General features: G+C 40.3%; 3 protein-coding genes across 6 annotated transcripts in view; all 3 read right to left on the bottom strand.

The window, feature by feature from the left end:
• Positions 1 to 10,915: 10,915 nt before the first annotated feature.
• Positions 10,916 to 44,103, bottom strand: LOC120566383 (probable E3 ubiquitin-protein ligase TRIML1). Its single transcript, XM_039812780.1, is given in 7 exon segments — positions 10,916 to 11,296; positions 11,299 to 11,963; positions 11,965 to 12,077; positions 13,424 to 13,667; positions 13,704 to 13,932; positions 41,474 to 41,791; positions 44,001 to 44,103. Coding segments are annotated over 6 exon segments (1,872 nt in total). The 5' UTR covers positions 41,745 to 41,791; positions 44,001 to 44,103; the 3' UTR covers positions 10,916 to 10,946.
• LOC120566742 (zinc finger protein RFP-like) lies at positions 31,683 to 33,175 on the bottom strand. Its single transcript, XM_039813364.1, has one exon. It carries the CDS (start codon positions 32,921 to 32,923, stop codon positions 31,730 to 31,732), a length of 1,194 nt encoding a protein of 397 aa, XP_039669298.1. The 5' UTR covers positions 32,924 to 33,175; the 3' UTR covers positions 31,683 to 31,729.
• A 12,340-nt stretch (positions 44,104 to 56,443) lies between the features above and the next one.
• Positions 56,444 to 61,854, bottom strand: part of LOC120566319 (E3 ubiquitin-protein ligase TRIM39-like) — a 503,358-nt gene continuing 497,947 nt past the window's right edge. For 2 of the 4 annotated variants that reach the window (XM_039812707.1, XM_039812733.1), the window contains exon 2: positions 56,444 to 58,655. In XM_039812707.1, coding sequence (XP_039668641.1) covers positions 57,007 to 58,655 — 1,649 coding nt within the window. In that variant the 3' untranslated portion in view covers positions 56,444 to 57,006. Of the gene's footprint in view, positions 58,656 to 59,910; positions 60,194 to 61,854 lie in introns of all 4 variants that reach the window. The other 2 variants (XM_039812687.1, XM_039812696.1) reach the window with 2 other exon arrangements.

The raw sequence follows: 61,854 nt of genomic DNA, 5'->3' as shown, positions 1-61,854 counted from the left end.
TGCAGTAGAGGCCTGGCAGAGCATCACCAGGGATAAAACCCAGCATCTGGTGATGTCTATGCGTTCGAGAATTAACTGCAAAGGATTTGCAACCAAGTATTAAAATGTGAAAGTTTGATTTATGATTGTTAATCCGTCCCATTACTTTTGGTCCCTTAAAAAGTGGGAGGCACATATACAAACTGTTGTAATTCCTACACCGTTCACCTGATTTGGATGTAAATACCCTCAAATTAAAGCTGAAAGTCTGCAGTTAAAGCACATCTTGTTTGTTTCATTTCAAATCCATTGTGGTGGTGTATAGAGCCAAAAAGATTAGAATTGTGTCAATGTCCCAATATTTATGGACCTGACTGTACACTTTTTCCATTCATTATCATATGGTTAAATGTGCAGCAATTCTTTGCAAATTAAATCAAACTTCATGTTGACATATTTGGTGTCTTTAGAAACTGATTTCTTCTGGAAGTTATAATAAATGTCTGTGGGTTTAAAAGAGGTTTAAATAGATATCATCCACATAACGTGTGTCATGATGCATCAACTTAATGTGTTGATTATGTAATCGAATACACATTTATTTGTATTTGATGTGCAGCCACAGAAAACATATTGCTGAATATTTCATTGTGTCATGAAGCTTCATTTAAGAGTAAGACCTATTACATCCCATAGTGTCTACAGAACACAGTATGTGTCGTTAATGGATGTTTCTATCTTGTGTGAAAAGTGTTTTGGATAATTACTGGTTACTTTGGCCATTTTTTATTTGTTTCATGAATTCTGTAAGATGGTTAATGAGACAAAGAAATCTGTAAATATGTGATTGTAGAATACAAACAGTTGTTGAACACAAGGCCTGAGTAAGCAGTGACTTCAGCACCAAACAATGAACAGAAATGTTGGTTTACACACACAATACAAGTTGTATTTCAGTCGAGGATGATCTTTATTTATAGTGAATTTCGAAAACATTCATGATGTCGAGAATAAAGTTGAACTTTCAGTATTAGTGCCAGGCATAAGAAAAATAATAAATATTAATTTTAAAAAATGCAATTAAGAAAAATCAATGACTAGGATGAAGTCGAAATAACCACAAAAATTTGCAATATTGAAAATAGGTCGAAATATCAGGAACAATGTTCAAAGATCTACCTCCTCTCATTTTGTTCCCTTATCGGTCTTATATGGAAAGTTTTCTTAACATGTAATAGACTAGATATTTCTTGCAGATATCTGCAATACATATCCAGTATCACAGTTGTTGTGGTCTGTGTCACCCTGACATGTAGCTCCATTTTTTTCAGACTGCAGCTATCAACACGTACATACACATGTACCCACAACATAGATCTTACGCAGGAAAATAAATTAGGCTTTAATCTTTTAAAGATGAAAATAATATTAGGTTTAGATCATACTCTTCCTAATCAACCTGAGCTGAAGATTTGCATAAATGATCTAACTGTTGAACAGGTCCAAGAGTCCAAAACCTCTGGGATGTTTTTTGAGATAGTAAGTTGTCATGGACAAAACATATAAATAAGATGGTTGATAAGATGGGAAGTGGTATTTCTGTTGTTAAAAGACCTGCACCATGTTTGTCACAAAGCTCAACTAAAGTGGGGATTCAATATTTAATATTGTCTAATAGTGTCTATTGTTCAGCACTGTGGCCTAATACAACTCAAGAAAAAATTACAAAATTGCAAATTGTACAAAACACAGCAGTGCGTATAACTCTCAGGTGTGGATATAGAACAAATGTTGCAATTCACAAATGTTTAAGTTGGTTATCTGTTAAAAAACGGATTAGTTTATTCATTATTTAAATTTTTTAGGAACATTCTTGTAACAAAGAAAGCATCTATTTTTAATCATAATTTAACATTTATTTTAAATATATATGACTATGCCACTAGACATGCCACAAGAATTGCCAAAAGTAAATGGTCATTTATAGATCAATGCAAGAATGGAATGTACTCCCTGAACAAATTACACAAGAAAGCAGAAAAATTATATTTAAAAGTTTAGTTAAGAATCATCTATTGATCAGAGATGTTGAGTAGACAAAGAAACTACTTTGGTTGAGTTTGAACAAAATGTTTAAATGTGAGAAGTGTCCTGAGAGGGTGAAACAGAGGTGATGATAAAATGTTGGTGTAACTGTCTTAAAAATGGTTAAACATGAATGTATGGAATGCCCTGTGACTGCACTGGTACACATGGTACATATGTGTGTCTTTGTCTGTGTATTTTGTCATTATTATAGAGTGTTTATGAAATTATGTTATTGTGTGTTTAGTTTTTCTCTTATGATGAACTCCAAACTGAATGTCAGAATGGGAAAGGAAGGTTGTTGGTGCCAGACGGGCTGGTCTGAGTATTTCACAATCTGCTCAGTTACTGGGATTTTCACGCACAACCATTTCTACAAAGAATGGTCTGAAAAAGGAAAAACATCCAGTATGCGGCAGTCCTGTGGGTGAAAATGCCTTGTTGATGCTAGAGGTCAGAGGAGAATGGGCTGACTGATTCAAGCTGATAGAAGATCAACTTTGACTCAAATATCCACTCGTTACAACCGAGGTCTGCAGCAAAGCATTTGTGAAGCCACAACACGCACAACATTGGGGCAGATGGGCTACACCAGCAGAACACTCCACCAGGAAATAGGAAAATGAAGCTATAATTTGTACGAGCTCACCAAAATTGGACAGTTGAAGCCTGGTCTGATGAGTCTCGATTTCTGTTGAGAAATTCAGATGGTAAAGTCAGAATTTGGCGTAAACAGAATGAGAACATGGATCCGTCACGCCTTGTTACCACTGGGCAGGCTGGTGGTGGTGGTGTAATGGTGTGGGGGATGCTATCCTCTCAATATGGGCCAACATTTCTAAAGAAAGCTTCCAGCACCTTGTTGAATCAATGCCATTAAAATTAAGGCAGTTCTGAAGGTGAAAGGGGGTCAAACACGGTCTTAGTATGGTGTTCCTAATAATCCTTTAGGCGAGTGTACAACGTCTCATAAACGTGAATAAAATTTCCTTCGGGATGAATAAAATATCTATCTATCTATCTATCTATCTATCTATCTATCTATCTATCTATCTATCTCAATATCACATAACTGAAAAGGAGTAGGAAGAAGTTTACTCTTATCTGCTCCTCCATAACTCAAACTATTGAATCATATTCATCATATATATAACAGTCACAAACAGCTTTCCCAATGCTCTAATATACAACCCAAATATCCAATCAGAAATGATTTGAACAACCTTAAATTCATCCTACCAACCGAGCCTTTTATCATCCTGTCCTGTAATCATGTCCAAGAAGCTGAACCAACTCAAATCAAGTTTATCCCACTTGTCTAACCCAGGCTAAATCAAACTGAGCCATCATCTAGAACTTGTTCCCTGTTGTATTCTAGTGTCTGCTGTTCCTGTCATGGCCTTCAAATAAATACATGCTTTCATTTTAGCTCAGACTTTGCTGTACAAAGATGTTTTCTTTTTCTGCATAAAAGTAAATAAACATATTTCCAAATACGGTAAACCTTTTTTATAAGCTATACTAAGCTGACTTTTCAATGTCATCTATTTTGTGTGTACAGCTGTTGATGTTCTTGTGTTTCTTTACCCTCGTGTTGTCTTCCCGACAGCCATGAAAAACACGTCGTTTTAGGTCAGTGTTGGAGTAATTAGACTTGGGAGTGTTGTGTGTGTGTGTGTGTGTGTGTGTGTGTGTGTGTGTGTGTTTAGTATTTTCTGTATTATTGTCTTAAAATGAGATGATTCCCTGGTTATCCCTTTTATAAATGAACTAAAAGAAGAGGTTTGGTCTCAGTCTCTCAGTCAGTCTGCATGCATTTGACAGATTTATAAAATAATATTTAAGCACAATTATAAAGTGAGAATAACTTATAATGTGGGATTAAGTTCCCAGAGCAGTTTATTCATTCATAATATCATTATGGGAGATGCACCGTTGAGTTATTTGTGTGTGTGTGTGTTTGTGTTTGTGAGTCTTTGATTTTATAGTTCTGGTTTTAGTTTGGCTACTTTGAACTGAATCTCTGTGGTTTGGGTTTAGCTTCTATTGCTAGGCAACAGCTATGTTTAGAATGTTTCTTTACAACTGTGAAAAGTACGGTGGCCCTGAGAGGCCACAGCACGCAACAATAAGACAACACATGCAACTAAACCACAGCACGCAACAATAAGACAACACATGCAACTAAACCACAGCACGCAACAATAAGACAACACATGCAAATAAACCACAGCACGCATTGCAATGCTTATTGTTGCGTGCTTTGGTTTAGTTGCATGTGTTGTCTTATTAGTGCGTGCTGTGGTTTAGTTGCATGTGTTGTCTTATTGTTGCATGCTGTGGCCTCTCAGGGCCACCGTAGAAAAGTGCTGTTGTGCTGCCATTTGGAAAATGCTTTATCTTCTACACACACTGGATACACACTTGCTTTGGACTCACAACAGGAATACAACTTTAACGTTTAAAGAGGACGTGCAGCTGTCCAGCGTCTGATTGTGTACCTGAAAACACTATATGGCTGCTGTGAGTATTCTGCCATCCGAAGATCAGTTTCTGTGCTCCATCTGTCAGGATGTGTTCACTGATCCTGTCAACACATCATGTGGTCACAACTTCTGCAAAAAATGTATCACTGAACACTGGAATACTAAGACCAGTACCTGTGTCTGATGTGTAAAACAGTTTTCAACACAAGACCTGAGCTGCACTTCATCACTTTTATCTCTTCAGTCTTCTCTTCTGGATCATCTGCTGAATTCAGCTCTGTCTGTCTGTCTGTCTGTCTGTCTGTCTGTCTGTCTGTCTTTCTGTATCAGTCCCTCTGTCTGTCCAGAGACGCGGGAAGATATTTTCGGCAGGGGGTGCTGGGGTGCTGAGGGGGGGTCCACGGTCCACGTAGAGTCTAAAGATACTATGTTACACAGGCTCTGTATTCTGCAGACCACTCTGCCTCTGTCTCCTTTTAAAAACTCACTCGCCCATCCCTTCCATGAAGTACAGCTGAGCTGACGGTGCGTACAAACTATATCCCAACATAGGGCCTACCTCACAGCCATCTCCAACAACCAGCGATTAAAAAAGTAGGCCCATCTAAATATTTGTGTGAATGCGTGCATATTAACTAAAATGTTATTTATATAGTGCAACCAATGTAAATTATATATTATTAGCAATACATGCATAATCAAAATGTTTGTTAAAACAAGGAGCTCGATGCACCACTATCTGTTTTCTAGATGACAATGTATCAGGCACACAAACGTATGGACCCACAATACACAACTCAGGTACGTATTTGCAAATGTTTATTGCAAAAAGTCAGAATAAACTCTCAGGCAAAGGTATCCAAAAGTGGCAGGCAAAAGGGAAAATCCAAACACAGGCAGAAGTTGAAATCCAAGGAATAAACAAACAGATAAGCACACTAGGAAATAACGCTCGAAGGCTGTACACAGGGGAAGCAGACAATCTCGCACTGGGGTAAGGGGAAGACCGAACTTAAATACACTAAACAGAAAGGACAATGAGACACAGGTGCAAAACATTAGGGTGGGAATAAACAATCACTGACAACAGTAAGTAAACAGACAACACAAGAAGAAACAGGGAACCTTCACAATAAAACAGGAATGTGAACATAACCCGAAACAAAAACGAATCAAAAACAAAACACAAACGTGACACAGGAGCGGAACGTGACAGTACCCCCCCCTCAAAGGCCGACACCGGACGGCCCAGGAACCTCCGGGTGCAACCGGAAAAAGTCACGAATGAGATCAGGGTCCAGTATGTTACTGGCTGACACCCAAGACCTCTCCTCAGGGCCATACCTGAGAGAGAGATAGAGAGAGACTGAAGAGAGAGAGCGTTATATGGTGGAGAGAGATGGAGAGAGACTGAAGAGAGGGAGCGCCGGCGCTAGAACAAAGCCGTGAATCAGAGAAATAAAAGTGTTTTCGCCGATTCATCTCTAGAAATGCGACTGTAGCGAGCATGTCACTATCACTAACGTTATCCACATTTATATTTACAAGAAACAAATGATATATCCAGCTTCAAAAAAGTCTAAAAGTCGGAAGTTAGAACGAATGCATTGTGCAAAGAGTGGTTGCTATGGAGACGATACACAGTGTTGAGTTCCGTTGCTCTGATTGGTTGGAGGTCTATCCAATGAATGCAGAGGCATTTTTTTTCCTGGTTCGGTTGGAACATGCCCCATAATCACAGCCCAATGGAGAGGTTTCAGACTCACATTCTGACAAGAATCTGAGTAGGACCACGTCAGGCTAATAGGCTACCATCTGGGCCTGCACGGCTGCAGGAAAAAGACGCAGATATGTAAGACTCTACCTTACGATGATTTTGGTAAACCAAACGTAGATTTGCGCTCTGGAGTTCGGCTGATAAACTCTGCCATGAGACCCTAAATATCCAGATCATCCAAAATGTTCACCAGAGACAAAGTACCGGTCTGCTGTAACACCTCAGAGGGCTCTCTCTGTCATTTTTGGACGTTTTCTGTGTTGGACACTGTGTGGAACCTGGGGGGCTCGGGGCTCGAAGCTAGGGTGTTTATTTCTCTTCGAACACACACTCGCTCAGGCAGGAAGCGCTGTCGTTAACCTGCAGCTCCTGCCTTCATTAAGACTTAATGGTTATTATTGCCATATTCACCCCGTCAGGTCTCAGTCCTGCTGATTCACATGACTCCATGAACAGAAGCATTGTGTGGAAGCGTCGCTGTACTTTCAGAAACTTAGGAAGTCGCTGTGGTCTCCGCACACGCCTCTTGATTCAATACTGTAAATACATTTTAAGCTATCATTTTGTCATCGCAGTTTTAAAGCTTCACCACCACTTCCCGCGCATATGTGTCTGTCTGTCTGTCTGTACCAGTAACTCTGTCTCTCCGTATGTCTGTCTCTCTGTCTGTATCAGTCCCTCATTATGTCCGTCTGTCTCTCTGTCTGTCTGTGTGTCTGTCTGTCTGTATGTTTCAATCTCTCTGTCTGTCTGTCTGTCTGAATGAGTCCCTCTGTCTGTCTGTCTCTCTGTCTCTCTGTCTGTCGGTATCTGTCTGTCTCTCTGTCTGTCTGTGTTTGTCTGTCTGTCTGTATCAGTCCCGTTCTCAGCTGAGACGCTGCGTGTCCTGCCAAGCAAAGAGAGGAACTCGTCTTCAGTGTTTTGATCAGCAAAATAATTTGCAGAAAATAACTGCATTGATTGCACAGACAGGGAACGTCCTCATTACACAGGCTACTTCAGAAAACACCAGAAACTACTTGATGATTGCGCAGTAAGCATTAACAAGTCCTCTGAAAATGCAGCATTTTCCATATAGGCAGTGTTGGGAAGGATACTTTCAAAACATATTTCGTTACAGAATACAGAATACATGGCCACAAATGTAATTTGTAACGTATTCCGTTACGTTACTCAATCTGAGTAACGTATTCTGAATACTTTGATTACTTCAGGATTACTTCCACATTGAATTGCGTTTTATAAGTGTAGGAATGCAGCTATCACATCCAGCTTACTAAACAGGCCTATAATGGTGTGTTCTTTTTATTCCAACTAGCTGAATGTGTACCTGAACAAGCAGATAGATTATTGTATTGGTAGTCCCGAACTGCATACTACAAAAATCTAACCGCAGTCTTGCTACCACGAGCTAATTTTAGCTAACGTTAGCTAGCGTGTCAAACGGGGCTAGTCAGTCTTTAAACGGCTCTGCAGCTAGTAAATCAGCACGTAGGAGAATGTAAAGTTGCACGTCAATGTTAAAAAAGCAAGGTTACCAGTAAAACTACAGCAGACGACTACACCTGGCTAATTAAAAAAATTGGTTTACTTTAAGATGCTTCTTCAGGTTGGAGGTGGAGTAATTTGGATGCTGAAAGGAGGTTGGTTGCTGGTTGCAGAGGCTGCAATGCACAGTTATATTTCATTCTCCCTGCTCGTTCTTTAATGTGAAATGCTGTTTGAATTTCCAAGATAGAAACTTATTCCTGTCCTGGCTCTGTCGTGCCGGTTCCGACTCCATTGTGACTGATCACGCAAATAGCTATTTTTTTCGATTTCATATCGGGGCTTCTGGAAAATGCATAGAGTTGCCTTAATTTAGTCAGAGTGAATAAACTCGTGAAACAGATAAGTATCGTCATGTAATCCATTGATTTCAACAATGTAACTGTATTCTAAATACCAACTATTTAAATTGTAACTGTAATGGAATACAGTTACTCATAATTTGTATTCTGAATACGTAACGCCGTTACATGTATTCCGTTACTCCCCAACACTGCATATAGGCTACAGTACGCCACGAAATAATAACTTGAGGCCACGCAATAATATTTGTTCTATCTGTGATGGGCTCCGTAAAGACACTCTGTAAACACACTAAAACAGGCAATGTTTCCACATGAGACCAATAAGGGAACAAAATAAGAGGAGGTAGATCCTTCAACGTTCCTGATATTTCAAACTATTTTCAGTATTACAATTTGTTTTGATCATTTATTCAAGTCATTGATTTTTCTTTATGAAAATTTTTTCAATAATATTTATTCTTTTTCTTATGCCTGGCACTAACACAGAAAGTGCAACTTTATTCTCGACATTATGAATGTTTTCGAAAATCAATATAAATAAAGTGTGTAAACCAGCTTTTCTGTTCAGTGTTTGGTGCTCAAGTCACTGCTCACTCAGGCCTTATGTTCAAAAACTGATTCATTTTAATCGCAACAAAAATCATCACACTAAACTGAAAAAGGCTGCAGCAATTTAGATTGTTTTGGTGGTCAGCGTGGCAAAAGTACAGTAACTTTGTCTCATCATTCCTTTGTGTTATGATTTATCTAGTGGTCGTTCTGTGTCACAACACCAGTTAGTGATCTACATGGAGGTCTGTTGTTGCTGCTGCAGTGTAGCAGGGAGTCATGGAGACCTACTCGGACATGAGGAAGGCTGTCAGCTTTCAAGAAATGTTCAGAGTTTAAATGAATGAATGAATGAAACCTTTATTGTCCAGAGGGAAATTTGTTTTACACTCAAGGGAGTCACATTAAACATTAAGGACATACAACAATAAAACAGTAAACAACAGTAAACAACCATAAACAGCACACCAAACATCAAACAACAATGAAGACTTAGACAATACAGATAACAAAACATAAACAACGACAACAACGCAGCAAAGGTGGTGACATGCAGTCATCAATCCAATACCTAATACCTAAAATGATTTAATAAATAATTAATAAATAATCAATACTGACCAATATCAAATTTCTATGTGCCTCTGTGTGATCTGTTCAGTAACTGAGTGCGCCTCGGCACAAATGATATAATGGCACGTATGGTTTTTGTTAGGGGCATTCGAAAACTACGTCCAGAAGGGAGGGGGGGAAACTCTGAAAAAAGTGGTTGGATGGATCATCCAAAATCCTCAGAGCCAGATTGAGGGTATACTGTTCTGTGAGGTTGGAGATGCTTTTAACATTGGATCCGGTAAATTTCCTGCACATTTTAGTTACCTTGTCCAGCATGTTCCTATTCTAGACATAAAGACCCCCCCAGCACTGGATGGCGAAAGTCACCACACTCTGAATAAAAGTTAAATAAAACAATGTCAGAGTTGTTGCGTCTGCATTAAAACTACGCAGTTTCCTTAAAAAAAAAAATCCGTTGCTGTGCTTTCGAATATCTTGCTAATGTGTTGGCCGACAAAATGTCAACTCACAACGTAGAAAACTAAAGTTATTGTTATTTTCAGACGTTACCCGCAAGAAGAAACTGCAGAACAACTATAGATGAAAACAGGAAATATGTCTAAGATACTATAGCAGGCTGGTTTAACATTTAATCGAACCACACTCCTATCTGTAATTACTTTTTAGATATTTATAATAGCATTTCTCCTAGTCAAAATTATATTCTAACTAGTCAGAATGCTAATTAAAGATATCCACAATAACATTCTTACTTGTAGCAATTGTTTTCAATATATCTACAACTTTGACTGTACTAGTCAAAACTACATTGTACAAGTGGCTGTTTTAACATTTAGTAACCAGACTAGATATTTTCTGCAATAGATTTTATTAGAATATGTCCACATCCTGTTGTGTAGACCAGTTTTTATTAAAGAACAGCACTACTAAAAAAAGCTCTGCTTACTGTATATTTCCTCCAGTGCTTAAGTCACTGCTTACTCAGGCCTTGTGTTCAACAACTACTTTATTTAACAGTTTTCATTCTACAATCATATATTTATAGATTCCTTTGACTCATACTGTACAACATCTAACATAATTCATGAAACAAATAAAAAATGGCCAAAGTGACCAGTAATTATCCAAAACACACTTCACACAAGATAGAAACATCCATTAACTTGTTATACCCGGTATAACAACGACACATACTGTGTTCTGTAGACACTATGGGATGTAATAGGCCTTACTCTTAAATGAAGCTTCATGACACAATGAAATATTCAGCAATATGTTTTCTGTGGCTGCACATCGAATACAAATAAATGTGTATCTGATTACACAATCAACACATTCATTTGATGCATCATAACATACTTTATGTGGACAATATCTATTTAAACCTCTGTTAAACCTACAGACATTTATTGTAACTTCCAGAAGAAATCAGTTTTCTAAAGACACCAAATATGTCAAGATGAAGTTTGATTCAATTTGCAAATAATTGCTGCCCATTTAACCATATGATAAATGGAATAAAGTGTAAATCAGTCACCAAAGGAAACAGATTCTGTAGAAAGTAAGATGTAAAATATATGAATATGTACTTTTTTGTTCCATTTATTGAAAATAAATCAATACCTGAAATGAGATCAGTGATTAGTTTACTCTGACAGGAGAGATGATCAGAGGGGCAGAGTTTTTACCACCATCATTAAGACCAGGACTGAAGAATGGGAAGAGTTTCTCAGTGAAGGAGCAGCCAGTAAAGGAGTAGATAAGAGCTGCAGCATCTACGTCAAAAAAGGAGACTAGACCCTCCTCATAATCCACAAACACCCCCACCTTCTGAGGAGGAGACTTCAAAGAGAGAAGGACGGGAGGAGAATCATTAGCTTTGTAGTCATTTGTATTTCTCAACCATATAGTCCAGTAACCTTTCTGAGGACTCAGTGTGATGTCTTCCTTCCTGTTGATCGACTCTCTGGCCACTCCTAAATCCCAATCTTTCCTTTAACTTGAACCTCAAAGTAAAATCTGTCTGAAGAGACACTCTGCTTTCCTAAAACATTAACACACTTAGAAAATCTCTCTGGGTTGTCTGGGAGATTCTTCTCTACATCACCAAGATTCACTTGTTTCCCATCATCAGACAGGATGAGATAAGGAGATGCTGTATCAGGATCAAGAGTCACATCCACTGCATACTGCTGGACCCTCTTCAGCTCAGACTCAGCGAGCCACTTCTTCATCTCTTTACAGAGTGTCTCCTCCAGCTGAGCCACAGCTTTCACCACAGTCCCCTCATATGATGATGGATGGACGCTGACTTCTGTCCAGTAGTTGGTGGGTGGAGGTTGTTGGATGTTTAGGGACTGGACACTCTGGAGAAGATGGAGGTGGTCTTCAGAGCGTAACACCTGCTCCACCTCAGTGCTTCTCTTCATCAGCTCAGAGATTTCCTGTTCCAGCTCTTTGATGAAAGCTTCGGCCTGTTTTTCTGTTGTTTTCTGCTTCTCTTTGATCGTGTTGATGAGTTCATTCAGGCCTCTCTCAACAGACTCCTTCAGAGAAGTGAAGACCTGAACACCTTCTGCTATCTCTCTGTCTGCATCTTCCTCACTGAGGTCAACTGAGTTTTTGATCTCCTGAATCTTTGTCATCTCTTCTGGATCATCTGGTGAATTTCACCTCTGCCTTCTTTCTTTCATATTCTTCTTTCAGAGGAACAACATCATGCTTCTTGTGATCTAAAACATTGCAGAGTATGCAGACACATGTCTGGTCGGTCTTACAATTCAATTCAATTCAATTTTATTTATAGTATCAAATCATAACAAAAGTTATCTCGAGACACTTTACAGATAGAGTAGGTCTAGACCACACTCTATAATTTCCAAAACCCCAACAATTACAGTAATTCCCTCAAGAGCAAGCATTAGCAGTGGCTATCGCGACAGTGGCAAGGAAAAACTCCCTTTTAGGAAGAAACCTCGGCAGACCCAGACTCTTGGTAGGCGGTGTCTGACGGGCCGGTTGAGGGTGTGATGAACAGTGGTGATAATAGTCACATTAGAGGTCACAGTGACTTTGAAGGTTATCGTGGAAGTTCATGTCATAGCAGGGCACATCGTGTCACACTGAGTAGTGCAGTCCCCTATACCAGATCCAGACTACTCTGTGCATAGGAACATCACAGCAGGGCGTTGCGGGATGTAGCGTGGCGCTGCAGAGCATGGGTGGATGCGGCGGATGCAGCAGGACGCAGCAGGATGCGGCCGGGAATTGCAGAGAATCGCAGAGCATAGCTCTGCGAAGAAGCATAAGGACTCGGGAGTAAACTCCCCAGAGCTAGATTAGTAACAAGCAATTCTGGGACAGGATGCATACAAAAGTAACAAGTAGAGATGAGAGAGCAGCTCAGTGTGTCATAGGAAGGAAACAGCCTCCCCTGCAGTCTAGAATTATAATAGCATAACTAAGAGAGGCAGGTTAAAGAGAGGTGCCTGGTCGGGCTAGAACTCTCCCCAACCGGATCGGGCTGTACTGGCCTGCCTCCCTCTACTCTCGCTATATTATTAATTATACAGTATATAAAACTAAAGATACAGTGGGAAAAGCAGGTGGGCGGGTTAGGTGGACGTGCAACTCCTCACTCCCTTAACTATAAACTTTGTAAAAGGATACAGTTTACTTACAAATGTGGTGGACGTGTCTACCCCGACTGAGCTGGTCAGCTGGTGACACCGATAGCTGAAGGGCCTGTTTGCCCCGTCTATCCAGAGACTCTAGGAACCACAAGTAGCCAGCATTCCGGGAGCCCGTGCTCTAGTGGGACAATAAGGAACTAAGAGCTTTTCTAGGTATGATGGTGCTTGACCATTTAGAGCTTTGTAAGTCAGGAGGAGGATTTTAAATTCGATCCTAGATAGGAAGCCAATGCAGAGAAGCTAATACAGGAGAAATATGATCTCTTCTCTTGGTTCTCGTTAGAACACGTGCTGCAGCATTCTGGATCAGCTGGAGAGTCTTAAGGGACTTATTTGGGCAACCTGATAATAAGGAATTGCAGTAATCTAGTCTAGAAGTAACGAATGCATGGACTAGTTTTTCAGCATTGTTTTGAGACAGGATACAGAAAGAGGATTACAGAAGAGCTCCAGAGGTTTATCATGCTTTGTACAAATCCTGCCTTCCAGGTTCTCCACAGGGTCGATCAGCTGATGTCTTTTAAGGCCTGACATGGTCAGATGAGGCTCCAAGTGAGTCTCACAGTAGGAGACCAGACACACCAGGCAGGACTTCAGGGCCTTCAGTTTGGTTCCAGTGCAGACGTCACAGGGAACTTCTCCTGGTTTGGACACTTGTTGCTCTGAGCTGCTGCTGCTGGCTTTCTGTTGAGCTGACTGTCTGAACTGAGCGACCATCTCAGAGATGAAAGTGTTGACCCTCAAATCAGGTATTGTGGTAAAACCCTCCTTACACAGGGGACAAAGGCACCTGTTACTAGTATTCCAGTGTTCAGTGATGCAATTCTTGCAGAAGTTGTGTCCACATGGTGTGCTGACAGGATCCGTGAACACATCCAGACAGATCGAGCACAGAAACTGATCTTCAGATTGTAGGTAGTTTGCAGCAGCCATATCTACACATGGAAGTGTGGAAGAGAACAAATCAAAACATTTTATTCAAAATACAGTTTTACTTATTTGTTGAAAAAGAAACATGTCCCTTAACTGTCCTGTTAAGCATTACTTATTGTAGCAACAGCCCACATTTCCCATCATGCCTTTTGAGTAGTTTAAGTGCTCCGTTTTCCAGAAGGCACCAACTTCTAAAATTATTTCAGTGTTCCGTTTCATGTCCCAAAACCCAGATGTTGCTTTTTGCTGTTGGTTATTGCCATTTTAGAGCTTGTTTAGTTCTAACCATCAGTGAGGTAGCTGTTACGTTTCTTAAACCCAGCTGTATTTTGTTACTGTGTTTTTGAGTTCTTGTTCGCTGTGATGACTGTTATTAAAGGCTTGACATCACTAAAGGCCCTGACACACCAAGCCAATAGCCGCCAACTTCTGCAGACGACGGTCACCCGTGGCGTTGCCTCTCGTCGGCCCTCGTTGCCTTTGTCTTGGCCAAAATTTAGCATTGGAACACACCACACAGACTACAGCCGACGGATAAGTACTACACATGTTTCGTGCATGCATGCAAGGAGTTAACTCAGGCGGCGGTAATCCATTTATCATTCAGCAAGGTATCTGGATACTTTTGCCATGATACCCACAACATACAGCATTTGCTCTAGCAGCAGCAGAACCAAACAGAGCCTACGGTCCCTCTGCTTCACTCCCCGCCGGGAGACAGCGGTACTGGGAGATGGCTAACTGGACTGTGCCCAGGGCTGGACTGGCCATCTGGCATACCGGACATTTTCCCGGTGGGCCGACGGACTTTTGGGCCGAATCGCCGATATAAATAGGCCTTTTTTTTTATTTTTTGGCCGGGCGGGCCCATAAAGAACTCACAGCGGCCCATTGGTTAATTTTCTTTATTGGCACTGGCCTGACCCAATGAAATCCAGGAACCCCCTTTCCCCACTCCGGGGCTGCAAATTTACGAATCCCACTATGGCCACGCCTACCGGCCCTGAGACGTGAGCTGTAATAGTTATGCTGGAAGTTTAGCATTCACGTTAAAATGGACAAACGACCACCAAGTGCAAGGGAGGTGCAGAGAAATTACAGGAGAAAAGATTAAGAATCTACAGGCGGATTCCTCAAAATTCCGGACATGTTTGGGGCTGTAGTAGCTGCTTCAACATCAGCATTACCTGAAGTAAGGAGGAGAGGTGGCTGGCTATAGAAGCAGAAACAATGTCAGGAAGAAGGCGGGAGAGCGAGTGAGGACAAGATGGAAGAGAGTAGATGACGATGTGGTAAGGGTAGGCAAATTAACACAACTCTCAGGAAGGTTTGTGTGTGTTTGTGTGTGTGTGTGTGTGTGTGTGTGTGTGTGTGTGTGTTGTGTGTGTGTGTGTGTGGTGTGTGTGTGTGTTCTGCGCGCTCGCGCGAGTGTGTCACGTCATAACGACAACAAGCAGTTTGGCTGTAACATTAAAGTTAGTGGCTGTCTGGTAACCTAACAGCTTAACACATTGAAAATGCTAGCGGTTAGCCTGTTGGGTAGCTGAAGAGTCTGTGGATCTATAAAATCAGTGATGATACAAGCATCAGCGTTCCTTGAATAGCTTAATTCGCTTCTCTTGTATTGGTGCTCTTTTCCAGGGCATATACTACTCTTGTAGCTTTTAGGAAGGGTTATAGTTATGGTTATTGTATTTAGCAGACACTTGTGTCCAAAGCGACAAAATATGAATCTTACAATAGTTAAAATTAACAGTAAACTGTTTTTAAAGTTGCTATGCCAATATTAAGCAAAATAGTAATAATAAAAATAATGACAATACAATATCAAATATCAAGAATAAAAAATTATAAAAATACCATAAATATACAAATCATAACTCTAAGAATGAATGAATTATTTAAGTGTAAGATCAACAGATAAGTCTTGAGTCCCCTCTTGAAGGATCCAAAATGATCACATGAACGCTGAACACTAGGCAACTCATTTAATGGAACGCACGCATATTTTAAGAGGACTGTCTGCAGGGAATCTGTCTGACCAATCACGGTGGGTGTGGGCCGCCTGGCCCAAAAGTGCCAGGGCCAATTTTTTGTCCCAGTCCAGCCCTGACTGTGCCTCTCCCGGGCTGTCATCCGTTCTCTCGGCAAAGAAGTCTCCTTACAGTTGGAGCAGAGTTGACCAAGCGAACAGCCGGCTGCTCGCTCGTTGGCTAACGTTAGCGTGCTAATTTCACCCACCCAACATTGGTTCATCATACACCTGTTACCAAAAATTTGCGAAACTAAATTCTCCCTCATCTGGCAACAAATAATTATGTATATCTCGTTGTATCTTACATCTGACAGACATATTGTGCAAAAATAGTTATTCTAATATACCGAACCTGTGTGTTTTTAGAAGGAACATTCAAACGCAATTTTTGACCAGTTTTGACACTTCTATGTGTATTTGATTAATCAGATGAGATGAAAAATGAAGGGAGCCTTGGGTGTGCGTGTCACTGTCCTTTGTTTGTTTTCCTCACTCTTGTTTCCAAGCTGAACAGCTGTTATGGCCACAACAAACAACCACTATTTAAAAGGTGACCATCAACATCTAATAACACAAAACCTGAGGGTAGTAAAAGTAGATCAAAGTTTATTCACAAATTAACTACAATTAATTAAACCAAAACTATGGGAGTCTGGAGGTCTGGCCAAAAAGAACAAAAGAAGGGAAAAAGCCTGAGCCAACCCATCAAGGGCCGTCGGATCCAGAACTTCTTCCCCTAACTTAGGAAGTGATAACTAACTAACAGAAACAAAGCAGCGAAAACTAGACTACCAGACCTCCATCCTCAAAAAAAGAAAAGCACAAAAGAAAAGATAACAAAAGTTAACAAAAAGAAACAACGCATTCCAAGCTGCTGCAGTCACTGCCCTCCTGGCATTCCAGCCTCCCAGCCTTTTATACCCAGGGGCGGAGCCACCCACAGAGACCAGAGAATCAGGAACACCTGGGTCGAAGAGAAAAGAAAAAGCAGGGCAGGGAGCACGTAACAACAGCCAATCATATGAATTGGCTGTTCAGCCGACAACGCCAATTCAACATGTTGAATCGGTGTCAGTGGAACAGCCGTCGGACACATCGCATTGACAAGACTGACGGTTGGTTGCCATAGGCTTGGTGTGTCAGGGCCTTAATTAGCTTGCCTAACATATGGGAACGTGATCAATATATTATGTTTGTATGAAAACGAAATTAGAGAGTCGCTGACAGCAATTTACTGCGCAATGGGTGGAGTGAATTAGCATTTCATGAAAGATGGCGTAAGAATGTCCTGCCCTACTCTGCCTCTAATTGGCTTGTCCTGGTTTTCTAACCCTAACCAATGACACTCCTCATGCTTTAATTAAGCAAATCTAACCAACAAGTACGCCAATCAGAAAAGAAACCGCTGATCCAAGCCTACTGTGTGAAAGATTATTCGTGTAACAACAGGCTGAACTTAATCACTGTTTTCCTAACTTTGTAAAACAAAATGTAACAAATCAATAAATGTAATATTGTCGCAGTGGCTCAAAACATTGAGTTATACTACTATTGTAGACTACTTTTGATTAAAGAACAGCACTGCTAACAAAGCTCTGCTTACTTCATTACACACACACATTTCATTTCCTTCTGCTGCTTCACATTAAAAGCCTCCCACTGGTTCTCTGGTGGAAAGCTTTTATTGTGAAACAGCCAGAGGAAGCAAGATGTTGGAAGCGATCAGTAAATAGTTCGCCCGCCCACATTTTTGTAAATGGACTCTTTTAATAAAAACAACACTGTTAATTGAACATTGAGAAGACTGTTCTCTTTGGAAAACATACATTGTTATGTAGACTAACAGCACAAATGTAGATGAAGCAACAAATGGTGCCTTGTTGTAAGATTAGTTTTCAACATCCCATGCTTAGGGAACTATCCACTAGTGAGATCTTTGATGTGATGAAGTACTGATGATGTCTTTTAGATACAATAAGGTATGGTTAGTGTCCTGCTATGGAACAGTAAAAAACCTTTTAGATACAATAAGGTAAGGTAAGTGCCCTGCTATGGAACAGTAACAGACCTTTTAGATACAATAATGTAAGGTAGGTGTCCTGCTATGGAACAGTAACAGACCTTTAGATACAATAAGGTAAGGTAAGTGTCCTGCTATGGAACAGTAACAGACCTTTTAGATACAATAAGGTAAGGTAAGTGTCCTGCTATGGAACAGTAACAGACCTTTTAGATACAATAAGGTAAGGTAAGTGTCCTGCTATGGAACAGTAACAGACCTTTTAGATACAATAATGTAAGGTAAGTGTCCTGCTATGGAACAGTAACAGACCTTTTAGATACAATAAGGTAAGGTAAGTGTCCTGCTATGGAACAGTAACAGACCTTTTAGATACAATAAGGTAAGGTAGGTGTCCTGCTATGGAACAGTAACAGACCTTTTAGATACAATAAGGTAAGGTAGATGTCCTGCTATGAACAGTAACAGATAGTGATGGTCAAATGAAGCTTCGCGAACCACTGTCTTTACTTTCTGAGCTCACTAGATGGCGCTCTCTGTTCAAAGAAAAAGGTTAAATGAATGGCATTTCAATGGGTTTTCAAACCCTTTGTTGAACAGAGAGCGCCATCTAGTGAGCTCAGAAAGTAAAGACACTGGTTCGCGAAGCTTCATTTGACCATCACTAATTTGCCTGAGTAGAGCTGAAGTTTAGTGTCCATCCTTTTGTTCAAAGTGTAAATATGATCAGCTGTAACGTTACTTACCACCGGGGTTTTGGCGGAGACTCTGAGCGGTCTGCACTGCGGTGTGTTCAGGTACACAACCAGACGTGAGTGGTCTGCACTGCGGTGTGTTCAGGTACACAACCAGACGGTGGACTGCTACACGTCCTCTTTAAACGTTACAGTTGTATTCCTATTGTGAGTCCAAAGGGAGTGTGTATCCAGTGTGTGTAGAAGATAAAGCATTTTCCAAATGGCACAACAGACCTTTTCACAGTTGTAAACAAACATTCTAAACGTGTGGCCAGGCTGTTGCCTAGCAATGGAAGCTAAACCCAAACCACAGAGATTCAGTTCAAAGTAGCCAAACTAAAACCAGAATTATAAAATCAAAGACACACAAACACACTCACACACACATACACACACACACACACACACACACGAATAACTCAACGGTGCATCTCCACTGACTGAGAGACTGAGACCAAACCTCTTCTTCTAATTAATTTATTAAAGGGATAACCACGGAATCATCTCATTTTAAGACAATAATACAGAAAATACTACACACACACACAACACTCCCAAGCCTAATTACTCCAACACCGACCGACCCCCCCCCAATAATAATAATAATAATAATATCAATAATTATTATTATTATAATAATAATAATAATAAGATATAGGCTTATACAAGTCTATTTTAACCCTCATGTTGTCTTCTGGTCAAATTTGACCCGTTTTCAAAGTTTTTTATAATCAGAAAATATGGGATCTCGAAATAGGCGCCGAAAATGTAAAAAAAGACAAAACGTTTGGAAAAGCAACAAAAATTATGAAAAGAAACATCAAAAACACCGCAAGAAAATGTCAAAAATTTCAGAAAAAGGGACAAAAACGTCGAAAGAAAGCAACAAAATATCAGAAAAAGCGATTAAAATTTTGAAAACAGTAAACAAAATGTTAAATAAAGCTCCTAAAATGAGGTGTTTTTCATGACTGTCAGGAAGACAACACGAGGGTAAAGAAACACAAGAACATCAACAGCCGTACACACTAAATAAATGACATTTTAGTTTAGTCAAAACTAAAATAAAAAATAAAACTTTTATTGTCTTTTTTATGTTATGGCTTTTGTAGGACTAATTGAAAACGTGAAACTATAATAACCTTGCTTGGATGGTGATGTACAGCTTATAAAAAAGGATAACTGTATTTGGAAATATGTTTATTTACTTTTATGCAGAAAATAAACAAATCTTTGTACATCAAATTCTGAACCAAAATGAAAGAATTTATTTATTTGAAGGCCATGTCAGGAACAGCAGACACTAGAATACAACAGGGACCAAGTTTTAGATGATGGCTCTGTTTGATTTAGCCTGGGTTAGACAAGTGGGATAAACTTGATTTGAGTTGGTTCAGCTTCTTGGACACGATGACAGGACAGGATGATGAAAGGCTCGGTTGGTAGGATGAATTTAAGGTTGTTCAAATCATTTCTGATTGGATATTTGGGTTGTATATTAGAGCATTGGGAAAGCTGTTTGTGACTATTATATATATGATGAATATGATTCAATAGTTTGAGTTATGGAGGAGCAGATAAGAGTAAACTTCTTCCTACTCCTTTTCAGTTATGTGATATTGAGATAGATAGATAGATAGATAGATAATAGATAAAAAAAAAAAATAGATATTTTATTCATCCCGAAGGAAATTTTATTCATGTTTAGGAGACGTTGTACACTCGCCTAAAGGAATTATTAGGAACACCCTACTAATACCGTGTTTGCCCCCTTTCACCTTCAGAACTGCCTTAATTTTAATGGCATTGATTCAACAAGGTGCTGGAAGCTTTCTTTAGAAATGTTGGCCCATATTGAGAGGATAGCATCCCCCACACCATTACACCACCACCAGCAGCCTGCCCAGTGGTAACAAGGCGTGACGGATCCATGTTCTCATTCTGTTTACGCCAAATTCTGACTTTACCATCTGAATGTCTCAACAGAAATCGATACCCATCAGACCAGGCTTCAACTGTACAATTTTGGTGAGATCGTACAAATTATAGCTTCATTTTCCTATTTCCCGGTGGAGTGTTCTGCTGGTGTAGCCCATCTGCCCCAACGTTGTGCGTGTTGTGTGTTGTTTGTTGTTTCACAAATGCTTTCCTGCAGACCTCGGTTGTAACGAGTGGATATTTGAGTCAAAGTTGATCTTCTATCAGCTGGAATCAGTCGGCTCTCCTCTGACCTCTAGCATCAACAAGGCATTTTCGCCCCCCCCAGGACTGCAGCATACTGGATGTTTTTCCTTTTTCAGACCATTCTTTGTAGAAATGGTTGTGCGTGAAAATCCCAGTAACTGAGCAGATTGTGAAATACTCAGACCAGCCCGTCTGGCACCAACAACCATGCCACGCTCAAAGTTGGTTAGATCACCTTCCTTTCCCATTCTGACATTCAGATTGGAGTTTATCATAAGAGAAAAACTAAACACACAATAACATCATTTCATAAACACTCTATAATAAATAAATAAATAATAAAAATACACAGACAAAGACACACAAGCTCTACCAGTGCATTCACAGGGCATTCCATACATTCATGTTTAACCATTTTTAAGACAGTTACACCAACATTTTATCATCACATCTGTTTCACCCTCTCAGGACACTTCTCACAATTAAACATTTTGTTCAACCTCAACCAATGTAGTTTCTGTGTCTACTCAACATCTCTGATCAATAGATGATTATCTATTAAACTTTGAAATCAATTTTCTTTGCTTTCTTGTGTAATTTGTTCAGGGAGTACATTCCATTCATGCATTGATCTTTAAATAACCATTTGCTTTTGGTAAAGTAATCTCTTGTGGCATGTCTAGTGGCATAGTCATATATATTTAAAATAAATGTTAAATTATTATAAAAAAAATAGATGGTTTCATTGTTACAAGAATGTTCCTAAAAAACACAAATAATGAATAAAGTAATGTTTTTCACAAATAACCAACCTAAACATTTGTGAATTGCAACATTTGTTCTATATCCACACCTGAGAGTTATACTCGCTGCTGTGTTTTGTACAATTTGCAATTTTGTAATTTTTTCTTGAGTTGTATTAGGCCATAGTGCTGAACAATGGTCAATATTAGACAATATTAAATATTGAATCATCACTTTGGTTTAGCTTTGTGACAAACATGGTGCAGATCTTTTAACAACAGAAACACCACTTCCCATCTTATCAACCATCTTATTTATATGTTTTGTCCATGACAATTTACTATCTAAAATAACTCCCAGTGGTTTTGGACTCTTGGACTTGTTCAACAGTTAGATCATTCATGCAAATCTTCAGCTCAGGTTGATTAAGAAGAGTATGATTTAAACCTAATATTATTTTCATCTAAGATTAAAGCCCAATTTATGGTCCTGCGCAAGATCTATGTTGTGGGTACATGTGTAGGTACGTGTTGATAGCTGCAGTCTAATGTGCACCTTAAAAAAATGTAACTACATGTCATGGTGACACAGACCACAACAACTGTCATACTGAATATTTATTGCAGATATCTGCAAGAAATATCTAGTATAACTATTAAATGTTAAGAAAACTTTCCATATAAGACCAATAAGGGGACAAAATGAGAGGAGGTAGATCTTTCAACATTGTTCCTGATATTTCGACCTATTTTCAATATTGCAAATTGTTGTGATTATTTCGACTTCATCCTAGTCATTGATTTTTCTTTATTGCATTTTTTTAAATTAATATTTATTCTTTTTCTTATGCCTGGCACTAATACTGAAAGTTCAACTTTATTCTCGACATCATGAATGTTTTCGAAATTCCATATAAATAAAGATCATACTCGACTGAAATACAACTTGTGTGTAAACCAGCTTTTCTGTTCAGTGTTTGGTGCTCAAGTCACTGCTTACTCAGGCCTTGTGTTCAACAACTGCTTTATTTTAGTTCTTATTCTACAATCACATATTTACAGATTTCTTTGACTCATAAAACATTCATTCATGAAACAAATAAAAAATGGCCAAAGTGACCAGTAATTATCCAAAACACTTTTCACACAAGATAGAAATATCCATTAACTTTTTATACCTGGTAAAATGACACATCCTGTGTTCTGTAGACACTATGGGATGTAATAGGCCTTACTCTTAAATGAAGCTTCATTACACAATGAAATATTCAGCAATATGTTTTCTGTGGCTGCACATCAAATACAAATAAATGTGTATCTGATTACACAATCAACACATTAATGTAATGAACACTTTCTTATAACAATTACTCATTACCAACATATAATTTGTAAAGATAATAAGATAAATGTAACAGTCACCACAGGCAACTGTAAAAAAATGTAAAAATGAATATGTATAAGACAGTGATTAGTTTACCTGATGGAGAATCAGAGGGGCAGAGTTTTACCCCATAATAATTACCAGTATGGAAGTATGGGAAGAGTTTCTCAGTGAAGGAGCAGCCGTAAAGGAGGATAAGAGCTGTATCTACGTCATAAAAGGAGACCAGACCCTCCTCATAATCGACAAACACCCCCACCTTCTGAGGAGGAGACTTCAGAGAGAGAAGGACTGGAGGGTCATCATTAGCTTTGTACTCGTTTCCATCTCTCAACGCTGTAGTCCAGAAACCTTTCTGAGGGTTCAGTGTGATGCTTCCCTTCCTGTTGATCGACTCTCTGGCCACTCCTAAAGTCCATTCAGTCTTTCCTTTAACTTGAACCTCAAAGTATAATCTGCCTGAAGAGGAACTCTGTTTCCCTAAAACACAAACACGATAAGAAAATCTCTCCGGGTTATCTGGGAGATTCTTCCTCACATCACCATGATTCACTTGTTTCCTATCATCAGACAGGATGAGATTAGGATGTGCTGTATCAGGATCAAGAGTCACATCCACTGAAAACTGCTGGACCTTCTTCAGCTCGGCTTCAAGCAGCTTCTTCATCTCTTCACTGAGTGTCTCCTCTAGCTGAGTCACAGCTTTCACCACAGTCCCCTCATATGATGATGGACGGACACTGACCTCTGTCCGGTCCTTAGTGGGGGGAGGTTGTTGGATGTTTAGGGACTGGACACTGGGTGGTGATGGCGCAGTGGATATGACACATGACTTTGGTGTGAGAGATCTGGGTTCAATTCCCACTGCGATACATCAACCAATGTGTCCCTGAGCAAGACACTTAACCCCTAGTTGCTCCAAAGGCGTGCAACCTCTGACATATACAGCAATTGTAAGTCACTTTGGATAAAAGCGTCAGCTAAATGACATGTAATGTAATAATGTAATGAGAAGATGGAGGTGGTCTTCAGAGCGTGAGAACTGCTTCACCTCAGTGCTTCTCTTCATCAGCTCAGAGATTTCCTGTTCCAGCTCTTTGATGAAAGCTTCGGCCTGTTTTTCTGTTGTTTTCTGCTTCTCTTTGATCGTGTCAATGAGCTCATTCAGGCCTCTCTCAACAGACTCCTTCAGAGAAGGGAAGACCTGAACACCTTCTGCTATCTCTCTGTCTGCATCTTCCTCACTGAGGTCGACTGAGTTTTTGATCTCCTGAATCTTTAGTCGTCTCTGCTGGATCATCTGGTGAATTTCACCTCTGCCTTCTTTCTTTCATATTCTTCTTTCAGAGGAACAACATCATGCATCTTGTGATCTAAAACAGTGCAGAGCATGCAGACACATGTCTGGTCGGTCTTACAGAACAGCTCCAGAGATTTATCGTGCTTTGTACACGTCCGGCTTTCCAGGTACTCCACAATGTCGATCAGCTGATGGCTTTTCAGGCGTGACATTGTCAGATGAGGCTCCAGCTGAGTCTCACATTAGGAGACCAGACACACCAGGCAGGACTTCAGGGCCTTCAGTTTGGTTCCAGTGCAGACGTCACAGGGAACTTCTCCTAGTTTGGACACTTGTTGCTCTGAGCTGCTGCTGCTGGCTTTCTGTTGAGCTGACTGTCTGAACTGAGCAACCATCTCAGAGAACAAAGTGTTGACCCTCAAATCAGGTCTTGTGGTAAAACCCTCCTTAAACATGGGACAAAGGCACCTGCTACTAGTATTCCAGTGTTCAGTGATGCAGTTTTTGCAGAAGTTGTGTCCACATGGTGTGCTGACAGGATCAGTAAACACATCCAGACAGATGGAGCACAGAAACTGATATTTAGATGGCAGAATGCTCAGAGCAGCCATATCTACACATGGTGTGAAAGAAAAGAAAACATTTGATTGAAATTACAGTTTTAATTAAAGCAGCAAGCAGTGGTGAATGGGTACTCGCACATTTGCGTCGGGGATACTGATGGAGGCGCTGGTCAGTGTGGCTGTGCATTTCCAGGATAATCAGACAATGTGCGCATGAGTTAGACATTATTTTGCGAGTGTGTGGCACTGAAAAAGACGTATTGTACATTTTATAATAATAATAATGATAATAATAATGCATTTTATTTATAGGCGCCTTTCTAAACACTCAAGGTCACCTTACAAAATCAGCAATAAAACATTCAATCCATTAAACAAGCAATCAGGGAAACAGGCAATAAAATAACATGATTTGTACCACTTCCTGTGGCCACAATGTGCCAATAGATACACTATATACACTAATGAAATGTAATGTTGCTGTATACCATGTGTAGACAACTTCATGTAAATTTCATGTTAATCGGATTACCTGTGTCACATACAACTAACTTCCTGTCAGTAGGTATGACTATGACTTAATATAGGCATGTAGATGTCTTCAGCAATTTAGGGCAGATTGGAAAGCTTAAAGTTAATTTACAACAGCATCCTGTGTTATGGTGAAATATGGAAATTGCCTCATCCCAACCCCTGGTGTGTGTTTAGGAGCGCTATGGATCCCGCTGGCCAAGTCCGACCTCAATCCCGACCTCAATCCCGACCTCAATCCCGACCTCAATCCCGACCTCAATCCCGACCTCAATCCCGACCTCAATCCCGACCTCAATCCCGGCAGAAATTTGCAATTTTCGCCAGTTCTGACGTGTTGCAATTTTCAAAAGTTTTTCAGCATCACGAGATCCTCAGAAATGTAAAAAAAAAAATCTCTACAAAAGCAATATCTTTTAGTGACAGGGACCGTTGAGCCCCTCATTGCTTGTATAAAAAGAAACAAGTGTTTAACATTAATATGAGTTCTCCCAGCGTGCCTATGGTCCCTGTAGAAATATATTTGGTTTAGAATAAGAATGTGCTGTAGCCTGGGATGGCCTCGCTGTCTCCTCCTGTCTGGCATGTGTAAGATAAGACGGGTTCAAATTTAGTGGAGCAAAAGTGCTCCTCATTTGTTTAATAAACAATTGGAACAGAATGCACCTAATAAAATCTCTTAAAGGAACAGACAATCTCTAGCGCGCAACTTCTCTATCTTCTCGGAGACAGAAAGTCTGAGTGATATCCAACCAATTGGCGGCCCACACGCAATGGCGGAAGGAGGAACCTGAAGATGAATAAAAGAATAGGGAAAAGGAAGGTCCGGTGTCAGACCCGGAAAGACTTTGTTGGTGGCTAGGGAGAGAAAGTCTCGAAGGAGCGGCTGATCCATATGCATATGAAAGATCTGTTTGCAATATCATTTTACTAAAGATTGTTATAGTTTAACTGAACGAATCCTTAGTATTCATTTCTTGGTCTGCCTTTCAACGAACACAATAAGTAAAGGGGAAACTTTGAGAAGTGACCGGTGGTTCTTAAAAGACTCTGGCTTTTTGAGCAAGAGTAGAATCGGTCGCTTTTTTTCCTACATCCCACAGTGGCTAGAAATGGTGATAGGTGTAAACCGAGCCCTGGGTATCCTGCTCTGCCTTTGAGAAAACGAAAGCTCAGATGGGCCGTTCTGGAAGGTTACCTCCCCTTTCTCTGCTTTGCCCGCCCAGAGAATTTGGCCAACCCATGAGAGAGAGAGAGACATCATGGCTTTCAAATGAGCAAAGTGGCAGTTGGTCAAGGCCACACCCCCACCCTCCACCGTGCCCCCCCCTCTCTCCTCCTCAATAGCTACAGACACAGAAATGGCACATCCTAAGGAAAGCTCATTGTGGGACTGGCTCTAGTGGCTGGAATTCTGCACCAAGGCTGAATTTCGGGAAAGAGACTTCAGATATAGTATAGAAAACCATCCAAAGAGCACCATGTCATGGGACATTTAAGTAAATCATATGATGGTGAACTTGTTAGGGTTGTGGGTTTCTCTTATATTTCCTGTTTTATTTTGTTAACTGTTTCTCTGTGTTTCGATTGATTCCTGTTTCCCTATTTGTTCTATTTTTCCTGAACTCATCCTTATGAATGTATGTTCGGCTTGGTTTACTTCCTGTATTATTTTGTAGTATTTGGTTTCATGTGTCTTGGTTTAGCTTTGTTTCCTGTTTGAGTCTGATTTGTCCAGAATACGTTTCACCTGTTGGCCCCCTCCCTGCTCGTTTGGCCCTGTGTTAATGTCCTCTGTTCTGTTCAGTCCTTGTGATGTAATCATTGTTGTCGAGTGTACCTGCTTGTTCCTGTTTTCTACATGTCCCTTTGGTTTGGACCTTTTGATGCCATAGTGGAGTCCAGTTACTACTTTTGGGATGTTTACCTTGTTTGGATTATTAAAAACTCACGTAAGCCTAGATTGTTTTCTGTTATAATGAATTCTGGACCCAAAGTGCACGACATGATAGGGCAAATACAGGTACTGTTCTTTAATAAAAACTGGGTTACACAATAGGGTGTGGACATATTCTGTTTTGTTTTATCAGAGTAGCGCTTCAGCTTGCCGCTCCACTTTAATGGGCTTGTTTGTGCACAGCTCGGTGCCAGTTGAAACACTTCTTTCAGGGCTGGCCGTGTGCTGAAGTACACTACTCTGATAAAACAAAACAGGATATGTCCACACCCTGTTGTGAAACAGCCAGAGGAAATAGAAAAACTAGTGTGTATGAGGCAATCAGTAACCAGTTCCTAAAGTCCTGAGAACTGACACAGAGAGACTGTTTAAAGCTGTTCAAGTGGGCTACTGTATAGTGGGCCTTATCTGCAACTTCGCATCAAATCGTACAAGAAATATAATATGTATCATCAACAAGATAATCAGCATATCAAGAAATAAAATATATACTTACACATTAACTATAGGTCTTTTCACACATGCAATATGCAACATTGGGGAGTTAAAAATATCATCAAAGATAAAGAGAGTTACTTCCTGTTTGCTCTCATGTTGTATGTAAAGTGTTTTGCTGGATTCATTCATCCACACAGTTTACATGAAGTTTAAATAATCTGCCTCTGTAGCAGCAATATAGTATTTTATATTGTAATAGAAGTGATATTATGTAATGTGTAAAATAAGAATGCTTTTGATATGTTACCATAGTTCTGATCTGTTTCTGTTATTTAGTCTACCCTCATTGATATTAGTTTGATTTACTGTAGTATGTTGTATTAGACACCATTAGTTTTAGCAGGTGTACCTAATAAACTGGCAACTGAGTTTATTTCTTAAAACAGGAAAACAACATGTGAGTTAATTCTACTTCTACCAGTTCACCAGATTTTTGTTTCAGTGATTTTTCAGAAATAAACTTCTGTGTTAAAACAAGACGAGAATCAAGAAAATAAGATTTCCAGAAAGTTCATGAAACAAGTAATAATAATAATAATAATAATAATAATAATAATAATACATTTTATTTGTATTGCACTTTACACATGAGGAACACATCTCAAAGTGCTACAGGTACACAGATAAAAACAGTATACATTAAAACAGTTAAAAACAAGACAGCAAGAAAACAAAGATTATATTAAGAAAATGCAATACAAAATAAGTGGGTTTTTAATTTATTTTTTAAAACCTCTATAGACTGTGGCGCCCTCAGGTTGTTTGGGAGGGCATTCCACAATCGAGGCACAGCCGCCTGGAAGGCCCTATTTCCTGTAGTGCGGAGTTTGGACTTGGGGACCTGGAGTTTGTGGCTGTCAGAGGAACGGAGATGTCGGGTTGGGTTATGTCTATTGATGAGTTCTTTAAGGTACAATGGTGCGCTGCCATAGACACACTGATAGGTCAGGAGACAGATCTTATACTCAATCCTGAACCTAACAGAAAGCCAGTGGAGTTTATGAAGGATGGGTGTGATGTGCTCGAATTTGCGCACCCTCATCAGGACCCTGGCTGCACAATTCTGAATGTACTGCAGTCTCTGCAGGCTCTTGCCAGGAATCCCAATGGGGAGTGCATTACAATAGTCGAGCCTGGAGGAGACAAGGGCATGAACCAGCTTCACTGCATCAGAAAGAGAGAGGAAGGGGCGGAGTTTGGAGATGGAGATGGTTTGGAGATGGTCATCGGTACTGTTGATTTGCCTCGGGGCTGGTGGACTGAGAAGATAATTTATTGTTTTAAAGAGCTGTTTCGAATTTCCTGGATTATTGTTAATGATGTTGGAATAGTATTGTGACCGTGCCTGACTGAGTGATTTGGAATATGATCTTTGGTGCTCTCTATAAGCAGATTTATGGACAATCAGCCCAGAGGCAACGTAGCGCCTCTCAAGGACCCTCCCTGCCGCCTTCTGTCTATGCAGCGCACCAGTGTACCACGGAGCAGAGCGTGTAAATGTTACAGTCCGTGTCTTGAGGGGCGCATGGGCATCGAGTATCTCTTGCAGACCAGTATTGTAATGGTCGACAAGCTCGTCAGGAGCAGAGTGATGGTCGATTATGGCCAGGTTTTGTAGGTCGTAGGACAGATGTTCAGGGTTAATTTCAGGGTTAAGTAGATTTTCTCTTTATAAACTGGTGAAGATGGAGGAGATGGCGGCTCCTCCTAAAGGAAAACATATGTGAGGTTGTTGGTTGTGTCCTCGTCCATCATGAGTGATTATCCTGTACGTGACCGACAGTGTGTCCTCCTTTTTCCATTGAAAGGCTTGACAGATACCTATGTATAGTTATCACTTAGAGTACATATCCTCCCAAAGTAATGCATAACTTAGATTATTTTAAGAATTTAATAATTGATTCTCCATGCTTGTTTACAGAACAATCCAAAATAGATAAAGATGAAAACAGGAAAAATGTCTTAGGTAGGTGTCTTATGTAGCAATTGTTTTTCAAGATATCTACAACTTTGATTGTACTAGTCAAAACTACATTTAAATCCTTAAATAGTATGAATGGCCATTTTAACATTTAGTAGCTAGACTGGATATTTATTGCAGATATCAGTATTTAATTCTTCCTTTGTCAGAAAGACATTTCTAGATGTTTGCAACAGATTTCATTAGAATATGTCCACATCCTGTTGTGTAGACCACATTTTATTAAAGAACAGCACTGCTAACAAAGCTCTGCTTATTGTACATTTCCTCCAGCTGCTTCACATTAAAAACCTCCCACTGGTTATCTGGGGGAAAGCTTTTATTGTGAGAGGAAATGCCAGAGGAATTAGAGGAAGCAGTGTGTAGGACGCAATCAGGAAACAGTACCTAAATCCAGAATAAACTTTAGATATCTGCAATAGATTTCTTACTAGGAAGAACTCCAATTTCAGATATCTATTATCCAGTTGTTACTATTCATCATTTTAATTTCAGTAATCATAAATGAAAAAAGATATCCAAAAAATATACTGAATTTGTATATTTACCAGTCATGATGCCAACTGTGGTTTTCCGTAATTACATTTGTAGTCAAGCCGTACTTTAGATATTCAAATTCACATTTATGATATCTTAAATTAAAATGATAACTCGTAAGAACTGGATTGTAGATATCTGAAACTGGAGTTCTTCCTAGGAAGAATTCTATTGCAGTATTCTAGAATGTTGATCCTGGATCGGAAGCATTTAAATACAATCTGCAGTAAATATCCAGTCTAGCTATTAAATGTTAAGACAACTTTCCACATAGTACCAGACATAAGGGAAGATCTTCAGATTGGTTTTAATATTTAGAAAATGAAGTCAACATGTTGAGAATTTTCAACATCATCGTCGATATTTAGACTTTATTCTCCATATTTCAACGTTATTTCTAAAATATTTGGACCCTATTCTCGAAATGGGATTCAGACTTTCATTCAAATTATTTTTCAACATTGACATTATTCTCAAAATGCAAAAAAAGAAGGAAAAAAATCTTTTCTCTGATTTATTCTTTTCTTATGCCTGGCACTAATACTGAAAGTTCAACTTTAATCTCGACATTATGAATGTTTTCGAAATTAAAAAAAATAAATAAAGATCATCCTCGACTGAAATACAACTTGTGTGTAACCAGCTTTTCTGTGCAGTGTTTGGTGCTTAAGTCACTGCTTACTCTGGCCTTGTGTTCAACAACTGCTTCATTTTACAATTTTTATTCCAAAATCACATATTTACAGATTTCTTTAACTCTTAAACCATCTTACAGAATTCATGAAACAAAAGAAATGGCCAAAGTGACCAGTAATTATCCAAAACACTTTTCATACAAGATAGAAACATTCATTAACTTTTTATACCCGGTATAACAATGACACAAACTGTGTTCTGTAGACACTATGGGATGTAATAGGCCTTACTCTTAAATGAAGCTTCATGACACAATGAAGTATTCAGCAATATGTTTTCTGTGGCTGCACATCAAATACAAATACATGTGTATCTGATTACATAATCATCATATTAATTTGATGCATCATGACACAAGTTATGTGGACAGTATCTATTTAACCTCTGACCACAGACATTTAATGTAAGTTCCAGAAGAAATCAGTTTTCTAAAGACACCAAATATGTAAAGATGAAGTTTAATTTTATTTGCAAAGAATTGCTGCACATTTAACCATATGATAATAAATGGAATAAAGTGTAAATCAGTCACCACAGGAAACAGATTCTGTAGAAAATAAGATCTACAATATATGAATATGTACATTTGTTCCCTTGATTAAAAATAATCAATACTTGAAATAAGATCAGTGATTAGTTTACTTTGACAGGAGAGATGATCAGAGGGGCAGAGTTTTTACCACCATCATTCTTATAGGGACTGAAGAATGGGAAGAGTTTCTCAGTGAAGGAGCAGCCAGTAAAGGAGTAGATAAGAGCTGCAGCATCTACGTCATAAAAGGAGACCAGACCCTCCTCATAATCCACAAACACCCCCACCTTCTGAGGAGGAGACTTCAGAGAGAGACGGACACCAGGGCCAGTTAGAGCTTTGTACTCATTTCTATTTCTCAACTCTATAGTCCAGTAACCATTCTGAGGGCTCAGTGTGATGCTTCCCTTCCTGTTGATCGACTCTTTGGCCACTCCTAAATCCCATTTAGTCTTTCCTTTAATTTGAACCTCAAAGTAAAATCTGCCTGAAGAGAAACTCTGTTTTCCTAAAACACTAACACACTTAGAAAATCTCTCTGGGTTGTCTGGGAGATTCTTCCGCACATCAACATAATTCACTTGTTTCCCATTATCAGACAGGATGAGTTTAGGATGTGCTGTATCAGGATCAAGAGTCACATCCACTGCATACTGCTGGACCCTCCTCAGCTCAGACTCAGCGAGCAGCTTCTTCATCTCTTCACTGAGTGTCTCCTCCAGCTGAGCCCCAGCTTTCCTCACAGTCCCCTCATATGATGATGGACAGACTTTGACCTCTGTCCAGTCCTTGGTGGGTGGAGGTTGTTGGATGTTTAGGGACTGGACACTCTGGAGGAGATGGAGGTGGTCTTCAGAGCGTAACACCTGCTCCAGCTCAGTGCTTCTCTTCATCAGCTCAGAGATTTCCTGTTCCAGCTCTTTGATGAAAGCTTCAGCCTGTTTTTCTGTTGTTTTCTGCTTCTCATTGATCGTGTTGATGAGCTCATTCAGGCCTCTCTCAACAGACTCCTTCAGAGAAGTGAAGACCTGAACACCTTCTGCTATCTCTCTGTCTACATTTTTGTCACTGAGGTCGACTGAGTGTTTGATCTCCTGAATCTTCAGTCGTCTCTTCTGGATCATCTGTTGAATTTCAGCCCCTGTCTTCCCTAGCTCTACCTTCTTTCCGTCATATTCTTCTTTCAGAAGAACAACATCATGCTTCTTGTGATCAAAAACACTGCAGAGCATGCAGACACATGTCTGGTCAGTCTTACAGAACAGCTCCAGAGGTTTATCGTGCTTCGTACACATCCTGCCTTCCAGGTAGGTTGAGAAAACGGCACTGGAGTCTTTTCTCTGAGGAAAATATGTTTTTGCTCTTCTCCCGACTGGTTTCGGCAAGAGTTTGATCTGATTGGTTGGTTTGGCCCGTCTATCACCAACATAGGTGGTGATAGACAGATGGTTTATCCAATCAACTAACCAGTATTTTTGCTCCTTCCCAAAAGTCCTCTAACGGAAAGTTCCCAGATCTGGCGGAGTCAGGTTACCATGTCATGGGACCTTTAAAGTGTGCATTCTATTATATGAGTTGCCTAGTGTTGTGTGTTCATATGATAGTTTTGGATCCTTCAAGAGTGGTCTCAAGTCTTACCTGTTGATCTTACACTTAATTAATTAATTAATTAATTAATTATTGTTATTGGTGTATTTATGGTATTTGTTTATTTTTTTAATTATTGATATTTGATATTGTATTTCCCTATTGTTATTATTACTCTTGTGCTTAATATTGGCTTAGCAACTTTTAAAACCTGTTTACTGTTAATTTTAACTATTGTAAGATTCATATTTTGTCGCTTTGGACAAAAGTGCGAAATACAATACCCATAACCCTTCCCAAAAGCTACAATAAAGCTGAGAGTAGTATATGCCCTGGAAAAGAGCACTTTGGCTTTGCAATGCTGCTGAATAACATTAGCTAATTAAGCAATTCAAGGAACACTGATGCTTGTATCAGCACTGATATTATAGATCACACAGACTTTTCAGCTACGCAACAGGCCAACCGCTAGCATTTTCAATGTAAGTACTTGTGTACTGTTGCTCCAGGGCTCCCTTGTAAAAGAGATTTGACTATCTCAATGGGACATCACCTTGTAAAATAAAGGATAAATAAAAAAAATAAAAAAAGTAAGCTTAAACAGTTAGGTTACCTGACAGCCACTAACTTTAATGTTACAGCCAAACTGCTTGTTGTCATTATAACGTGAGGCACACATAACTCTCACACACACACACACACACACACACACACACACACACACACAGCCTCCCTCCCTTCCTGATAGTCCCTGTTGATTTGCCTACTTCTTACCACGTCTTCAAATACTCTCTCGTCCATCTTTTCCTCACTCGCTCCCATGGCCCTGTCATGGTCACTCTCCTCCTCCTCGGCTTCTTCCCTGTCATGATGTTGTTTCTGCTTCTCTGTATAGCCAGCCACCTCTCCTCCTTCCTCTACTTCAGGAAATGTTGGTTTTGAAGCAGCTAATACAGCCCCAAATATGTCAGAAATTTTGGCACATTTTGAGGCCTCCGCCTGCAGATTCTTAAACTTTTTCTCCCGTAATTTCTTGGCATCTCCCTTGCGCTTTGGTGGTCATTTGTCCATTTATTTTTTATTTAAAGATTATTTTTTTGGACATTTTAGGCCTCTATTTGACAGGATAGCTGAATACATGAAAGAGGAGAGAGAGAGAGAGAGGGGGAATGACATGCAGCAAAGGGCTGCAGGTCAGAGTCGAACCCTAGGGGCACCCGCTCTACCAACTGAGCTAACTGGGTGCCCGTTTGTCCATTTTAACGTGGATGCTACACGTCCAGCATAACCATACAGCTTGTGTCTCAGGGCCGGGAGTGGGGAAGGGGGTTCCTGGATTTGATTGGGTCAGAACAGTGCCAATAAAGAAAAAAGGTTCTTTATGGGCCGGCATGACCAAAAAATAAATAAATAAAGAATTAAAAAAAGGCCTATTATATCGGCGATTCGGCCCAAAAGTGCGTCGGCCCACAGGTAAACTTCCTGGTTTGCCAGCTGGCCAGTCCAGCCCTATTTCTGACTACCTTACCAATTTAGTACAAGTGTGACCTCCACAGAGTTAAACTGCAGAAACACTGAAGCCCAAAAACAGGAAGAAACAAAAAAGGTTAATTAACTCGTGACAACATGTACAAACCTCGAGTTTGATTCAAAGGAAACTAACATTGGAATGTTGTCGTCCAGTGTTTTTTGCGCCTATTCACCGCCGCTCTGTTTTTTAGGTTTTGTTTCCTCATATTTAGATATGATTTTAGTAACAGACTCAGGTGTGGGGGGTGGGCTCTGCCACAATGTGCATGTTTCTAGTTTCAAGCACATATTTAGAATACGCACCAAGCAGAGGAACTTAGTTTCACTAAGAATTTGTTTATTTGGCAAAATGGCAATAAATCATGATCATTCTTTTGGTGCTATTGGAATAAATACCACTTCAAAAAATCTTTTACAAAAATCTCAACAAAAATCTTCCCACTAAATTGAAAAAGGCTACAATTTTGTTTGTTTTGGTGGTCAGCGTGGTAGCAGTTCAGTAACTTTGTCTCATTCCTTTGTGTTGTGATCCATCTAGTGGACGTTCTGTGTCACAACACCAGTTGGTGGTCTACATGGAGTACAATATGTGTTAGTATTGAAATGTGGCTTTAAACAATAATGTCAATGTACAATATAGAAAACTAAAGTTATTGTTATTGTCAGACCCGCAAGAAGAAGGTCTGCAGAACAACTATAGATGAAAACAGGAAATATGTCTTAGGTTCTATGGCAGGCAGTTTTAACATTTAATTGAACCACACTCCTATCTGTAATTACGTTTTAGATATTTATTAGATATTTATAATAGCATTTATCCTAGTCAAAATTATATTCTAACTAGTCAGAATGGTAATTACAGATATCCACAATAACATTCTTGCTTGTAGCAATTGTTTTTCAAGATATCTACAACTTTGATTGTACTAGTCAAAACTAAATTTAAATCCTTAAATAGTATAAATGGCCGTTTTAACATTTAGTAGCAAGACTGGATATTTGTTGCAGATATCTGTACTAAATTCTTCCTAGTCAGAAAGAACTTTATAGATATCTGCAATAGATTTTATTAGAATATGTCCACATCCTGTTGTGTAGACCAGTTTTTTATTAAAGAACAGCACTACTAACAAAGCTCTGCTTACTGTACATTTCCTCCAGTGCTCAAGTCACTGCTTAGTCAGGCCTTGTGTTCAACAACTGCTTTATTTTACAGTTTTTATTCTACAATCAAATATTTACAGATTTCTTTGACTCATAAACTACATTACAGTATTCATGATCAAATAAAAAATGGCCAAAGTGACCAGTAATTATTCGAAACACTTTTCACACAAGATAGAAACATCTCTTAACCTTTTATACCCGGTATAACAACGACACATCCTGTGTTCTGTAGACACTATGGGATGTAATAGGCCTTACTCTTAAATGAAGCTTCATGACACAATGAAATATTCAGCAATATGTTTTCTGTGGCTGTACATCAAATGCAAATAAATATATATTTGATTCCATAATCAACACATGAATTTGATGCATCATGACACCTCTGTTAAACCCACAGACATTTATTTAAACATCCAGAAGAAATCAGTTTTCTAAAGACACCAAGTATGTTGAGTTTGATTTCATTTGCAAAGAATTGCTACACATTTAACCATATGATAATAAATTGAAAAAGTGTAAATCAGTCACCACAGGAAACAGATTTTGTAGAAAATGAGATGTAAAAAATATGAATATGTACATTTGTTCCCTTGATTGAAAATAAATAAATACATGAAATAAGATCAGTGATTAGTTTAAACTGACAGGAGAAATGATAAGAGGGGCAGAGTTTTTACCACCATAACTATTACCAGTATGGAAATATGGGAAGAGTTTCTCAGCGAAGGAGCAGCCAGTAAAGGAGTAGATAAGATTTGCAGCACCTACCTCATAAAAGGAGACCAGACCCTCCTCATAATCCACAAACACCCCCACCTTCTGAAGCTGAGACTTCAGAGAGAGACGGACTGGAGGGTCAGCAGCAGCTTTGTACTCATTTCCATCTCTCAACGCTGTAGTCCAGAACCCTCTCTGAGAGTTCAGTGTGATGTCTCCCTTCCTCTTGATCGACTCTCTGGCCACTCCTAAAGTCCATTCAGTCTTTCCTTTAACTTGAACCTCAAAGTAAAATCTGCCTGAAGAGAAACTCTGTTTTCCTAAAACACAAACACGATAAGAAAATCTCTCCGGGTTGTCTGGGAGATTCTTCCTCACATCACTAAGATTCACTTGTTTCCCATCATCAGACAGGATGAGATTAGGATGTGCTGTATCAGGATCAAGAGATACATCCACTGCATACTGCTGGACCCTCTTCAGCTCGGCTTCAAGCAGCTTCTTCGTCTCTTTACTGAGTGTCTCCTCCAGCTGAACCACAGCTTTCACCACAGTCCCCTCATATGATGGACGGAGGCTGACCTCTGTCCAGTCCTTGGTGGGTGGAGGTTGTTGGATGTTTAGGGACTGGACACTCTGGAGAAGATGGAGGTGGTCTTCAGAGCGTAACACCTGCTCCACCTCAGTGCTTCTCTTCATCAGCTCAGAGATTTCCTGTTCCAGCTCTTTGATGAAAGCTTCAGCCTGTTTTTCTGTTGTTTTCTGCTTCTCTTTGATCGTGTTGATGAGCTCATTCAGGCCTCTCTCAACAGACTCCTTCAGAGAAGTGAAGACCTGAACACCTTCTGCTATCTCTCTGTCTGCATCTTCCTCACTGAGGTTGACTGAGTGTTTGTCTCCTGAAATCTTCTTCCCTCATCTCTCATCTGAATCCTGAATTATTTTTAAGTCAGCCCCTCTTTTCCCCCCTTTTTTTTTTCTCCCTTTTTTTTTTTTTTTTTAAAAAAAAAAAACATTTTTTTTTTTTTTTTAAAAAAAAAAAAAAAAAAAAAACACATCCTTTTTTTTTTTTTAAAACAACCCATCTTTTTTTTTTTTTTTTTTTTTTCTCCCTCCCTTTTCTTTTTCCCCCCCCTCAGCTGATGTCTTTTCAGACGTGAAGCTGTGAGATGAGGCTCCAGGTGAGTCTCACAGTAGGAGACCAGACACACCAGGCAGGACTTCAGGGCCTTCAGTTTGGTTCCAGTGCAGATGTCACAGGGAACTTCTCCTGGTTTGGCCACTTGTTGCTCTGAGCTGCTGCTGCTGGCTTTCTGTTGAGCTGACTGTCTGAACTGAGCAACCATCTCAGAGATGAAAGTGTTGACGTGCAGCTCAGATCTTGTGTTGAAAACCTTTTTACACATCGGACACAGGTACTGGTCATTGGTATTCCAGTGTTCAGTGATACAGTTTTTGCAGAAGTTGTGTCCACACAATGTGGTGACAGGATCAGTAAACACATCCAGACAGATGGAGCACAGAAACTGATCTTCAGATTGCAGAATGCTCACAGCAGCCATATCTACACCTAGTGTGAATGAAAAGAAAAAAGAACATTCTAAATACAGTTTATTTAATGTTGCAAGCAGTCATGAATGAGCCCTCGCCCATTCGGGTCGGGGATACTGATGGATCGCCGGTCAACATGGCTCTTGCATTTTCCAGGATCATCAGACACTGTGGTCATGAGGTAGATGTTATTTCCTGTGTTGCGCTTGTCACTAAAAATGAAGTTTTGTACATCTTGTACCACTTCCTATGTCCACTATGTGGTGCTAGAGAACACACTAATGTAATGTCACGTTGCTGTATATAAAGTATAGACTAATGATCTGTGTCACATACAACTTACTTTCTGTTGTCAGTGGTTAGCGCTATAAAGTTGACTAAATATAGGCGTGTAGATGTCTTCAGCAATTTGGGGCAGATTGGACAGTGTAAAGTCAAGTTAACAGCTTCCTGTGTTATGGTGAAATATGCAAATTGCCCGACACATCACATCATTCCACGGTAACAGAGAAGCTTCCCAATTTGGCACCGTGACGGTGTTGAGATTTTACTGACCCAATTTCAGATGGATGTGTTGAATTTCCAAAAAGGACTTTCTAACAGTTCCATACCTGTAAATGGCCTAAAATGGCATGTTGTCACATGACTTATGACATCATCTTTCAAGGTATTGCAAGTTTGTATGGGTCAAAATGTTAAACTTATTTTTCTTTGGGCTCTATTCCCAAAGTATTTGTAACTTTTTTTCTAAGATATGTGTCCCTTTTTACGATGTTTTTGTTATAGATGAAAATGTATTAAAAGCAAAACTTTTCGTCTAGCCCTCCTTCCCTTTCCCTATGTGGCTATGCCAATTGTCAGGACGCCTTTGTAAATAAGAACCTGTTCTTAATGACTTCCCTGTAAAAATAAAGGTGAAAAAATTAAAATTAAATTAAACAAAAAAAACGGTGTGGGCGTGTCACAGCCATTTGGAGTGTTTAGCGATAATCGAGAAAGTGGCTGTGACTAGAGTGTACATTGTCCATTCTGCTTGAAAATTTCCCATGATCAACAAGAGTCCAGGGGCCTCATTTATAAAACCTGTTACGCAAGAAAAAGTTGCGTGAAGCAGGGTGAAATTTGTCGTCGCAACATTCCTCGCAATAGTCGGGATTTATAAAGAATTTCCATGCGTAAAAATGTTCCCAGTTTTCCGCAAACTTTTGACCACACGTGTGATCGTGCGTAATGCTCCCAAGGTTTTATAGACTGCGTTTTAGTGAACTCCGATGGTATGCCCGTTTTCCGAACCTAACCCAATCCCGTTCTTGCTAAACCGACTCAGAGCCGGTCGCGGCGCCCGACGAGGGGCTGCCAGCAACGGGGAGAGGCAGGGGCTCCTCCGACACCGTGCAGCGGAGGGAATGCACTTTTCCTCCGCTGCTCTCCCCTGCCTCTCCCCGGGAAATGCGTTGTTTGTTTGATGTGTATCTGTGTGTGTGTATGTGTGTGTGTGTGTGTGTGTGTGTGTTGTGTGTGTCTGTGTGTCTGTCTGTCTGTGTCTGTGTCTGTGCGTCTTTATGTGGTCGTGTCTGATTGTATGTGTCTGTGTGGGAATGTTGTCTTTCTGCACCTGCTATTCCCACACAGTTACCATACAAGCTACCAAATTGTCACATTTCAAGCACTTTCACCTGTTTTGCACCAATAATGATCCAAAATCTTGTTTCTATTTTTTACCTTTTTAATAATTGAATTTCCTTTCTCACAAAAAACGAAAATGATCATATGATTATAAATGTGATCTCAGGGGTAAATGGCAAATATGAACAATAAATTATGTATATCATTGATAATTGAGCTAAATCTGTTAAGTATGTGCTGTGTAACAACAATATGAACACTACACAAGGTTTACGGCTTCCAAACAGGATTGTGTTTGGATGTTCTACCTCTGTTAGGAGCACATCCATCTCACAATCACTGAATCGTGTTTTTGCCCCATTTTTCCGTTTCGTGATTGGTCATCAAGGGCTCCTTTCAGGGCTGGAATATTCATTGATTGATTAACATGGACCTTATTAGGACAAATATGGGACGACCTTTGGGGAGGGCGTGAGGCTCGTGCACGACCGCAAAAGGTAACACGTCCATGTTATAATTTAAACGAGAAGAGTGCGTGCGATTAGTAGCGCCAAGGGTGTTATAAATCAGAATATTGTTTTTGCGTACGAAAATTCTGACTTTTTTGCGCACGAAATCTTTCGGAATAGAATCTACGCACAGTTTTATAAATGAGGCCCCAGGGGTCTGTTTCAGGAAGGAGGTTTAACAAACTCTGAGTCCAACCCTGATTTGATTTACCCTGAGATGGGAAACTCTGAGCTGATATGAGTTGGTTAAATCGACTCAGAGTAGGTTCACACACGTGCACCACCACAATAAAAAGGCAGCATGAATGGAGCCATGATACTGCGATTCACTACGGTAACAACCACAAACCAAACGGGTCAGCGGAAATACTCATGCACACATACAGCGAGTTAAAAAAAGCAACACAGCGGCTGCTGCAAAAGAGAGAATTTGCGTGGGAGAAAATTGCTGCTAGAGTAAATGCGTATATTCCAATATAGGCTAGTGTATCATATTTAATCATAAGCATAGCCTAATATTACTAGTGAAATGGTATTGAACCTATAATCTATTTCATTTAAGTGCAATACTGCGGGCGAAGAAGTACTACGACTACTAATCCCACTGAGGCTGCAGCACAATCATTAACAGAATTATAATTCATAATATTTTATTTCAAAGGGTTAATATCACTCCTTTTTAATGACTCTTACTGGTTTGTGTCCAGGGAACACTACAAAAAATGTTAAAACACGTTTCAGAGCGAGTCACATTCTTCTGACGGCGCTTTGCTATACAGTGGCTTTTACTTTAAAGAAAAAAGAAAAGAAAAAAATTATGTGACAAATAATCAGATGTAGAGCATGTCCAAAATGGGTGAAATTAGTGATATAAGGACGGATAAGGTTATGTAGCCTAGGCTGCATAACAGACTGGGAAGAAAAACGATACCGCTCAAATAGGAAGTTATCTGAATATCCTACGCACCTGCCCAACAAAAGAGGTGTGCAAAAGAGCTTTCCTACATAATACCTGTTTATGAAATGAAAATTGAATGACCAAAACATACAATGACCGCAGGTAACAAATAAAAATCTGTTCCCTTACAAGTATTGTGTTTCTCATGTCCACCCACTCTCTCTTCCTAAAAATACAAATGAAAAAGGGTGACTGACCTTCTGGTCCTGAGCTGGTGTCTGGCAGACTCTGCACCAGATCATTCCTGTTGATCTTCTCTAAAACCTTCTTGGTCACCTTCAGAGCTCCGTGAAGTTGATAGGTTTTCACCATCACGTCCACCGTGTCCTGCCTTTCTGCATTCTCCAACTTGGCCACTTTGATGCTTTGGTAGCCTTCCAGGATGTCTTGCTGCAGACACCATTTGAATTTCTTAAATTCCTCTTCTTTTAAATCCTCCAAAGTGTTGAAAAGGTTCACTGCCGTCATCGTGGCTTCCTGCTAAAATCAGAAAGTTTTGTCAAACTGAAAGAAAACTGAAACACAAATGAATCAGAGCAGAAGTTCTCATTGGCCAACACAGGAGCTGTGTTGATGTGATTTATGTGTAGTTTAGTCAGTTAGAGCTCCTGCTGCTGCTCTGTGGGCTGAACCTAAAGTCATTTTGAAGTGGCTCGTTGACGTGAGACCAGGGCTCGAGCTTAAGGACCTCCCGTCGTCCTGGGGCCAATAAAAAAAGGGTCGGGGACGATAAAAATAGATTTTGGAGACTGCAGCACTTGCAGCACCCCCTGGTGGCGAAGCTTTAAAACTGTGATGACAATAAAATTATATCTTATAAATATCTCTGGTTGTTGTTTATCTTCCACGACATTTTGTATGTCATGTTTTGGGGTGTGGGATGAAGAGACGGATAATTTTAGTAATTTTAAAATTATTTCATTTATCTTTAGTGTGTATTGGCCAATCAGATTTGTCTTGAAGCGTTTGCGATTCAGCCTACGCATAGCATGCACGCACACTCACAGCCACACGCAACAACAAGTTAGTTTCTACTATATCTATCAGCTCTTCGCCACCTGACAACCTGGCTCCGTAGCACTATCACTCAGAGTAGACTTTCACACACTGCTTCACGTCCACAAAGACATTTTGGATGATCTGGATATTCATGGTCTCATGGCAGAGTTTATCAGCCGAACTACAGAGTGCAAATAATAATAATAATAATAATAATAATAATAATACATTTTATTTAAAGGCGCCTTTCTCGGCGCTCAAGGACACCATACAGGGATACAAAAGACATTAAAAGCAGCAAAAAATAAAGAATACAACAGCAATAAAACAACAGAAAGAGACCGTCTGACGTACCGAAATCATCGTAAGGTAGAGACACGGTGTCTTACATCTCTGCGTCTTTTTCCTGCAGCTGTGCAGGCCCAGGTGGTAGCCTATATTTAGCCTAGTATGATTGTGATTCATGTATGCCTATTATAAAGAAAGAAATAGTCTGTAACGTTTTAGAATTTATCACATACTGTCCAAAAAGAAAGATTTTGCATAGTCTGTTAATTTGTGGCACTTAGGCCTTTTTTTGGCCATTATGCGGTTTATGAACACTTAATCTACTTGTGGTTGTTTTAAAATAAACATACATTGTCATCTAGAAAACTGATCATGGTGCATCGAGCTCCTTGTTTTAACAAACATTTTGATTATGCATGTATTGCTAATAACATATAATTTACATTGGTTGCACTATATAAATAACATTTTAGTTTATATGCACACATTCACACAGATATTTAGATGGGCCTACTTTTTTAATCACTGGTTGTTGGAGATGGCTGTGAGGTAGGCCCTATTTTGGGATATAGTTTGTACGCACCGTCAGCTCAGCTGTACTTCATGGAGGGGAGGGGCGAGTGAGGAGGAGACGGAGGTAGAGTGGTCTGCAGAATAAGAGCCTGTGTAACATAGCATCTTGAAATTTGATTTGAGAACTAAGCTTCTCTAATGAAAAGACATTGAAAAGACATGAGTCCTTAGCTGGAGAGGCCTGAGGGCACAATGGCAGGAGCATCTGATCTTGACTGAGACAACCCTCCATTTGCCAGCTGGCATTTTGCCAGATTCTTGACTGAAGTTATTTATGTGGCAGTCTTGTCACACCTAAACACCACAAACTGTTCCAGCCTATCACACCTCAGCTCTACCCAACCCACCTCCAGTAACTGACAGAGACAAACTGCAGGTTTCAACTTGTCCCTTCAGAAACCTGTGGATGTGTTTTTACTCAATCTGTACTTCAGCATTTTAAGACTGCTTTGCTGATAATAATAATATTAATAAATATATTTTATCTTGTTGTTGAGGACGTGTGTCCACAAATCAAAACCAAGACAGATTTACACTTTTGATGGGATGAAGTTTGTGAAACACACCTGCCAATTAAAAACAACTCTCTGCCTTCACAAACGGTTCTGAGCATTGAAGTCAGCGGAGATTAAAATCGAACGTTTCCTGGTGCTGATTAAATCTGACTCAACTGAAAATATAAAGGCTCATTTTGGCCAAAACATCACACATCATACAATAATTACTGAGTTACTTCAGATCTACAAACAGTTACCATTAGTGCTGAAAGAATGTATCACTGCTCTCATCTTAAAGTATTTTATGTAGCCCCCAAAATATCACAAATGATAGTTGAGTTTCTTCATCAAAGGTGTGTAGTGTTACCTGTCAGGCTGCTCCGCTGTTAAAGTCCCGTTCAGATGAGGTCAAAGAGACGTGGTACCTTCATCAGCAGACTCTGACAGATGCTGCTGCTGTCTGTGTTCACCTGACTCCTCCTAACACCTTTATATCTAGAAGTGTCATATGACTGGTGAGCAGCACCCAGTTACACCTGTAGGGCTGCCAGTCAGCGCTCTGATTGGACAGTTTTCAGGTTAATTATGTAATGTGGGAGGAACAATCTGAACTCATAACAACATGTACAAACCTCGATTTTCATTCCAAGGAAACTGAAGTAGGAATGTTGTCCGTCCAGCGTTGGCTCGCCTCTTACTGCAGCTCTGTTGTTAGGTTTTGTTTCCTCATACGTTTTTATTACTTTAGTAATGTACAGATTAATCCCTGGCTTAACATAAGGTGAAGTCTGTACTGCACCTAACTTCTATGTGAGGTAATTTTGAGGGGAAACACTGAGCTGTGAGGTGTGACTTTCTTGTTTTTGACTGACCCCGTTAGTACTGGTCATTAGAAAAGGACTGTTGGTAAGCTAATGTTAGCTTTGTGTTAGCAAGCTAAGGCACTTGAAAACATGATACTGTATAGCTTTTTTAATGTATCCAGATTTATTACAGAAACATAGTTAGCCTAAAATAACAACTCTCCCTTCGTCTTCATGCAGCAGGTTTCTATGCACGGTAAACCAGCAGGTTTGAAGGGTGACCTGTGAGCAGGCCACCCCGCAAATTCCCACAGACATGCGCCCCAAACACTAACATTAGCCACCATAAGCTACTGGTCATACCAGACCAAGAACGGATGCATCAGAAAACACCCTTACTGTATTGTAAATGAGAAAGGATGTGTTTTATTGGTTATCATTTGTGCTTTTCAATTGTAAAAGGAAAATAATAGTTTTTTTTTATTTTCTCTGAAGAGTTACTTCACAGTCAAAACTAAATTTAAATCCTTAAATAGTATAAGTGGCCGTTTTAACATTAGGTAGCTAGACTGGATATTTATTGCAGATATCTTTATTTAATTCTTCCTAGTCAGAAATAACTTTCTACATATCTGCAATAGATTTTATTAGAATATGTCCACATCCTGTTGTGTAGACCAGTTTTTATTAAAGAACAGCAGTGCTAACAAAGCTCTGCTTACTGTACATTTCCTCCAGTGCTCAAGTCACTGCTTACTCAGGCCTTGTGTTCAAAAACTGCTTTATTTTACAGTTTTTATTCTACAACCACATATTTACAGATTTCTTTGACTCATAAACCATCTTACAGAATTTAGGAAACAAATAAAAAATACCCAAAGTGATCAGTAATTATCCAAAACACTTCACACAAGATAGAAACATCCATTAACTTTTTATACCCGGTATAACAACGTTCCAGCTCTTTGATGAAAGCTTCGGCCTGTTTTTCTGTTGTTTTCTGCTTCTCTTTGATCGTGTTGATGAGCTCATTCAGGCCTCTCTCAACAGACTCCTTCAGAGAAGTGAAGACCTGAACACCTTCTGCTATCTCTCTCTCTGCATCTTCCTCACTGAGGTCGACTGAGTGTTTGATCTCCTGAATCTTCAGTCGTCTCTTCTGGATCATCTGCTGAATTTCAGCCCGTCTTCCACATCTCTGCCTTCTTTCCTTCATATTCTTCTTTGAGAGGAACAACATCATGCTTCTTGTGGTGAAACAGTGCAGAGCATGCAGACACATGTCTGGTCGGTCTTACAGAACAGCTCCAGAGGTTTATCGTTATATCAGTGATGCAGTTTTTGCAGAAGTTGCGACCACATGGTGTGCTGACAGGATCAGTGAACACATCCAGACAGAGCACAGAAACTAGCCGTGTTGGCTGGTGATCCAAAAAGTTAATTTAAAGTCCAGATTTTATCCCAATCCTGGCATGTGCTTGGGAGCGCTATGGAACCCGCTGGCCAAGCCCGACCTCAAGCACTGCAGAACTTTGAATTTTTCGCCAGTTCTGACATGTATTGCAAGTTTTTAAGCATCCGAAGTTCCTCAGAAATGTAAAATATTATAATCTCTACAAAAACAATATATTTTAGTGACAGGGACCATTGAGCACCTCATTGTTTGTGTGAAAAGTTATTTAAGTAAATCATGTGATGGTGAAGTTGTTAGGGTTGTGGGTTTCTGTTGTATTTTCTATTTTATTTAGTTAACTCTTGCTCTGTGTTAATACGGTTCACCTGTTGGCCCCCTCCCTGCTCGTTTGCCCCTGTGTTTAATGTACTCTGTTCTGTTCAGTCCTTGTCATGTCATCATTGTAGTGGGGTGGGTGTGGCCTATCGGAAGGTTGGTGGTTCGATCCCTGGCCCTGCAGAAACCCGAGTTGCCCCCGATGCTAAACATCAGAGTGTAAATGTGTGTGAATGTTTATCTGATGAGCAGGTGGCACCTTCTATGGCTGCCTCTGCCACAGTGTATGAATGTGTGTGTGAAGCTTTGAGTAGTAGAAAAGCACTGTATAAAAAAAAAAATAGTCCGTTGTTGTCGAGTGTAACTGCTTGTTCCTGTTTTCTACATACCCCTTTGGTTTGGACCTTTTCGTGCCATAGTAGAGTCCAGTTACTACTTTTGGAGTTTTTACCTAGAGTAAAAGTATAATGAATTCTACACCTACATCTGCCCTATCATGTTGTGTACTTTGGGTCCCGAATCCTTTTTCTGCCTCAGCACTCAGCCAGGCCCTGACAGAAGTGTTTTAACTTGCACCGAGCTGTGCACAAACAAGCCTGGACAAGCTAAAGCGCTACTCTGATAAAACAGCACAGGATATGTCCACATCCTGTTGTGTAGACCAGTTTTTATTAAAGAACAGCACTGCAAAAAAGCTCTGCTCACTGTACATTTCCTCCAGCTGCTTCACATTAAAAGCCTTCCACTGGTTCTCTGGTGGAAAGCTTTTATTGTGAAACAGCCAGAGGAAATAGAGAAGGTAGTGTGTAGGAGGCAATCATTAACCAGTTCCTAAAGTCCTAAAAACTGTCACAGAGAGACTGTTTAAAGCTGTTAAAGCGGGCTACTGTATAGTGGGCCTGCAGACAAACATACATAGTTGTATTGTTACAAATTTCATAAGTAATTAAAAGAGAGGAGCTTGTTGCCTGAGTAGAGCTGAAGTTTAGTGTTAATCCTGGTTGTAGAAAGTGTAAATCTGATCAGCTGTACTCACCAGTGTTTGGCAGAGACTCTGCTGTGTTGTTGACTTCTCGTTTGGCTCTCTGTGAAGGCGGTCGCATTTTCTCCCTCTCCTCCCGTTGCCTACCCTGCTTTGCTCTCTCGTCTAGTCTTTGTCTCTGTGTACTTCGAGAGTCTCTCTCTCGGCACTGCTCCTAAACTACGAATTATGGATTTGATCAGACGTAGCTTGACTACTCAGGCCTACTCACACACGAACTCTTACATATATACAGATATGCAATCACCCCCCACCCCCCATCCAGCGCCTTCTCCGCTTCTACCCCCAGTCAGGCGGGCGGGGCTGTGACCAGCGCCTTTGTTTGGCTGCAGGACCAGATGTCTGCTTGCCTGTGCTGGACTACCTGCACCCCAACACCCCCCTACCCCATGCACCCCAAAACTCCCCTCCCCCACTGCGTGTCTTGTGTGCCCTTGTATTGGATTTGTGCTTATATGTTGCTGAGGTGTTTTTTTCCTGTTCCCAAACTGTGCTCCTAGTGGGGGCATAGTCTGGGAGTTGCCTTTTTCTCCTCGTCTCTCCTCATGTCACGCTGTATTTTCTTTACCCCATGTATGTTTGTATGTACCTTGTAAAGCGCTTTGTTGGTGTTTTTAATCTGTGAAATGCGCTCTATAAATAAAGTTGGATTGGATTGTTGAGAAAGACCTGATGAAGTCAGTTTGACTTTTCTTTCAGAGAGAAACAGAGTCTTGTCTCTACTGCAGCGTGGCTCACACTCTGACAAACTTAACTTTCATTTCTGGAGTGACAGCTGATGCAGTGGTGCTGCACGTCATTTGTAATTGCCCTCGCTTTTAATGATTGCTCCGAGGCAGAGATGTCTCGTGTTTGTTAAATGCCAGTTGCTTCGACTCCTCGAGGATCTTCCTCGACTCTTCGACTCAAATCTCCTGTGTGTACCAAGACGTGAGGAGAGCAATCAAGAAGTGGAATTGAGGAGAGGAATCGGGGATGCACAAACTGGGAATTGGGAAAAGCCCATGGAGACGTGCTCGGACATGAGGAAGGAATAAGAGTTTTCCATTGCAGACGGACGTGCCGACGTGTAAGGTGAGCGTATTGTGTCACTTCCGGTGTTCCCGTGTTACAAACGCTAGTTTGCTGCTCCGGCAAAAACTTACTGAACTCTGCTTCACTGTTTAAATTAGCGGCTATTTGCCTGGATTGCATTTGAATTACAATTGTTTTACTCAAGCACTTATACTTAGCCTCACTTACAGTGACTGACTCGCTGAATTTACAATTGTTAAAACACTGTTAGCTACTTTAGCTTAGCCATTAGCAATGGCTAATTCCTCTCCCTTTCCTGCTCTTTCTTGCTCTGTGTGTCAAATGTTTAGCTATTCCTCTGCATCCTTTAGTGATAACGATACATGTAATAAATGTAGTATATTTGCTGTTTTGGAGGCAAGACTTAGTGAATTTGAGTCACGGCTCCGCATCATGGAATCAGAATCGTATGCTTCCGTAGCTAGCCAGCACCATGTAGTTAATGCGGGCCAACATACTGTAGCTTCTGTAGCTTCTGCTAGCTGTCCCCCGGCAGACCCCGAGCAGCCGGGCGAGTGGGTGACTGTCCGAGGGAAGCGTAGCGTTAGATCTAGACCAGGGAGTGCACACGATGACGGTCGCTCTAAACCGGAGCGTCTTCGCCTCTCTAACAGTTTCTCCCTACTCAGTGATACACCCGCTGAGAAGCCAGTTCTGGTTATTGGGAGCTCTATACTGCGATATGTGAAGCCGGCGGCCCCAGCAGCTACAGCACCTACGGTCATATGTGTCCTCGGGGCTGGAGCGGGCGATATAGAAACCCATCTAAAGCTGCTGGCAAAAAAGAACCGTAAATACAGTAAGATCATACTTCACGTAGGTGGTAATGGTCGTAAATCGGAGATCACTAAAATGAATGTTGAGTCACTTTGTGCATACGCAAAGACAATGTCGGACTCAGTAGTTTTCTCTGGACCCCTGCCAAACCTGACCAATGATGAAATGTACAGCCGTACGTCATCCTTCCACCGCTGGTTGTCGGGGTGGTGCCCAGCTAATGATGTGGGCTATGTGAATAACTGGAGGGCGTTCTGGGGAAAGCCTGGTCTGATTGAGAGAGACGGCATTCATCCCACCTGGGACGGTGCCGCTCTCATATAAAAAAATCTGAACGAGTTTATCAGACATAAACCATGACAACCCAAGTTTGATATTAGTAATCAGAGGTGCAGTGCAATGCGTCCCTCTGTGCTTCCGTTGGAGCAGTCGCCCACTCATTGTCTAATAAGCACGGTGTCTGTCCCCCGGCTCAGATCGGTTAAATCAAAGGTAATCAAAAGATGCGCTATACTTAACAACCTAATTGGAATTAAAACGACTGCAATAGAACAAAATAGGAAAATTAGATGTGGACTATTAAATATTAGATCTCTGTCTTCTAAAGCAGTACTGGTAAACGAGTTGATATCAGATAATAACATTGATTTATTTTGTCTTACTGAAACCTGGCTGGGCCATGAAGACTATGTTAGTCTAAATGAAGCCACTCCTCCCAGCCATATTAATACTCAAATTCCTAGAGGCTCCGGCCGAGGAGGGGGAGTTGCAGCCATCTTTGATGCAAGCCTGTTAATTACTCCTAAACCTAAATTACATTATAACTCATTTGAAAGTCTTGTTCTTAATCTTCAACATCCAAAATGGAAAACATTACAGCCAATTATATTCGTTGTTATTTACAGGGCTCCAGGTCCGTATTCTGAATTTTTATCTGAATTCTCAGAGTTTTTATCATGTTTAGTCCTTAAATCAGACCAAGTACTTCTTGTAGGTGATTTTAATATCCATGTGGACGTTGACAGCAATAGCCTTAGTACTGCTTTCAACTCATTACTGGATTCAATCGGTTTCAGTCAGAGTGTGCACAAGGCGACGCACTGTTTTAACCACACCCTCGACCTTGTGCTGGCATATGGTATTGAAATTGAGGATTTAATAATATTTTCGCAGAATTCGGTATTATCAGATCATTCTTTAATCACTTTCGAATTCTTACTACCTGATTATATTAAATTAGATAAAAGCTCCTACACCAGATGATTATCTGACAGTGCTATAGCTAAATTTAAAGAAGATATTCCAACAGCATTCGACTCTATGTCATGCCTTAGCATAACAGAGGACCTGTATGTTAACCTCAGTCCCTCTCAAATTGATGCATTTGTAGACGGTGCTACAACTTGCCTACGGACGACCTTAGACTCCGTCGCTCCCCTGAAAAAGAAGATGATGAAGCAAAGGAAACTAGCACCTTGGTATAACTCCCAAACTCGCAAATTAAAACAAATCTCGCGAAACCTCGAATGTAAGTGGCGTTCCACCAAAGTGGAAGAATCCCGTTTGGATTGGCAAGAAAGTCTCAAAACCTATAGGAAGGCCCTAAGAAAGGCCAGATCAGACTATTACTCATCACTAATAGAAGAAAACAAGAACAACCCAAGGTTTCTTTTCAGCACTGTCGCCAGGCTGACAGATAGCCACAGCTCTACTGAGCCATCTATTCCTCTAGCACTGAGTAGTGATGACTTCATGAGCTTCTTTAATGATAAAATTACAACAATTAGAGATAAAATTCATCACCTTTTACACTCAACTTCTAACGGTTCACCTTTAAACGCAGAGTCGTTAGAAATAAAGACTAGTCTCGACATATACTTAGACTGCTTTTATCCTATAGACCTTCAACAATTAATGTTAAAGATATCCTCAGCTAAGCCATCTACCTGTCTCTTGGACCCCATCCCAACGAGACTACTCAAAGAAGCATTACCTGTGGTTAACACCTCATTACTAGATATGATCAATATGTCTCTATTAACAGGTTATGTACCACAGTCATTTAAAGTAGCTGTGATAAAACCTCTTCTGAAAAAACCCACCCTGGATCCTGAGGTCTTAGCAAACTATAGACCTATATCTAACCTTCCCTTTCTATCCAAGATCCTTGAGAAGGTGGTTGCTAATCAGTTATGTGATTTTCTACATAGCAATAGTTTATTTGATGACTTTCAATCAGGATTTAGAAAGAATCATGGCACAGAGACGGCACTGGTGAAAATTACTAACGACCTTTTAACTGCTGCACGCAAAGGTCTTGTCTCCATTCTTGTTTTACTAGATCTTAGTGCTGCATTTGACACTATTGACCATTCAATCCTGTTACAGAGATTGGAACACTTGGTTGGCATTAAAGGAATTGCTCTGAGTTGGTTTAGGTCCTATTTCTCTGATCGATCTCAATTTGTGAATGTTAATGATAAATCCTCCAAGTACGCTAAAGTTAGCCATGGGGTTCCTCAAGGCTCAGTGCTTGGACCAATTCTATTCTCCTTATATATGCTTCCTCTAGGCAATATTATTAGAAAACACTCAATTAACTTTCACTGTTATGCGGATGACACCCAATTATACTTCTCAATCAAACCAGACGAAACCAGTCAGCTAGCTAAATTTCAAGCGTGCATTAAGGATATAAAATCCTGGATGACCTATAATTTTCTGATGTTAAACCCTAACAAAACTGAAGTTATTGTGCTGGGCCCTAAACACCTCCGAACTCATATCTAAAGATATAGCTACTTTGGCCCCCCCTCCAAAACTTTTAAAAATTAAAAAATTTTTTTTAACATTGCCAAAATTAGGAATATCCTGTCTCAAACGACGCCTGTAAAACTAGACTACGCATTTGTTACTTCCAGGCTGGACTATTGTAATTCCTTACTGTCAGGTTGCTCAAATAAGTCTCTTAAGACTCTCCAGCTGATCCAGAATGCTGCAGCGTGTTCTCACAAGAACTAAGAAAAGAGATCATATTTCTCCTGTATTAGCTTCTCTGCATTGGCTTCCTGTTGAATCCAGGATTGAGTTTAAAGTCCTTCTCTTGACCTACAAAGCTCTAAATGGTCTAGCACCATCATATCTAGAAGAGCCCCCTATTGTCCCACTAGAGCACTGCGCTCCCAGAATGCAGAGTTACTGGTGGTACCTAGAGTCTCTAAAAGTAGAATGGGAGCTAGAGCCTTCAGTTATCAGGCTCCTCTCCTATGGAACCAGCTCCCGATCTGGGTTCGGGGGGCAGAAACTGTCACCTCATTCAAGAATGAACTTAAAACTCTCCTATTTGATAAAGCTTATAGTTAGGGAGTGAGGAGTTGCAGTGTTCACCTAACTGGCCCAACTGCTTCTCTTCATAATTGTTAGATTAATAATACATAACAAAGTAGAGGGAGGCAGGCCAGCCAAGCCAGATCCGGCAGGGGGAGAGTTCTAAGCCCGAAAAAGCTACCTCTCCTTATGACCTGTCTCTCTTAGTTACCTGTTACAGTTACGCTGTTATAGTCCTAGACTGCCGGGGGACTTCCTTCCTTTGAACCAAGATCCTGGTTGCAGCTGTCGCCATGGTCCTGCTGCACTCCCTGCTGAGCTCAGCGATGCCCCGCAATGTCATGCTGCGTCCTGCTGAACCCTGCAGCTTCCCGCTACATCCAGTCACTGTTCCATTATTAATGTGACTACTATCGCCACTGTTCATCACACCCCCAACCGGCTCGTCAGACACCGCCTACCAAGAGCCTGGGTCTGTCCGAGGTTTCTTCCCAAGAGGGAGTTTTTCCTCGCCACTGTCGCACTGCTTGCTCTTGAGGGAATTACTGGAATTGTTGGAATTGTTGGGGCTTTGTAAATTATAGAGTGTGGTCTAGACCTACTCTATCTGTAAAGTGTCTCGAGATAACTTATGTTATGATTTGATACTATAAATAAAATTGAATTGAATTGTCAGCTCTCAAGAAATGTTCAGAGTTTAAATTAACACCCTGCACTTATCAGTTATTGTTGTTTGACTCTTTCAGAGATCTTAGTTTTAAATTGATTGTCTGTTGGGGAAATGATTAAAACTGTAAAATGATTGGTTTCAAGTCTTTAGACTATGGAAGATTCTTAGGGCCAGACATAAGGGAGCAACATGAAAAGAGGAAGACCATCAATTTATTTAGCATTTAGAAAAAATATTTTTAACATTATTTTCAACATTTCAAGTCAGACAGTCGATTACATGTTATGAATAACGTCAACATGTTGAGAATAAAGTTGCTTTATAAGTGGCTTGTTTCTCAAAATTTCGACTTCTGAAGATTTTATTTTTAAGTCTTGACATTTCAACTTTATTTTAAGCATTTTGACTTATCTTGGTCTTTGCAAACAGACTTTATTTCTGCAATTATGCCACAATGATTCAGACTTTTTCTTTCCTGTCTCCTTATTGAGTAAAACAAACCAAAAAAACATCAACCAACCAATTACAATAACTAAAAATGTAAGAAATACACAAGATTCAGAGCTGTTTGATTCAGAGTTTGCTCAGAATTTGCTCTTCTTAGTAATTGTAAACACATTGTATACATATAATTACATCAGATTCAATATAATTACATTAGATTGTAAATCTCCTAGACCCGGATTTGCAATTTAGCTTTAATTTTAATTAATGAAAAATGGATATCCACAAACGTTTTGCTATTGCTTTGTTAGTCATAATTTTAATTGATATCTGGATTTGCATATTTACCAGTCACAATGCCAACTGTGGTTATCCATAATTACATTTGTAGTCAAAGTGTACTTTAGATATTCAAAATTACATTTATGATATCTGAAATTAAAATGATGACTTGTAACAACTGGATTGTAGATATCTGAAACTGGAGTTCTTCCTAGGAAGAATTCTATTGCAGTATTCTAGAATGTTGATCCTGGATCGGAAGCATTTAAATACAATCTGCAATAAATATCCAGTCTAGCTATTAAATGTTAAGACGACTTTCCACATAGTACCAGACATAAGGGAACAACATCAGAGGAGAAAGATCTTCAGATTGGTTTTAGCATTTAGAAAATGAAGTTAAATTGTTGAGAATAGTTTTTTCAACATCATCCTCGACATTTGCTCTCCGGGAACCATCACCTTATCGTGGTGGAGAGGTTTGTGTGTCCCTATGAACCTGAGGGCTGTGTTGTCTGGAGCTGCGTGCTCCTGGTAGGGTCTCCCAAGGCAAATTGGTCTCAGGTGAGGGGCCAGACAAAGAATGGTTCAAAAACCCTATGAGCCAACGAGGAAGAGGTGAAGTTAACCTGCCCCGGAGGAAGCCCGGGGCCCCGTCTGGAGCCAGGCCCAGATGGCTCGTATCACACTTCTCAGCCTCCCTGGTAAAGTCTACTCCAAGGTGCTGGAAAGGAGGGTTCGGCCGATAGTCGAACCTCAGATTGAAGAGGAACAATGTGGATTCTGTCCTGGTCGTGGAACAACGGACCAGATCTTCACTCTCGCAAGGATCCTGGAGGGAGCCTGGGAGTATGTCCATCCGGTCTATGTGTGTTTCGTGGATTTGGAGAAGGCGTATGACCGGGTCCCCCGGGAGATACTGTGGGAGGTACTGCGGGAGTATGGGGTGAGGGGGTCTCTTCTCAGGGCCATCCAATCTCTGTACGACAAAAGTGAGAGCTGTGTCCGGCTTCTCGGCAGTAAGTCAAGTGAGGGTTGGCCTCTGCCAGGGCTGCGCTTTGTCACCAATCCTGTTTGTAATATTTATGGACAGGATATCAAGGCGTAGTCGGGGTGGGGAGGGGTTGCAGTTCGGTGGGCTGGGGATCTCATCGCTGCTCTTTGCAGATGATGTGGTCCTGATGGCATCATCGGCCTGTGACCTTCAGCACTCACTGGATCGGTTCACAGCCGAGTGTGAAGCGGCTGGGATGAGGATCAGCACCTCTAAATCTGAGGCCATGGTGCTCAACAGGAAACCGATGGAGTGCCTACTTCAGGTAGGGAATGAGTCCTTACCCCAAGTGAAGGAGTTCAAATACCTTGGGGTCTTGTTCGCGAGTGAGGGGACAATGGAGCGGGAGATTGGTCGGAGAATCGCGCAGCAGGTGCGGTATTACATTCAATTTATCGCACCGTTGTGACGAAAAGAGAGCTGAACCAGAAGGCAAAGCTCTCGATCTACCGGTCAGTTTTCGTTCCTACCCTCACCTATGGTCATGAAGGCTGGGTCATGACTGAAAGAACGAGATCCAGGGTACAAGCGGCCGAAATGGGTTTCCTCAGGGGGGTGGCTGGCGTCTCCCTTAGAGATAGGGTGAGAAGCTCAGTCATCTGTGAGGAGCTCGGAGTAGAGTCGCTGCTCCTTCGCGTCGAAAGGAGCCAGTTGAGGTGGTTCGGGCATCTGGTAAGGATGCCCCCTGGGCGCCTCCCTAGGGAGGTGTTCCAGGCACGTCCAGCTGGGAGGAGGCCTCGGGGAAGACCCAGGACTAGGTGGAGGGATTATATCTCCAACCTGGTCTGGGAACGCCTCGGGAAAGGGAAGTTTGGGGTCCCCTGCTGGAGCTGCTCCCCCCGCGACCTGATACCGGATAAGCGGGCAAAGATGGAAGGATGGATCCTCGACATTTAGACTTTATTCTCCATATTTCAACGTTATTCTTGATATTCAGACCCTATTCTCGAAATGGGATTTGGACTTAAATTTTTTTTTGATGGATAAAGACTAATGTAAGCCTGGATTGTTTTCTGTTATAATGAATTCTACACCTGCATCTGCTCTGTCGTGTTGTGCACATTTGGTCCAGAATCCTTTTCCTGCCTCACAAACAAGCCAGAGCCCTATCCATGTCTGCTGTGTCAGGGAGACACTGCACCACTATCGGAGGAACCCGCCAACGCTGAGCTCAGGATGAAAATGCATAAAACTCACTGTAATAAAATAACATGTAACAACAATAAAGATTTTCTTTCTGACATCACATGTCCCTAAACACACGGCCTGCCTGTGTGGAGACCTGCCGCGGAGGATGCTTTCTCCTCAGCATCACAAACACCATCAACTTTGCTCCGCTCAACAACTTCCGGCTCTTTCAAAATAAGTGGAACAGTGTGGTTTCGGAAGTCAAAACCCATCCATTTTTTGAATAAATGTTTGGATTATTAACCATTATTTCTTAACATGTTAAATTATTAATTTCATAATAAGTGCAACAGCAGGTTCTCCAAATAGGAAAGTGGCTTACATTTAAAAGTAAAATGTACAACTGTTGTGGTAGAAAGAACCAAACCAGCAGTTTAAAGTGATATCAGAAGAACTGATTTAGGAATAACACCATTAACATTCTTGGACAACAAACTTTATTTCTGCAATAATGCCACAATAATTCTGACTTTTTCTTTTCCGTCTCATTATTGAGGAATACAAAAAATTTAAAAAATCAGACAACCAATTTACACCACATAACTCTTAGATCCTAATTGTCCCATCGGATTTGGAATTTACCTTTTAATTTTATATATTTAAAATGAGAAAATGTAAATGAAAATGTTTTTTTCTCCATTTGTGGATATCTGAAATTGCTTTGTTTCTAGTCATAATTTATCAGCACATTAATTTGATGCATCATAACACAATATCTATTTAAACTTCTGTTAAACCCACGGACATTTATTATAACTTCCAGAAGAAATCAGTTTTCTAAAGACACCAAATATGTCAAGATGAAGTTTGATTCAATTTGCAAAGAATTGTTGCACATTTAACCTTATGATAATAAATGGAATAAAGCACAAATCAGTCACCACAGGAAACATATTCCGTAGAAAATAAGATGTAAAATATATGAATATTTACATTTATTCCCTTTATTGACAAAAAATCAATACATGAAATGAGATCAGTGATTAGTTTACTCTGACAGGAGAGATGATCAGAGGGGCAGAGTTTTTACCACCAACATTTCTACACGGACAGAAGAATGGGAAGAGTTTCTCAGTGAAGGAGCAGCCAGTAAAGGAGTAGATAAGAGCTGCAGCATCTATGTCATAAAAGGAGACCAGACCCTCCTCATAATCCACAAACACCCCCACCTTCTGAGGATGAGACTTCAGAGAGAGAAGGACACCAGGGCCAGCTAGAGCTTTGTACTCATTTTTATTTCTCAACCATATTATCCAGTAACCATCCTCTGGGCTCAGTACGATGTCTCCCGTCCTGTTGATCGACTCTCTGGCCACTCCTAAATTCCAATCAGTCTTTCCTTTAACTTGAACCTCAAAATAAAATCTGCCTGAAGAGAAACTCTGCTTTCCTAAAACACAAACACACTTAGAAAATCTCTCTGGGTTGTCTGGGAGATTCTTCCTCACATCACCATGATTCACTTGTTTCCCATCATCAGACAGGATGAGATTAGGATATGCTGTATCAGGATCAAGAATCACATCCACTGCATACTGCTGGACCCTTTTCAGCTCAGACTCAAGCAGCTTCTTCATCTCTTCACTGAGTGTCTCCTCCAGCTGAGCCACAGCTCTCACCACAGTCCCCTCATATGATGATGGACGGACGCCGACCTCTGTCCAGTCCTTGTTGGGTGGAGGTTGTTGGATGTTTAGGGACTGGACACTCTGGAGAAGATGGAGGTGGTCTTCAGAGTGTGAGAGCTGCTCCACTTCAGTGCTTCTCTTCATCAGCTCAGAGATTTCCTGTTCCAGCTCTTTGATGAAAGCTTCAGCCTGTTTTTCTGTTGTTTTCTGCTTCTCTTTGATCGTGTTGATGAGCTCATTCAGGCCTCTCTCAACAGACTCCTTCAGAGAAGTGAAAACCTGAACACCTTCTGCTATCTCTCTGTCTGCATCTTCCTCACCAAGGTCGACTGAGTGTTTGATTTCCTGAATCTTCAGTCGTCTCTGCTGGATCATCTGCTGAATTCCAGCCCCTGTCTTCCCCAGCTCGGCCTTCTTTCCTTCATATCCTTCTTTCAGAGGAACAACATCATGCTTCTTGTGATCTACAACAGTGCAGAGCATGCAGACACATGTCTGGTCGGTCTTACAGAACAGCTCCAGAGGTTTATCGTGCTTCGCACACATCCTGCCTTCCAGGTTCTCCACAGGGTTGATCAGCTGATGTCTTTTCAGGCCTGATGTTGTCAGATGAGGCTCCAGGTGAGTCTCACAGTAGGAGACCAGACACACCAGGCAGGACTTCAGGGCCTTCAGTTTGGTTCCAGTGCAGACGTCACAGGGAACTTCTCCTGGTTTGGACCCTTGTTGCTCTGAGCTGCTGCTGCTGGCTTTCTGTTGAGCTGACTGTCTGAACTGAACAACCATCTCAGAGATGAAAGTGTTGACTCTCAAATCAGGTCTTGTGGTAAAACCCTCGTTACACTTTGGACACAGGTACTGGTCATTAGTATTCCAGTGTTCAGTGATGCAGTTCTTGCAGAAGTTGTGACCACATGGTGTGCTGACAGGATGAGTGAACACATCCAGACAGATTGAGCACAGAAACTGATCTTCAGATTGCAGATAGTTTGCAGCAGCCATATCTACACATAGTGTGAAAGAAAAGAAAAATACATTCAAAATCTGTGAACAGACTGATCTTCGCCTACAGCCTACGGTTACTTTAGCAACAAGTAACATTATCTGTCCAAAACTCTTATTCACCTTGATACAGAGTTCACTCTCACCAAACTGGTCTTATAACTTCATGACAGGTCCAAACTGTTCCACGTTACTTAATTACAGTTTAATGTGATGTCAACACATAAAGATAAACGGTTTCTCTAACTTTGATAATTGGGCATGCCTTTCATATTTATGTTGTCAAAACACAAACATGTCAAACAATGCTAACTTAACATTAAAAGTGTCATAATTTACTAAATGACACTTAAAGCTATAGTGCATAGTTTCTGCCGCACCCATGAGGAATTCTAAGTAATGACAACAATTATGCATGTGAATGGCGCCGGATGAGACCATACTGAGAAATACAGAGTTTTGTGGAGCTGAGAGTCTTAATTAGTTTTGTTACGTTACGTTACGTTAATTATCATAATAAAGTTAAGTACTTAAAGCTTTAATGACATTATAAAATACTTCATGTTCATGATAGGTGTCATGTCATAATTATGACGGTGTCATGTCAGTCTAGTCTAATGTACAAGAAAGATAACATGAAATTACAAATTTAAGCTTAACACATCTGAGTGGAACGAGTGGAGCGATCTCCTGTAAGTTTGCAGCCACAGGAATCTATCTATTTATTTATTTAAACTCATGCTGGAGGCATTAGGCTTAGCTGAACCTCATAAAGACCTGAAAGATATTACGGGCGTCTAAATCAGCAAAATGTGTTATGTGTTGACGTCCTCCGTGACCTTGGCAGTCTTATCATACAGCTGTTACTGTTAGAGACACAGAGTTAAAGTACTTGTCCACCTGGAAAGGTCATGAGGTTATATTGGCCACTGACCTAAATGAGACCTGGGTACCACTAACTCAATTTACAGAACATGAGCTTGAAATTCAACTACAGTAATGTTACAACAAATAGAGACTACACTGAAATAAATGTTAGTTTAGTTTTTTTTATCTGTAAAATAGTTTTTTATCTGTTTACAATCTTAAATGATGCATCGTTCATAGTGTTGTTTACAGCTGGAGAATGTGTTGCTGCCGAGTGCACAAGTTGTATCAGCAGGTCACAAATAACAATCTGTTCCCTTACAAGTATTGTGTTTCTCATGTCCATCCACTCTTTCTTCCTGAAAATACAAATTAAAAAGGGTGACTGACCTTCTGGTCCTGAGCTGGTGTCTGGCAGAGTCTGCACCAGATCATTCCTGTTGATCTTCTCTAAAACCTTCTTGGTCACCTTCAGAGCTCCTTGAAGTTGATAGGTTTTCACCATCACATCCACTGTGTCCTGCCTTTCTGCAATCTCCAACATGGCCACTTTAATGCTTTGGTAGCCTTCCAGGATGTCTTGCTGCAGACACCATTTGAATTTCTTAAATTCCTCTTCTTTTAAATCCTCCAAAGTGTTGAAAAGGTCCACTGCCGTCATCGTGGCTTCCTGCTAAAATCAGAAAGTTTTGTCAAACTGAAAGAAAACTGAAACACCAATGTATCAGAGCAGAAGTTCTCATTGTCCAACACATGAGCTGTTTGATGTGATTTATGTGTAGTTCAGTCAGTTAGAGCTTCTGCTGCTGCTCTGTGGGCTGGACCTAATGTCCTAAAATCACCGCAAGTATTGACATGATGTAACATTACAATAACAACCGTGTCCCGTGGTGATACTGCTGCGATTTTTAACATAACAGCAAGGAAACAAACTGCAGGAAAACACAAAGCAGAGCCAGACCCTGATCCGCTAGCCTCTGGCCTCACGGCAGCTGCTGCTGCAACGGGGAGTCGGTAAGTTTGCTAGCCACTTTAATGGTCGTTAACATTGCTGTTAACGTTAAGTTACAGTTAACGCTATATAAAGAGACAGCAGCTGGCATTTGCATTCACAGTGAGCGCGCTGACAGTAACGTTATAACGGTATGTTTCCGGGGTGAATTTAGTTTAATGTTTGACATTCGTCAGTTTTCATGGATGTTACCTTCAATAGGTCCTTGTCAAAGCCTCAATTTCCTCCAGTTTCAGGGTATATTGTAGAGCTAATTTAGACAGAGGTTTCACAATTATTTTTAACTCAAAATCACCAAAAATGACGATGCAGTTAAGAACGCAAAGAACTGAATGTCTGTCCAATGCGCCCGTGACAATAGACGTACTTTTGCAATACCAGCTATTTAAATCTTTAATACCTTTTTTGCTGTTCAACATAGAAATCTCAAACCACTTCCATTATAGAGAGGGAGAGCCATTAAACATTTCGCACTTGTAAATTTGTAAAAATAAATAAAGATAATAAATTTAAATATAAATAAAGATGTATAGTTACAAATAAAGATGTTAGTTTTAACACGTTTCTCATTAATGAATATAATGACATCAAACCACCTGTAATATGTCTCAAGCTATGTTTCCATCGACCCATTTGTATCCAAATTAAGTGATATCGAATGAAAAATGCCTTATGGAAACAGTAAAATCCGACTGAATTTCATGAATATCGACTCAAATGAAATACGTTCAGTCTCATCGGATTTTCTCTTGATCGATATACGGCTTCTGCAATAAACGCTGATGGAAACGTTATTTGCCGAATAAATAATGAATTGCGATTAAGTTTTAGGTCATTTTATGGTTGCAACCCGCAATAAAACGAAGAAGAAGAAGTTTCAGTTCATTTCCGCCCAGTATTTCCGCTTTGTTTGCAAAACAAAAACAGATGTAAGTGGACAAACGAGGAAACAAGATACTTTTTTAATTTAATTTACCAGAAAAATATAACAGCTATTTTAGATAGCAAAAATCTAAGAAACGCCATCATTTATCAGAAGCTCGTGAAGGAAATGACCAACAGTTACGACAGGGACATTAAACGCTTAACTTGAAAAAGCTTAACGTGGTTTAATGTATCTAAACAACGATGATCATCACCAGATTTATCATGGTTATATCTTGTCATGAACACTTAAGCCTGTCAAAAAAACTAAATCGAAATCCAACGATTATAGAAGTTATCTCACGTTAATATTTTCTTCATCAGTGGCCGTATTAATATTATTAATATGGCGAGGAAAAAGATTAACGTGGTTTAATGTACCTAAACAATGATCAATC

The sequence above is a fragment of the Perca fluviatilis genome, chromosome 1 (genome assembly GCF_010015445.1).
Source record: "Perca fluviatilis chromosome 1, GENO_Pfluv_1.0, whole genome shotgun sequence".
NCBI classification, from domain to species: Eukaryota; Metazoa; Chordata; class Actinopteri; order Perciformes; family Percidae; genus Perca; species Perca fluviatilis.
Note: the sequence above shows the minus strand (reverse complement) of the source record. Positions and strands in the feature narration are given on the sequence as shown.

Bases quoted from the DNA above. Each gene is read 5' to 3' on its own strand.
- LOC120566742 (XM_039813364.1), bottom strand. From the start codon at position 32,923: ATGTGTACGAAGCACGATAAACCTCTGGAGCTGTTCTGTAAGACTGAC.